The sequence below is a fragment of the Genypterus blacodes genome, unplaced genomic scaffold (genome assembly GCF_046128005.1).
Source record: "Genypterus blacodes isolate CSIRO-AG114 ecotype Tasmania unplaced genomic scaffold, CSIRO-AGI_Gbla_v1 ptg000045l_1, whole genome shotgun sequence".
Lineage (NCBI taxonomy): Eukaryota > Metazoa > Chordata > Actinopteri > Ophidiiformes > Ophidiidae > Genypterus > Genypterus blacodes.
Window position 1 is genome coordinate 646,776 of NW_027466858.1, and position 70,162 is coordinate 716,937.

A 70,162-nucleotide genomic window follows, 5' to 3' on the forward strand; every position below is an offset into this window, starting at 1 on the left:
GGAGTCTCCCTTGTACTGGTTTGTCTCGCCTGACTGTGACACAAAGATGCACCAGATGTCGCCTGTCTGCTTCAGAGTTCTAACGCTGTTAGATTGCTGTTACTCTGTGCTTAAACATGTCATTTCATGTGTTGAGGGGTGAATAATGACTTAAGGAGTTGGACTTGACTAGGGACTTCAGTGCCAAGACTTGAGACTTATTTCGTTACTAACAAAACACTTCTGGCATTTACAATTTCCATTCATAACTCAAAGATTCGTGCAGTAAAATGGCAGCAATCCCTCTCGAATACCTGAACAGTCACGATTACAAATTACTTGACCACTCAATGTCACATTTAACCAATCAGATCACAGAGAGTTGTGGAATAAGTTTCTTTATTGTTGTTGCAAATGCTTGTGAAGCTGAAAATGCCCGAGCTGTTAATGTAGATTGCTGTGGCAATCAGAGCACTTTCAGAGTGCCAAGGTCCAACAGATGTACAGCGACGCAAAACCTGCATCCGTAAATCATCCGTGTGTTTATCCTCCTTCACCTTTACAAGAATAATGCTAATTATTTCCAATGTCATCGTAGGAGTTGTAGTTAACACTAGTTGCTTGGCAAAATAAACAAGTAGTTTTAAGGTCTTGAAGGACGAATTGTGTTTCACATCGCCCCCTGGTGGATATAGTGTTTAATCACACAGGGATCAACAAAGGCATGCAAGTATAATCTGCTTTCATAGCAAATAAAGGTGGACAGAGGCTGAAGGAAGGAAGGGGAATTATCATTTAGTCATTCAAAACTATGAAATTGGGTCAAATAGGTACAAATATACTAAACTGTACAAGTACTTAGTAAGACACTACAAAAAAGGAAGAGGCCGATTGGGACTCCATCACTGTGACAGACAGGTTGAAGTGTATTGCTTTGGTTTTGATGAATTATAGCATAATCTGTAAATATATCTTTGTTTTTCATTGATTTAGCATAAGCTGGTCTACTATAAATGTAAATGTTCACGACTCCAGTGTCTGCAGGAGGTTTTGCAAAGACGCATTTCATCATATTAAATCACTGTCCAATAAGAATTACATTTCCCTTTTATTTTAACGATGTCATCTCAGTCTGAAAGGCAAATTCATCCACTGAGAAATATGTCAGGGACAAACACATTCCATTTCATATGCATAACTCTATGTATCTCCATTATCCCTCAATTAACTCTGTGATGCCGGAAAAATAAGAGCAGAAACACAAAAAAAACTCAAGACAAGCAGCGTACAGTTGCATAACGTTCACATTTATTTGGTTTAAAGTCCTAACACATTCTAAACATGCTTTTAACACGTAATGGATCACATTCTTCACAGGTAGTTAAAGTAATAAGAGCAGACAAGAGATTTCTGAAGAGAACACAGTAGGCGAACAGGCGTTTCAGTTGTCTAATTGATTTGTTGGCATTTTGTAAAACCGTTTCTTCCCTGAGATATGAGGTGATTTTTCTGCTCTTTTACTTCACCTAAACTCCTCTCACCTGCTTCCCTGTACAATGTGACCCAAGAGGCTTTGACTGAGCTGCGGCGGCCACTTCAAATTAAGGGCTCACATAGATGAGATGGTATCACTATCAGTCGTCTCGAAGCCATATCGGACAAACTGGAGTGAAAACGCTGCAGCAGTCTGTCTATGGTCGCGTGACAAACTGTCAGGGTCACAGATGAGTGAGCGGAAAGCATGTAAACATGAGGAGATGTCAGTTTGACCAGTCTCCAATTGATAATCAATCACAAGCAGCATTGACAAGAGTCAAATAAGATCCCAGTCTTTAAGCCCCACTGTACCAACAACAATAATGGAACACAACGAACAAAAGAACTGGCATATCATCATGTGGTGAGTCTAGTGTACACAGCAAATACACATTCACAAGATAACGAGATGTATTCATAAAAAGGTCAACACAGGAAAATAAACCACTGTTTAACTGTAGGAAGAATGCATCACGTGAACGCTTAATCAGTACGTTGACGCTGTCATTGACGTTCTTTCATCTTTGGTATTGAATTCCCGATAACAGGGCGGAGTGAAATAAAACATGACGCTACTTTAATGTGAAAAGAAGAACAAGAGGAGGAAGGAGGGGCAGGAGGGAGGGGAGGGAGGGAGGGAGAGGAATATCACAGCATGAAACCAAAGATTATCAGCTTTGGTGTGGAACAGACTTCACAAGTTTGAGGTCAGAGAGGAGGGGAAACCTGCTGATAGAGGCAGACTGAGGTGGCGAGGAAATGAGGCAACATGTTTAACGCATTAAAAAAGGGAGAAAAAAAACGTGAAATAGTGAAAATAACAGACACAAAATAACAGAACATTGGTGCAATGAAACCAATAAATAAGACAAAAAGAAAAATCACCTTTTTGAAAGTAAGCAACAGGATGACAACAAAAAGAGGTAGTTTCAGTATAGAAATTGCAAATGACATATCTCTTGTCTGCAAGAAATACAATTTTAGTATATAAGAAGAACACTTTCAATGCGTGCGTATCAAAAGGTGAGTGTGGTACAGTAAGGAAGTCAGCGGCAGCAAGGTAGTAGTGGCTGAGGTGGACCAGTAACATGGACCCTTGCCGTATCGTTTCCTGGTAAAGGCCCCCGACATTAAAGGAAAAATCCCCCCGTCAGATCCTCATCCAGTCTGTGATGTTCAGTGCATTCCTGGAGTTATTTTCTGTTGAAGTCTTAGAAAGTTATTTTGTGTTGGGACTCTCCCCTCAACGCGCTTCATCTACTTCTGCTGCGTAAATCTGAATCATGGAGCTGCAGAAGCTTCTGGTCCACTGACAAGACCACAGAGGGATTGATTTCTGATTGTTACATAACAGCTCTAAAAAAAAAAGCCCTTTCTGTTGCTGTCGTTTATGAAATTATGTTTGTTACTAAGGGGATTTTTCCTTTAGCGCGGCACATTACATCACCCGGACTCTTGTTCCCTTAACAGTACCGTTCCCTGAGATTATATAGTTTCAACCAATCCTGAGTCTGTTCTTCAGAACATTAAAGCTTGTGGACAGAGACATTACTCTACTGCACCCATCCCATCGCAGCTGCTCTGGGAATTCCGGTGGGATAAAAAAAGGGAAAAAAAAAAAAAAGGTTTCTCCCAGGTTTGGAATGAAAGCTGGCTCTAAAATATAAAAGTTTGTTTTTGTTGTTTGATTTCAGGTGATGCATAACAGGCTGTAAAAAGCCTCAAAGATCCATATAAAATGTGGCGTGACGTTACCACAATAATACTTATTCAGAAATGAAAATATAAAAAAAAAAAACTTCCTAGGAATCACAGGACAAAGGAATGAGTTATTAAAATCACATCCAAATTAGTCAAAACAAAAAAAGTTAAGAAAATTATAGGGGTTTTCTTCACTCCAGAAATAAAAACTATGAATACATGAAAAACAAAAAAACCCAAAAACAGTCACAATAACTACAAGATACATGAAAATGTATAAAAATCAAAAGATGAAAAGAGGTGAAAGCTGTGGCTGCAGAGGAAGGCTGCATGGGCCTGGTCACCTTGTTAAGGCTGCGTACAGAGAGGTGGCTGTAAAAAGGAGAGGAGCCACAGCATCTGTAGGAGCCAACATTCTGAGGATGCCACTGCTTCTCCTCATCGCGTGTCCATCTTGAATGCCAACAGAAAAAGCCACCCTGCACGTCTCACCTTCACACTACATCCACTTTCACAGAATGAGGGGTGGGGGGACCTTGAGGGAAATAAAGTGGAAAGAAAACACTTCTCTACAAAGGACCTACGATGTCCTAGAACCTACATCTACTAATACTACAAGTACGTCAGCATGATCGCTGAGTAACTCCTGAATGCAATACATAACACTCACTTTACCCTGTTTAGATTCAGGCCAGCAGGGACCTGAGGGAGAGGAACACACTGGGTGGGCAGTGGCCGAAGTCTGGGGTCAAGGTCTCCTAACCTCACCGTTGTGTGCAAAAAAGAGAGTCGTTGCAAGGACTGCATTTTGTCTGCATTTCATCATGTTTGTGTAACGTTCATATCAAACGGCTAAAAACTCGGAATCGAAAAAGACACTTCCAGTGGTTTGAAATGATCATCTCATACTTCAAAAATAAAGACCATTTTTCTATGGCTTTTTAAACAATGTGCATATCTGTCACAGAGGGTACACAAGTCGGAAGTCACCTAAATTCTGTAAACCAAACCTGGAACGACTGAAACGTGGATAGTCGGTCTGATACACAGGTTAAAGTGATAATTGTATTAGCCGGCAAAAGTGAAATTCACTGTTGGTATTTCTGTGCTTATGTGCATTGCTGGCACAGGAGAAAGTCAACAAATGCTTCCCGTTTCCCAGTGAGAGCCAAACTCAGAGCTGAATAAAGTGAGAGATGTAGGCGCATCACGCTCCAGCCCAACAAGAGGGATGTGTTCCATACCTCCGCTTTGTTTGGAATAAACTGTAAACAGCAGATTGTGGTTTACCACTTCACACAACCAAACTTTAGGGTTATAGCAGACGAGAGGTTTGTCCTGAGTTTGTCCTACTGGCGACAGCCAGGGTCAAACACACAGGGAGTCTGCGCTTATGTACGTATGCGCTTGGTGTGTGTGGTTGTTTAGCAGCATTTAGAATGACATCCGGCAGCATACTCATCTGGCCGGCAGAGGGTCTCCCCTCTGACACAGATTGATTAATTTCTTATCCTGATCCTTCATTCATAAGAAATCACTTTGTTGAGCTATCAGCTCCCAACCCATCAATGGGTGTTGGAAAGAAAACTTTGCATAACACTTTGGTCGAAAACAATAAAACTAACAGCAAACTTCGCTATCTTCCCCTTCCCCTGCAATAATGCCTTACATCCCCAGCCCATGATTGTAGAAAATACCCGTATGCTCCTTTTTGGATAATGATCCCATAGATCCAACGACTATCACCTTACTTGTGGAATGTTACATTGACCAGACCACCACCCAGAAACACGACGTCTGAGATTCAGATAAAGTGGAAATATCTTGCTTATTCCTTTTTTCGCAGCTTCAGTGTAACAAAACACTTTTGATTTACGCAGCTCCTTTCAACATTCAGTCGCTGATTGTGAGGTGCCAAAGCATCCACAGGGATTTGGTTTTAGACTGGGCAACTCTTCATTTAACAGCAAGAAAAGGTACCTGAAAATAGCAACAACATCTTCCTGAGGTAGTCTTAAAACACTCGTCAACATGTGTCTATCCGCCCCCATCTGAATAAAATAAACTCTTTTAAACTCTAGCTCTAACAATGGCAACACTGACACATTGAGCAAACTGGATACACACTTGTAAACTCCAAAGACCAATGCATCTACGAGCATTTGTTTTGTACAGAAGCATGTGCACAGTGTAAATCAGCATACATTCAGCTCTGTCGTGTAATAAATATATAAAGAAAAAAGTTACAAAAAACAACTAGTTGCTTGTCACATTCACAGGAGGGGAGACCAGGCCCTCAACTCAGGTGGTCAAGGGTCTAGTTTCCAGAGGAGGGTCCTGTGGTCACACAGGGTGATGGGCCGGTCCTGTAGCTGGTCAGGCTGGATTTGCAGGAGTGCAAGACTGCTTTGAACAAGAGGGGGAGCTGCTCCAGCGGGACATTAACCAGCTTCCCTAAAAACAAACACATCCCCAAGAGTTTTAGTTTGCTACGCTTATGATCGAGATTTGAAATCCCCTCCTTATGCAGCTCGTCCACATGTGTATCACATTTCCTAGGTCTCAATATTTGAATTTTTTTTCCATTGACATTTATTCATTTACCTGTTGACCAGTCTGTTTTAAGCATGCGTCACTCACCCGCAATGCATCGGATCTCTGGTAGACACATCATGATCTCAGGGAAGCGTTTGGGCTGGTGAGGGTACTTATACTCAGTGTAGTCCTGACAAACATACCAATAGCGCTTGTTGAGCTGTTCAAGCTGCGAGACGTTGGTCAGACCTCTGATATCTGTGGATGGATGAATGGTACAAGAGCGTTAATCCAATACAACCCAATATAAGAGCCTTGCTATAAATCCTAATGCTGTGAAGTTGATCATGTTTGGTTTAAGTTTGTGTCCGGTAGACATTAGTGGTGCCATAGTTAGTAGTGCTGTCTTATGTCAACGCTCTCGTTCTCTCTCTCTCATGTCTCATGTCTCTCTGTCTCTCTGTCTCTCGTGTCTACTTGTGTAGACAAAGTGAAAGCAATGCTATTACCTTGGTTGAGGAAGTTGATGGCTTTCATACAGGCATACTCCTCATTGCTGACCTTCAACTGGTGGAACTTGCGAAACAGATAGATCAGGCGCTCCATCACCTCCATCCCATCCTCACTGAACCTGGGGGAACACAGAGAAAATGTGATGCAGTGTTTACTAAAAAAGCTTAAGTCTAAGGTGACTGAATATATACCTATGAATGTAAGGTTTCCTTTCTTACCGATCTGGAATAGTTTACCACGAAAACTTAAACTTAAATACAACCACTGTTCTTCTATGTGGCATCCACCATTCTAGAACGCTAAGGTGTCGTAATCTACAGCTCCTCCTATAAGTAAGATGATTTCAACGCCTTTAAAGAGAGTGGGAGACTGTAAAGAAATGGACAGTGGCTCAATGGCCAAAGCAAAGAGTGGGGATAAAGGAGAATCCTGACCTGTGGTGATGAGTACAGTAATCTCACCCAGCTAAAGAATTTCGTTCCGACGCCAATACGAATTCCTATTGTGCCCTGACGAAGGCTTTTTCAGCATCCAGGGAAATTACAATCTCTGGTGAAATTTCAGTGTGAGTGGATTGAATAATGTTTAAGAGGGTGTGAGTGTTGAAAAACAGTTAGTTAATGAAGCCGATGTGTTTCTTCAAAGTAATAGTAGGCCAAAACTGTAACGTCTGTGTTTAACAGAGACAGAGGTCTATATGAGCCACAGGCGGTGGGGTCTTTGTCTTATTTCAAGAGAAGCGCTATTGAAGCTTGAGTTAGAGTGGGAGGAAGTGAACCTGTCTCTAGGGATTCCTTTAACATCGACCAGAGTAAAGGTGCCAGTTTAACAAGGAATTGCTTAAAGAATTGTATAAGAAATCCATTAGGACCTGCAGTTTTAATAGATTGAATCGCTGTTATTGAGGAGTGTAACTCTTCAAGAGAAAGTGAAACATCCAGAGCTGTCGCAGAGTCGGCCTTGATTTTTGAGTTTCTGAGATTAGCAAGGAACCGATTCATCTCTGTGGTGTCCGTAGGAAATTCAGACTAGTAAAGGGAAGAATGAAGTGTTTTAAACGTGTTCATGTTTTGTGGCTCGGGTTTGAAGTAGCAGAAGCTCGGCATTATTAGTGGAGATGAGATCAAACTCGGTCTGATGATTAAGACGCTTCTTATGACGTTCTGGGGAGGGATCAGATGCGCACTGTTGGTGGAGGGAGGTGATGGCAGCGGAGAGTCTTTTCAGCTTGGTTCTGCATTTTTTATATTGGACTAAGAGGAATAGGAAATAATTTGACCTCTAAGGAATGCTTTCAGCGACTCCCAGTGTAGTGAATACGAGATAGAATCGTTTTTATTAAAAGAAAGAAAGTCATCAACGGAGTTAGAGATCATGTCACAGAATGTTTTTCTCTGCCAGCACTAATGACTTAAAGAGGAGAGGATGGGTGCGTGGATAATTTCATATCCAACTGTAATGGCACATGGTCAGATATTAGAATGCTTACAGTAAGTATTCCGAGGAAGCAATGCGAGAGTTAAAAGAGTCATCTATGAGAAAATTAAAAATAATCAATTATGTATTGTGTACCAGAGAAAAATATAAATAGTTTTTAATGACAAAAAAAAAAGAAAAAAAAAGTCCCTTCCTGTGGATACAAAAGCCGCTCCTCCCTGGTGGAGGTATGCTTGTGGGACACTCATTGCCCAGAGGACGAGGCTGGAGAAATTCAAAGTTATGTCTCAGTTTTTGCCCACTAAATCTAGATGTACTGAACAATTGTCACCGTAAACGTTTCAGATTTATGACAGCGGGTCTCATGAATCAGAATAGAGAATTATATGCGATGCTGACTGCCAGAGACTTAAGCGAATAATGTCAACGTGTCAAATGTTCCCTTCACCCCCATCACCAACTTCCTCCTCATCTTTCTGTCTCAATTCACTTGTAACTGTCCGGCACAGACAAAAATACCTGAACATCAAACTTAGTCATTTCATAACAATGCTTACTGCCCACTGAAGAAATGGATCGGCACATCAAACAATCGTGTCAATATGTTATGTTTCTCTGCTTTAGTGAGAAACATGAGGGAGGAGATATGACAGAAAGTATCCGCTGAGAGTAATTCAAAGGTTTTCCAAGTCACACAGCTTTTAGGAGCATTAAGGGAGATCCGAGTATCTTAATACTCCTGATCCTGATCAACTTTCCCCCTGATGTTCTAGCTCTCAGAATTCTACTCTACTCCGACGGTGCAGCAAAATGTGACCTTCCCACTGTAAATCAGATCCTCCTCAAAACCCTTAACTAGTCAAATTGAGCGAAAGAGCAGAATAGTGTTGTATATTAGGAGAATGTGTGTCATGAGGTCAGATAATTCTGCTTTGATTTATACAGAAACAAACCCCCACACACCCTTTTTGTACCTAGAAGGAGACATCCATGCCTTTCCCATGCCAGATGGTGCTAGCCACAGCCCTGTCCTGAGGAGTTCTCCTATTCATGGACCACTTCACTGGCCTCCATCCAACAACAATACTTTCCCTGCCGCAATAAGGGGAAATATCAAAACATTTAGGAGATACGGAGCTCACTAAATGGAACATCTGGCCCGATGCACAAGCAGGCTGCTGCGCTGAGTGGAGAAGCTAATTCCTGATATGTCAGATAAATCTTGAGTCAGTCAGGCCCTTAAATGCTCAGTCTAGTGCTTAATATCAAATATATATTATTATGAATGACGCCATAGCAGGGAGGTAATGTGAGTCAGGCTATCTGAGCTATTACCAACACCTGAGGTTTATTATGAGACTCATTCTTTACTGCTTACACCAGTGAGTCATAACATTCCCACCCAATTCAGTTTCATCTTTATAATCAAGATGTAAATCATCATTAACTAACAGCATACACCCACCTTTTCAAGTTGACTTTCTACTTTAAGGCAGTGGAAATGAAGGGCACGATACTTCTACTTCTACACTGTCCGCTGTTTCCTGTTGTCATTCTATTGTATTGTATCAGGACCGTCTCCTCCAAACATATGGATGGGTTCATGTGAACACGGGTTTCCTAGTTACCAAGGTGTTCAGTACATGTTGATTTAGTAGGCAAATGTGAAAGGGAAAGCACAGTACACACACACACTAGCACAAACCACCATTCTTCTTCCGTTTGTCTCCTTTGCTGCTGTCCTGATTTCCTTGTTATTCTGAATCTACTGTATATCACTTTAACTGTAAAGAAATGGATCGATCTGAACTCCTTTCCCTAACAAAGTCATTACCCTACACTCACCCTTGCAGCTCCTCATCAGACGGTGTGTATTTGGCTGTGACGTCAGCCAGGTCTCCGAAGATCTGGGCGCTGTAGATGGTGAGACAGGAGAGCAGGATGAGCTCCTGCCAGGTTGAGCTAAGCAGGCAGGTGTAGTCCTCTATGGAGAGCTCGCAGAAGAATGGCAGCTTCTTGATCCAGGAGATCTGGCGGAAGAGCAGCTCATCTGCCAGGCGACACAGCAGAGCAAACAGCTCCACCTGGGTCACTTTGTACCTATGAGGCACAAAGAAAAAAGGACAGCAATGACTCACCAGTTTCCCTCTAATGTCTGTTTATGTGGTATCTATGCCAACGTTGACTCACCCGTCTTCTATGAGCATAGGGGTGGCCAATGGAGCCAGGTCCTCAGCAGCCACTAGCTGCAGCACTAGTGGGTGGGATTGTGGGTAGAGGCTGCGGGGCTGCGGGGCCAGCAGGCCGGACTGGGCAGCATAGCTGAACAGGTGAGGCAGGAGCTGGTAGTGTGTGGACATGGAGGTGTTGATGTACTGGTCCCTGAGGGCTGCTGTGTAGCCGTTCATCTCCACAGAGCGACTGGACACACAGAGGTCAGAGGTTACAGAGGTTTCGGATGAACTGAGTACACTCAATGCCTTCTTTGTGCAAAACTGGGCTATACAAACATGAGACAGGCCTAGTGAACCTTTCTTGAAATTTCAAATATAAATGGATCTCATCTGACCCTACGGCAAACTAAATGTCTAATCAACCTCCAGGGAATGCAGATGGAACTCCTGCTATTTTCCATTAAAACCCAAATGAAACTTATGTAGACACAACTTCATAGCTCATTTTGTACCTGACGCATACCTAGGCCCTGCTGCGTAGGCACTGTGTTATTGTTGCTTATTTCTGCTCAGATTTAGACTGATAAAGCCACAATTCCTCTCAGCAGCTATCAGTTTACGTGGCTGTGGAGATAGAGCCAATGTTTATGGAAAATTAGACTAGAATAAATACCACAATACCAGCACCGAGACAATATTTGTCCTTGATGAGTGCTGATAGACTATTCTCTTGTCGCCATAGCTAGAACAGTAGATGCTGTGCTGGGTTCTTTGTGTTTGCTATCACCCCCAAGTCTGAGGAGCAGCATATTAAGGCATTCTTCCCACTGATGAATGCCTGCGCTAAAGTCTGCATGAAACAAGAACGACGTGTTAAGACTGTCAGGGCCACCCGAGCGATGGGGCCGGGGCCGGGGTCAGTGCTGCCTGCCTGCCTGGCTGAGCGGCACGACGAGCGGCACGACTCACTTGGATGACAGAGTGGATGCAGGCGACGGCTGGTTGCCCTCTGAAGCTCCGTTGCTGGGAGAACTGTGGTCACTGTCACCGTTGTTCCCCCAGGTGTGCTCCGGGGCGTCCTCCTTGAACTCCTGCCCCGACATAATCCGCTCTATCTCCTCCTCTGTGATCTAATGTGGAGAATGACAGCGAGAGAGATGGGGGGGGGGGGGGGGGGAGAGAGAGAGAGAGAGAGAGAGAGAGAGAGAGAGTTACCGGTGTCCTTTCGAACAGCTTATATCAGTCGTGAGATTACAGCGTGACCAAGAGCACTGTGTGTTTTGGTTCATTGATTAGCACCGACTGGAGCTGCGCTGCTTTTCACTAAAATGCTGAGGAGCAAGGACATGAACACACAATGAAGCAGTCAGTGAGACAAAGAAAGAAGGCAAACTGTTTGTGTGGGGATTTGATTGGCTGATGAACACACATACAACTAAAATAGTAGCAACTTCGCAGAGAGAAGATGCAGAGAGAAAAGCTATTTTGAAAAGTATTAGCATGTTAGAAAATGTCATGGCTTGTGTCTGTGCCCGGGGTCAATTAACATTAATTTCTATCAATTCTGCAAGTACTGTATAGAGGGACGGCAATTCAGATAGAGAGGTCTTTCTTTCAGTTTAGAAATAAATTAGAATTAAAAGGCTTTGATGGCCGCTGAATGGAATGAGAATGAATTGACCACATCCCTGTCGTGAATGCCGGCTCAGAAGTACTTATCCTCATGCTGCACATTTCTCTGACCATTTCTTCTCAGCTGAGCATTAATTATGTGAATTATTAGAACTGAAAGGGGAAATAATCAGCGGGGAGATAATTATACTGATGGTATAACAAGGTCAGGGCTCACTCTCATTATATGCTTGACATAGATCCCTACACCAAACCACGAGCGTTACAAGATGACACTCAATGTGATTTAACTGAAAGCTTTCCCTGTATGTATGGTGTTTATGGAGAACAATACACACGGCATGACACCAGGCTGGGACGGGGTCGATGAGCGCCACGTACATAATGTCTCTGAAGATTGTATTGACTGTGAAGGCGTTTGTTTACCTGTACAGGCCCGATGCTTTTGTTCCTTCCCCCTGGCATGCCATCTTCCCTGATTGCTTAACGACAAAAGAGTATGGCACGTTAAAAAACTACATTCTTACAAAAATAACCTTAAACAACAACAACAACCTTAATTTACACACATATGGCCCTGCTGCGGGGTTTATCACACAAACACAAAGCAGGAGTAATAGGAAGGGGGTCGCTGCTACAGAAGAATCATAGCTCCCCCTAGTGGTGGAAAGCAAAGCAGAGCCAGTTTCTTATCCGTTTCCTGCTTTAACTGGCAGCTGAACATGTTTTTAGTGCTTAAAAGGAGAGAATTATTAACTATGTCAGCATATTAAGTAAACTGAACTGACATATCAAACGTGTCTTGCCTACTTTTTTGGAAAAGCTTAGAAAATACATCACATAACATGACGCAGAACAGGCTAGAGGAGGGCTCATGTTTTTATCCAGTAGGGGTCACTATAGACCTATAGTAGCTGTACAACTACAACAGCCAGCAACCCTGCCAGCACAAACTGTAATCTAAGACTAAATGTGTTGTACAAGTAGATGAACCCATAGATTTATTCCTTCAATTGACACGATTCAGCTTTTGTCCAGTTTTTGACAATAACACAAGCTGATGTTCCCGTGATGCAGGACCAGCTTACCTTTGCGATTCATCCCCATTTGCAGACACTTGAGTAGGCGGCAGTACTGGCAGCGGTTCCGTTGCTTGCGTGACATCTCGCAGTTCTTGTCACGGCTGCAGCGGTACACGCGCTTGTTGCAGATGCTGCGCTTGAAGAAGCCCTTGCAGCCCTCGCAGGAGATGATGCCATAGTGCAGGCCTGTGGCACGGTCTCCACAGATAAGGCAAGTACGCTGGTCAGCTGGATCATCTAGAGAGGGGAACATGAGTAAGGAAGGATTTAGGATCATTTCCACGCACTTCTCCAGTCAAATTTCACCACTAAACTTAATTAATCTACATAATAAGAATGTTATCAATTGCGATCAAGGTAGTTGGGACTGAAGCAGCTTATTCAAAATGATTCTTCTTTTGGAAACGAACTGAAAGGGGAAATAGGCAGCAGGACGTGGAGCTTAGATGTCTTGTGTATGTTTTATTCAGCAGCTCTGATGGGAGAAAACCGAAAGCTAAAACGACACAAGTGATTTGTTTACCGTCTCTCCTTTCTGTCTGAACAGCCGACATGTTAAGAGGTCTCCTGGTACACACACCTGTGAGACTTATTACTCCGTCAAGCATCTGGTCATTCAATGCTATCATTTAGTGACTTTTCTTTTTCAAATGTTGCTGATGTGAATAAATAAAACAAGGATGCATCAATCGCACATGTTCTCATTTTAGAGGCACTTTGACTGGAGGCTGTCCCTTGTGAGGAGAAATGTAAGGGCTCTGGAAGGGGAAGGGGCTCATAGTGAGGAAGTAGTGTAGAACAGGATGTCCTGAGTAAAGCACATCAGAAATAGCAGGTTAGATAGATATGATGATGTGGCCTTTAAACTGCTGACCATGAGGGAAGAAAACAAAAGAGAGCGAGGACTTCATTACTTCAGCCAAGAAAATGCACCAAAGCGTTAAAGTTGCAGACTCATTTCTGTATATTGTAGATCTACAATGAGTTGGCAGAGGATCAAAGAGAGATGGAGCTTAATGAGGACCGTCCTTGTGAAGCTACTTTACTAATCATGAAGCGATCCTCTGCATTCATACAGAAGCAAACCTGAGCTAATCAAATCTTCTCTTAATCCCTCATCTACCTCTAGGTCACATCATACACATGATCCAACCCACATACCATGCTGGGAAAGAAGTCTGAACATGCTATTAGCTGCTATCTTTCTCTCTCTCACACACACACACACACACACAGACATACACACACACTCCAACAGGCACACAGAGCAGATGGGTTGGATTCCATGGTTACAGAGAACAGCCTGGCTGCAGCAGGATCAGTAACCCAGCTTTACGACCGGGATCAAACATTAAAGGAGCAGATTATGGATAGAGAGAGACATGATCAGGTGCTCCCTCATGGACGACACAGTTAAGTGACTTGTGACGCTTCTTTGCTGCAATCAAGCTAAGGGTCCTGCAGGATCCAGAGTTTTATCATTTCACATTTTCCAGGTTTTTAAGACAACTTTTTTGTGTAATGTGGGTCTTTTAAAGTGGAATTCAAAGTAAAAGCAACTTCCAGCTGTAAATACAACAAACATATGGTGTGTGCCTGTCTGCCAAGTATATCAAGCAAGCAGACATCACAATAGTAGCCTACACTGCATGTTTGAAGAACATTCAGACCTTAAATCATCTTTATGTTAAGCCATGCAGTGATTAATGTGAAAGCATGGTGCAGTGGAACAAAATGAAATGAGTGCAGGTCACTGGATTTGTTTAAAGCCTGAGTACAAGACAACTTCCCTATATTCAGTGATCCAGCTCCCAAATAGAGAGGATCCATATCAGTCCTGTCCACGCTGCATGGCTGCAGCATGCAGGAGCAGCACTCATTTAAAAGAGCAAAGAAGTGTAGCAGAAGATTGATGACTCACCACTGAATTCACTCAATGCATTTCTGTCATTAACTGGCCAAAGAGATTGGGAAAGGGTGCTGGCCCTGAACGTCTCCACACATTCAGAAAAGGCTCATTTGAAGCTGCTTTATTTCAGATTCTTTGTCCCCTTTGGCAACTATCAACTTCTCCAGTCACTCTATTTGAAACGCATTTTCCCATTTGTGACTTCAGCAAATTGGTACCTTGTACCTTTTAAACTTTTTGTTGCATAGCAACCCTTATGTAACCCTTGTTGTGTAGTGAGCGCTTGCTTCCTCCTGAGTCACAACTGAGAGTTACGCATCTTTCACACAGAAATTGTGGGAAAGGTGTTTGGCTTGTGTCTCTACATAGTGGGATTTAATTTATACAGACAATACAAACACAATACCTTTCACCGGTGTTGTGTTTGTATTCTCACACATGCTGGCATATGTGCATCTCTACACACACATGAAAGGGTACATTGCATTACATGTGTGGTCCATTGCTCTGCTTTCCTACAGAGCTTGTGAATGTCTAGCCACAGAGAGAACATGAAGCATAAGAGGTCTGAAGCTACATGGAGGGTAAATGCTGCCCTCACAGCCTGGAGATTAACCTGGACATCTGATTAATGTAAGATTCTTGCATAATACAACAAACTGTACCAAAAGTCTTTCAGGAACTTAGGGACATCAGGATATTTAGAGTTGTTTTTCTTTTGTGTTCAATGATTAAAAGGTGTAAAGTTTGACCAATAAGTGGGACATAGTGTAGTACAGTACAGGATTAATCTTAAGGATGTGTACTGTTGATCATTTCAAGGAGCAGCTCTTTGGAGGTCTGTGCAGAAACTGGGAGCTGCCTGATAATTATTAGGAGAGGTTGACAGTAGGCTTCCTGCACTAAATGTAATTAGAAGGCAGCGGGGGCCAAATGGCATAAAACCTCTGCCACATATAACGAATGGTGAAAAGGAGACTCCCAAAGCCCAAAGACAGATTAACATTTAAATGGTTTAAGGTTTAACTTTGCTGCCTTTGGAGGACTGCTTCAGAGTCTTACTGTACAGAGACAATGGCAGTCACACTGTGAGCTCAGCCTTGGATTAGAATTGAACTATGTAGCGATTATCTATATGCCTCAGAGGTTAAGTGAACTCCCATGAGTCAGCCCTAAGAGAGAAATAGCCTCTCTGCACTAAACCATTTTATCAGGCGATTAAAGTGGTTGTGCAATTATATAAAAATACAACAGAATAACAAATCAAGCAAAAAGGGTGAGGCTATGTCCACGTTCGTACAGATACTTTAGAAAAATCTCTCTGGTTGTGAAAATGATCGAAAAGCCAGCCGTCTGCACAGCAGTGCCAATTGCAGTGGACTTCCCTGTTGCTCAGGCACAGGCGACGGGGCCACGGCATCGCAACCGCTGCTATGTTGTTGCAACAGCCAGAGCGTGATTATGTGAAGTGTCTCAACGTACTTCCTCAGTGCCGCATGTCAGCACAATGAAACGTTTGACAACTCTGCGTCGACCCCCGTGCTGTGTTCATGTACCTCTACAAAGATCTGAAGTTTGATCTTTAAATTTTAAATGGAAACTAAGCACTTAGGTAACATATGCCCATGTTAAAGAAGGGAACACTTATTCACAAAAATAATCGGCCTCCTTTAGAATCCAAGGAAGGTCAATCTGGATTTGGCTGTGAAAGCTTGAAGACGTTTCATCCAAAGGCAACCAAGTCCAGTTGCCTTAGATTAAGCTTCATTGGATAGAGTGAGCTCGATAACTGAGAACCTTCACAGGGACATGAGTCACATGTTCCATGGCTTTACAGCTACAGCATTCAGATTAAATGGACCATTAAATTGAATCACTTCTGAAAAACCAACTTACCTTCTGATTCTGAGCAGAGGAGATGAATCTACTGACACGGGTGCTGCTTAAGGGTGCTGTCTTGTGCGCCTATAATGGCCCCAATACACTTGTCCGGCTCAGATAAGCTGAGTCAGCAGCTCTTTTGTGTGGTTGGCAACATTTTTCTGGCCTCAGATTTGACAAACCTTTTTTTTTACTTGATCAGTTATGCTTCCTCCTCCAGAGAGTGTTCACTGAAAGAGTAATGGCATCAATGGCTCAAATAGATTTTGTTTTAGTACTATGTCCACAAGTGACGCTATTTTGTGCAGCAGTCCCTCCACTTCTGAACTACTGGAGTATTTGTTATGTTTAAAATCCGGTACCATCTTCTTTAGATTTTCATTTGGGCTTTCTCGTTGAAGGAAATGAAGGTTATGGAATGCTGACCTAAGGAGGTGAGTGTTGAGGTGCTCAGTTTGGTGTTTATTTGTGTCTAATTCCTCTTCTTGCTACTGTTGAATGTTGTAGAATGATGGTCCTAATAAGAGAATACACAATAACTAACATAAATAAACAAAACTGGTAAAAACATCAAAAAGGAGTGTATGTATTTCACATATACTTTTTGTATGTATACATACTGACATACAAAAGCATTATACTCAGATGGTCACACTTACTGTTGCTATACTGTTACACTTAGCATGACTGTAATCTCGGACATTTGAGATACGACGACACAACCTCGTCAACACGGTGTTTCCCTTTGTCTTTGTTTTAAATATTGCACGGGACAATGCGATCAGATATGAGATCTGATGGCGCAGGCTCTATTGAACTGTCAAAGTGTAACTGCTTCTCAGTCTGGCCTGATGAGATCAGATATTTATCAGATGTTCAATATCCGATTCTAGAAGTTAGCATGAAATGAGAGTGAGTGTAACCGAAGCCTTGGAGTGAAGTTTATCCATTATGTTTTGAAAAGATTTTGAATGAACTTAAGTGACATAAAGAACACGGTGATGTATAGTCTGACCTGAGGGGCAGAATAAATGAGTTCAGCTGTAAGAACCCCTCACCATTTGCAGCAAAAGATGCAACAAGAGCAGGGCACTGAGCATGTCTCTTCTTTTGCTGTGGGTAAAGACATAAACCCCATTCACACATGCAGAATAAGACATGGGCAAACAGGGGTCATTTTTAATAGGGGTCAAGTGTGAATGAATGAAGAATATGATCCGGCTCCGTTACGCCCCTCTAACGCAAGAAGCTCTCACGTAGCACGAGCCAACCAATCACAAAGCTCAGGAATTTCAAACCTCCTTCTCCTATAGGTTTTGTGGTGATTGGTATCTCTGCCGCTCTCTTAATGTCCTTATTAATGTTTCGAATGGAGCGTTCTCATGTTGGAATATCAAATATTTAACCCAGCTCATTTTTGCTTGTCTGAATACTACAAGCAGCCAGCGGTGCCTGATGAGTTAACTCAGCTTTAAGCCATGTCCTATGTGTGAAAAGGGCTAAAGAGAAAACCCCAAGATCAAATAAATAACAGTATGAAGCCCCACCTCATCAGTCAACCATTTGTCTGCTTCACTCAGCCCATGTGCCGAGTCAGAGCACACATCCAAACCATATATTTGGCTGACCACCCTATGTGAAACGCCCGACTTCCTTCAATGAGGAAAAAACACAATTGTATTAGTTACTTTTACTCGGGCTTATTTGCTAAATCTATCACCCTGTCTTTCAAGTGCATGGCCACCATATAAACAGGCTGTTTCACACCTCTACATACTTGATCTCAGTGTGTCACCTCCTCTGACTCCTCCTCCACCTCCCTCCAGATGATGGTAAAATATTCATGACTTCCACCGAGTGTTTTCTCTTTTTTGTACCACATTACTCTACTGTAGAATATGTCACTCAGCTTTACTAGGTATGTGTATGTTGGATTATAAATACAAAATCTATAAAAAATCTTTTGGTGGGTGAATTAAATATTTTCTGCAATGTTTTAAGAACTAGATAGAGCAATCAAATAATAGAACTGATGGGTGTTGGGTCAGTTCTGCTTCTTTTCAAACAAATGTGGTAAAATCTAAACATTTGGTCCCTGATGTTAATTTCACAAGGCTTGGATTACTTTCAATACTAAGAAATTGTGAAATTGTGTCTGTTAAAAGAGCCTTTTCTTGTGTAATGAACTCAAGTAATCAATCAGTTTGTTTTCAAAGCCTTGCTTGGTTAATTGGCATAAAGTACAAAAGAGCTCAGTTTCACAACTCCATAATTACTATAATCCCTCACTTCTGTCAGGTTGTTTGTATGAATACTTTACACTGCAGGTAGAAGTTTTGGTGGATCTGACTCCATAATCGAGCCGTTTTGTAACGAAAGAGACTGAGTTTGTACTTATTTAGACATCTTTGTAGTGATTGTGGGAAGGCAAAATCAATAGGTGTGAACCAGGTTGCCCACACAGCATTTAAGGACAAAATTAAATAATCTGACTTTCTTGATACCAAAAAGTACAGTACAGATGTCAGAATCTTTTGTTTCTTATCCATTTCCAGGTTGGATCCCGGGCCTTTAAAGACAGCCTGGCCATTGCTTCATCTTGAACTCCACCCTCTCTCGCATTTCGTTTGACCATCCCTTCCCATCCCACCCACCCCCGCCCCACCCCCATTGCTCTGTTTCACCCCTTCAACAACCGCCCCCACCCCCACCCCAGAAGCCCTTTAAAGGCTGCATTGTTTCCACGGGGTCAGGCTAGGTTTCATTCCAAACTTTAACACAAACCAGGAAATGCAAGTCAAGCATTTAAAGCCCACGTCCGTCAATGCAGAGACAAACAACACTCTTGTTTCCCAATTCTCTTCATATGTCTCCATGAATGTCCGCTAGAATAGAGCTGAATAAGTACAAAGTGCAAATTAATTATCTCTTGGAAACTGATTTCAAATTTCAATAAGTTTCAAAACCATGAACTCCTGAAAAGTGAAAGCAGTGGGCTGCCATGTATACACACACACACACACACACAAACCCACACACTGCGGTTTGACTTATTCACACTCTCATATTGGAACATCCACAGAGATGTCAACTGGGTTTCCCTAATTGTAGCATCTCTTTGACCCGCGTCTCTCTCTGAGCGGCGTCACGCTGAGGACAGAGATGTATCGCGGCCAAATCTCTCTATTGTCCACTCGGCGCTGACACAAAGGCTGATGTATAGTGTAAAGCAGCCTTTTGAGTGGCTGACAGAGCAACAGGGCCTGCTGCTGAAGGGGTTTTCTTTTAGGGGCTTGTCTTAAGCTTTTCATCTCAATTGTGCCCAGCTGAGAGGGGAGGGGGGGGGCAGAGAGAGTTGCCAGTGTCCTTTGGAAGCAGCTAATAATAGTTGTAAGATAGAGAGAAAGAGAGGATTGGAATATTCTGCTGTACTTTTCCCCCCAACTGAGTTTCTCCCTTTTCTCTGCTTCTCCCGTTCCTGTTCCCTTTGCTTCATATCTCTTTTTACCTGGGGGCTACAGGGACCATCCCCCGACTATGACTGGCATGTACATGGACACACACTTAACACATCCACAGAGGTTAAAGGCATCTGAGGAGCCTCTGGGACTCGGCCAACATTCCTGGCAGGACACACTGTGATGCTAATCTTTAAAGATACATGCAGATGCAGATTTGCTCAGCGACAAGACAATGGCGACCTGTTGACATTGCTGAACTGATAATATACACCGAGGCTTAGAGGCTAAAACATTAGCATTGAGTAATAACACCCAAGACAGGGCACATATTAATGTTATGCTAATGCAAACCACATGTGAGGCTACTTTGTTAGTTAATGTGGAAAACAGCCACGACTGCAGTAAAATGCTTCACTGTCTCTGTCACTGTTTTTTGTGGTATAAAAGAAAGACATTTAAATACTCGCTGCTAGTTTCAAACGAGAACTTCAGCATTGGAAGAATCACATTTTTTAAGTCAAAGGTCAAATGATTATGATAAAGGATTAATGCCACTGCTGGAAAAAATGTAGAAAATGGGACATGTCGGGAAGAAAGTGGAAATGCTACAAGAATAAAATCACACTATTTCAAAAGTGAAGTGCAAATGTTACGAGAATGAAGTTGTAATTACTCCATTCAGTACTTTGACGAAGAAAAGTCGATACTGAAGTAGAACCTCACCAGAGCTTCATCCTGGATTCTGTCACACAGGCTGCTCTCTACCTCTATTATGATTATTATCTGGATATCACTTCCTCAGCACACATCATATTCTGAATTTCATTTAGTGTGCAGAAACATGAAAGCAGAGACTGATTGCGTCCTTGGGCCTATTTTGAATGTCCAATGCCTAAAAAGTCAGTGACTGCTGATAAGAAGCATGTGGTGAGTTTTTACAACCCAGGCTTTGTGATACATTCTCTTATGAAAGTGCTCTTAATGAATGAAACTAGGATTGCAGCGTCAACAGCAACTCCCATTCTTACTCAGGATCTCTGCTATTTCACACCATGAAAATAAGCCTGAAGACAAAAACAGTTACATTTACTTAGCATCAGATAACTTAAATCCTGTGTGTGTGTGTGTGTGTGTGTGTGTGTGTGTGCGTGTGTGTGTGTGTGTGTGTGTGTGTGTGTGTGTGCGCGTGTGTGTGTTGGGGGATGGGCGTGCGGCAGTTGAAATAACACACCCGCTGGAAACAAAGGTCTGCAACATGATGGACTTGATCGGTTCGTTTGACAAGACCGGGACAGGCGGGGGTGGATATGTTTCAGTGAAATTAGGAAAAGGAGTGTGTGTGGCAGGAATGAGCCGCTGCCTCTGTCATTGGCTATTTATAGAGAGCTTTACAGAGTCACAGGAGTCCATGAACCTCCCCCACTGTTATTATTGATCCTCGCAGAGCTCCAGTCCCCCAGCATCTGCATCCTCCTCACAAACAAGCACAACCTCTCTTTCTCCCCTCTTCTGTTGCTCTTCACCTCGCCCTCTTTCATTTTGGCTTTTCTTCTCTCTACCCAATTCAAATGGAGATCCATAGCCGAGACACAAACACATGAGTTCATTTGTTTCTCCTTTAGTATAGACCAATATCAAATAATGTGTGATTCCTGGAGAAATACACGTCTTTAGAATTATCCAACAAGGTGTTAAAGAGATTCCTTACATGATGAAGGACTGGAGTTAACCCTGCCTCATCTGGAGCACTACCATTAACAAGGCTGCTAACTAGGGATTAACACGTGGGGGAGGGGACGGATACAGTAACATTGTTCCTCAACATGCTCTGCTCAAAACACCCCTTTTTAAAGAAATCTGTCACAAAGGACAAGCATTCAGAAATCTATTCCAGTGTGGATAAAACTCCCCCGAAGATCTCTGAGCTGATTCCGCGTTGAGGATTAGCCAGCTGGCTGTTAAGAAATCATTTGAATGCCTTGAATGGTGAACTGTACCGATCAATAAACAGACCGAGACACGCTTTCATGAAAGGACGTGCACCAGCGTGGAGCGAATACAAGCCACACGTTTAATCGCTGCTTTGCCATGTGTGAACCGGATCTTAAGAATAAGAAGGAAGGATCACAGTGGAAATTCCTGCAATACAATATGTTGCTTCAGAGGGACGCAGTGTGAATATTCCCAAAAAGGATGTGATCATTTTGCAGCACTTCAATTCAAGGAAACAAGAAAAATGAAGCCACAAGAGGAAGGTGAGCTAAAAGAGACATTCAGGGAACGGTCCCCTACTTCTGTCATGTGTCTGAGAAATAGTTCTTTGTACGACTACCCGGGAATTTAGTATGCTAGTCAAACACAAGTGAAAATAGTTGGGCTAGTAATGATCCAGGCAGGCTATAACTGGCCAACAGATCAACAGTGCTGACTGTGTAAAAAACCCTACGCAAGACGAGCCACATACCAGAGATCGATACGTATGGAGGCAAGTGGTGTAATACAGCACGGAGCAGAGTTACATCATAACATACACCCCAACAAAGCATGCAGTCATTACACAGTGCTCGCAAAGGAGGTTTGGGAAACGCTGGAATATCTCACTGCTCATTAGCCAGAGCCAGAAAATCATTAACAATTCTCAGCACAAGGACAAACCAATCAATCAAATCATCAAACGTTATTTGCATAAAACTATAAAGAGGGTTTTCCCACTAAGAACTCAAATTCAAGCCAAAAAAACAAGCCTTTCATTCATATGCTGCTTCTGAAGAACCACAGAGCAGGAATTGGTCGGGTGTAAATCAGCTTGTGACAGGTTAACAACACACACAGAAAGGAAAAAAGAAGCCCTTTCATTGTAAATGGATGTCGATCCAACAAGATGCAGCAAATGAAAACTGATAAACAACAGAATTAGGACTTTCTCGTAGATCTACACTCTATTCTTACAATTACACATAATCAGGAGGAGCTTATGTAAAGGCCATTACAGTATAAGCAACAACTCCAGCCTATTGTTTTCTCTTCGCCTCTCTTACCTTCCCATGTATCCATTTCATGCTTCTCCCAGTCTGCCTGGATGCCATTCAAGCATGGACTCCACTAGAGAAAAGCCACCGGGCCTGCAAGCCTCATTCTTTCTCTCTCCCTCCTCTTTCTCTCAACCTCTTCCCTCAACAGCCTGTCCTTCTCTGACCACAGCCAGAGCCAGGCAATTCCACTGGTCACTTTACTGCCTGGTCACGTGACTGCAGAGTTCAAGCCCCGGGGTCACAGCTTGGCTTGAGGTCCAATGACAGCTAGGGGTTATCTGAGCGGGGCTGATAGTCCAATTTTCGCTGCCGTTCAACAATACTCCCCCTCCTCCTCCTCCTGCCCAAATTAGCCTCCCCTCCCCTCAACCATGTCTCTGGCAATGAGGAGGATCAAAGTGCACGTCCAAGCATAAACACACATTCAAGCTGACAAAACACAAAGATATTAACTAATTGAACCACTTAGTGCAAAGGGAAGGGTGTTAAAGCTGAGGTTTCACCGCTTGCTTAACAACAAACACCAAAGAGACTCTGTAGCATTAAGATGTAAGCAGAGGTCGACATATAGGAAATATCCTGAGGTTGAAATGTAGCGTTACTTCACAATACTTGATCTTCATACTGCATTACTGGGAGTTACAAGCTAATGTCAGGTCAGTTAGGAGGTTTACTCAATACTATTAGTATTAATGGTATTTGTCTGTGCTACAATTAAAAAGGCAAAAAATGTGATTAAGATCTTGCACATGCACAGAATCAATAGGATTCCACAGCACTACACTGCATCTACACATGATGTGTTGCCTTGTGCAGTATGAGGCAAGTCTGCCAAATGAGGAAATGCATGCTGGGGTCCAATGAACACGTGCCTGAATAAATCACATTTTGATTAGATAATCTAGATCTGTTCCTCAGAGTTAATGTAAATAGGTTTGTGGATATTTCAATCACACTGTGGAATATAAATGGCATTAAAAAAAATGAATGTAATGCCTTAATCGCAGTATAATAAAAGTTTTCAAGTGTTCACTCATGACGTTTCAAATTTATGTGTAATCCTTTAAAGTAGTGAAATGTCACTTCAAAAATTGTCAGGGTGTCAGAATGTATCACCTACACATTCATTACACTTTAATACTATGAAAGATGAATCCAAAATAATCAATAAATGAGGTGAAGCTGCGTATGAATTAGTGCATCCTCAAACCTGTGGGTAGGGAATTGTGTCTGATTATGGGCTGCACGTCTGTCTCAAACCAGTTCCGCTGCATTTCCTCTTGTAGGTAGAAGTACATGTGGGACTTTCTGACATGGCTGCTAACATTATTTTGTCAATATCTTACTGCCTCACAGCAACAGTGATAACCTTACCATCCAGTGGGTTCTCTTCCTTCATGCCCTCCAGCGGTCTGGCTAGGGGGCCATATTGAGCGGTATCCAGTGTTTCTCCAATGCACCACACAATCAAATCTATTGGCCAGTCTCACACACAGCTTCCTCCCCAGCGGATCTTAATGTCTCATTGCGCTGGAGTAACCAGTTACAAGTTACCAGTCCTGCAGCCCACAGGCTCTTTCCACAGCTCCACCCTACTAACGCCACTTGTTCTCACATACAGGAACCCCCTCCCCTACACCACATCCACAACTCCCCTTAGACCCAACCCCCAATGTGAATGCTAATGACCCACCCGACCACACTGTCACATTTAAGAAGCTTTTCACATTCAAATGCCCTGGAGAACATGGAGAGATAACTACAAGAATGCAATCAGACCAAGAAGACTGAGACAAGATCATCCATCAAGGGAGAATTCAGGCAAACTGGAAAGGCTGTCACACCGGGAAAGACTGGCAAGCATAGAAATATGAAGGCACGTGTAACCTGTGGAGATCATCAAAGGCAGACTCAGCCATCTCTCAGTTTACTTTACACTAATGCCATAAGAGTCCGCCGCCATATGTCACCGTGTCAAAAGCACGGCTTAGGAAGGTCGTGGCTGAGGTGTTGTAAGTGGATACGGACTTCCATGCACATTCACATCAATATGCTTGACAGTTCACGAAGACAACTGGTGGAGAGTAAACTCGCTCAAAACTTGTTAAAAGAAACATTAATCAAAGGTTTTTTCGTGAACATGCAGTCCAACAGGAAGGAAAATGTTCCAGACATCCATGAAATTGTTATGCAATGGAACAAGTGTTTTGTTTTCTAAGGAGAAACCTTAGCATCTCCTCCACACCAACAATGTCAAAAGATGGCTTTGTTGACATATTTTCAGTCCTAGAGGCATAACCTTGCCTGTCAATACTAATAGAAAATCAAACCAGGGCCGTGGAGGAAAGGGGGTTGGGGCGACCATATGTCACCCTTGACCTCAGCACCTTCCTCCCATGTGTCGAAGATGAACAGCATAATCAACCTTGTTGCCTTTAACCTTGAAGTCAGTTGGAGCCAGGGTAGTGCCGTGGCTCCGCTGCTTATCAGTTGTCATGCGGCGCAAGACGCTATGCGAGACTCAACCCAAGGTTGGGGACCAATCGTCTCCACAAGAGACGGGATGTGTGGAGTGCAACACAGCAGACATTTTTGCGAATGATAATCCAGCTAACTTACTCTGACAGCTTCTGTTAAACAACACGTGAACGATGTCAATAACACTTTCCTTAACTTGCCTCTCTGGATTTGTCTGGTTATAGTGCATTTAATTGATTTCTTGAATACTGATCCCTTTAAAAAAAAGAAGAAAATAAAGTTAATAGTAGAGGAGGAAAACTGCAACTTCAATAAACAGAAGAGTGCAGCCTTAGATCTATGTCACAGTGCACACCAGTTGCAGGGTTTTTCATCAATGTTTTTACAGATTTTAGTATAAATGATGGTTATAAATAAAGATATTATTATAGGATAGGAAGGAGCATGGTTACTGTCCCTCACATGGACCTGAAACCAATATAAAGTCTGAAGCATGGTAGAAAGCACCCCTTACCCAGAAATAGACCTTCACTGCCAACACGAACAAGGGGGAAAAGTCCTGTGAAGTTGTGAAGTTTTTATTGTTTTTTTCCGTTTTGTTTTCAGTCTCAGTTTTTGCCTGTAAATCAACACATAAGCCACTATGTTAATGTTCCTGATTTATTAGGTTAAAAAATAATGTCATATATGTGACGTTGACTGCCAGAATGAACGCCATAGCTCTTGGTAAAAGACTACTAAACAAATAATTTAATAATCTGATTACAAGGCATAGAATGTAAAGAAATGATGAGTGATCCTCTGTGGTCATTCAATCATGTACTTATGCATTTCTTTAAAGCTGGACTATTTGGAATGTGTTATTACCTTTGCCTTGTTCTCAAACTTCATTCTATTCTGTTTTCACTTATCTATGGTACACGTGTTTACAAAATTGAATGTGTTAATGTGTGTAATATACTTCTGTGTATACCTGGAGGCTGTTACAGTACATATTACATCTATAATTGAAACAACAATGTTGAATGAAAGCAAATACAAATGAGCAAACACAAATTGTCGTTCACCGTAAAATGTTGGATGAAAATGTAATTGTTCAACGTGAAGTCGGCTTTAGGCAGCTTCTTGTGCTGCCACCTCACAAGCAGAGTGCTTTTACCCAAAGTTGTTAGCTGAAATGCTAATTTAATTCAATGTCACCCTGAATGAGCTTTCCTCTGGAGTTGTTTTCTGCATTTCCCTAAACATTAGAGTAACAAAGGGCATTGCTTTTGTTTGAGCTCCCCTCCCCCAAACACCCAGTCAGATATGCCAAACCCCTCCACTTCACACAAAGGGCTTAAAAAAATAGAAATAGGTCACATTACTCTTGTTCTCCTCTAAATGTACAGACAAACAATTTGATCCCTCAAAGTGTGTACCATCATGTTACTGTTTAATAGCTATCAAAGAGCTACAGTAAGTGTTAAAACACGCTGTTGCTGTGGTGTAAGGATGAATGAAATGTGATTCGCAATAACCTTAAACCGTATCAAACCTCTCTACTTTCTAGATTCTAACTGTCCTTTAAATAGATGTTTGATATCTGATCTAAAAGAATGTACGCCTTTACAACAGAGATTTCCTGAGCAAAGTTAATGTGTGTTTCAAGATCTTCCAACCCAATCCTCCCTCAAGACACTGTAACTTCATTTGCATACATGCTATAATCTGGTTGTTTGCCTGTACCGTGATAAAGGCAAGTGCAGTATTAGTAAGTATACTTGGACTGCATTAATAAGATTCTGCCACTAACCCAGAAGCATTGTGTAATCCGAGAAGAGAGCTCAACCATTGTCTTGCTCAGATTATAGCTTTAACATGCCTGAGTTAATCGATTACAACATCACTATCTGTGTCTGCTACTCAGAGTTACCACATGTTTAAGATGATTGCAGTCTAATTATGTTGTTTGCCACGTATTGCGTATAAATGAAGTCTTCTATGTAAACATACTGTACCTACCAAAAGACAATTGCATCATTCTACATATTCATCATCAATGTAGTTGCAAGTGAAGAGATCCAACATTTGACCTGAATAAGACAGCATGAGGTCGGTTGAGAGCTACAACTTCATCAGGGAGTGTATCATGCTGCATCAAGGTCTATGTGAATGGGTTTGGAATACAGAACATTACAATATCATGCACCTATATGGATCTTTTTACACTTGCTATTGTTTTTGAAGATATCTGTTACATTATCAAAAACTTAACCCTTAAATTATTAACTGTCACCACAGTAAATACAAGTTAAAAAAAAGGACTAACTTATACAGGCTGATACACATTTAACACGTGTAAACATGTGGCTCGTAAATGTTAACTGGCCTTGTTTTGATTCATTATGAAGTAAGACAATTCCTATTTATTCATCTTTTGCAAATCCAAATCATTTTCCAAGACCTACTCAGTTAGCATATTGACTCAATGCCTTGACAGTCAATAAAGGCAAACATGTCAAATAAAAATTGCAGTAGATGTCTGTCATTCTCAGGGTATACATGATGTAATGCAGAACCACAGAAGGAGGCCAGTCTTCCCACTGAGGAAATGCATGCAGCAGCACGTAACAATCCCATAATCCAGGTCTGATACTGGAAGAAAGCATAATTTGTGCCGATTTCAATTGCATTACGGTGAGCACATGTTTGAAAATATTGATTTATTGCCTTAATAGCAGTATGATCAACATTGCAGTGTGTGTGTGTGCTGCGTGTCCTGCTGTCTGCTGTTTTTGATGCGTCACAGAGGTTTTGATGGGTCTATCTGAAAGAGCTGAATCTGGCTAGATGGGAGCTGACCTCAGCTTCTGAGGCTGTGTCCACTCCGGCAAATTAGATTTACAATGATCCGTGTTACATTCCCCGGATGCATTTGCTTTTTGGGCGGCCTGATGAGAGGCAGATCAATAGAGCTGTTCTCTCTGTGAACTTCCAAAGGGCATATAAAACTGAGCTGGGCCCGGCCACCATCTTGAGGTTTATAGCCATTAACACAACCCTCCTCGGGAGCTGTTCGTCATACTTTTAATTGTTTTAACGAGGAAAATGTACCAATTTCACCTATTAACCCCTTTTCCACACATCTAAGTCTACACTGTGCTGAGTGGAAGCTTCTCTGTATCCATCTGCTCCATCAGTCCAAGGGAGAAAACCCTATTAATTATTTACTAATGTAATTCTAGTTAACAGGTAATAGCACTCAGGCTTTGTTTGGACAGCTATGACTTTTATAATATCACTTACATGGACACTTACATTTCCTGCAATACAACACAGACGTACAGGAAACATTCACACTTAGGTTCACTTCCTGTTAGGATCGCTGTACTCCCTCCAAGTGATGTCATTCTGTTTAGAATATATTGATCTGACTGACCCAAACACTGACTCTTCAGTTTTGAACAAAATGGATTCTCTACAAAAACACATCAGGACGTGTGTACGTGTGAACTGAAACATGTAATATCAGCTTCTCGCCAGTAGAGGGTGCAGCGGAGCTTTTTGTTAGTGGATCTATCCTTGTTTGCAGATAGAGTAAGTATGAATGAGCAGCATCCATGTCTTCATAATAAGTAAGTAAGAAAGAAATTATAACATAGTATATATATAATATATAAGTAGTATTTACAGAATGAGCGGATGACATCATTGCCCAAACTCGTTCCGTTCACGGAAAGTGAAACACAGTCTAAATCAACTATCTTACAATAAACTACTGAATGAAGTCGTTTTGGTGGAAGTGGAATCACTTTTTAGCATTTGATCATTTCCATTGATGCGAGGCAAATATTTACATTCTATTTTGTTTACCGACTATGTTGAAGCTGACAATGACGTTATAACGCCAAGCGGTGCTGCGCGGGGTTGGATCGAAAACTTTGCGCTCTATGTCAGGACGTGAACAAACATTTAATTGATCTGTGATTGGTTCTGGATTAAATCCTTACTGGTCAGACTCGGGCCGCACTCTTTGCTTCTTCCTCATTTGCACTTGTCAAACCTCTGCATGTCTCACGGAGACAGCAGAGACATCAGGGACACAGACCACCTCTCTGGAAGGGCTCCAGCTCTAAAGCAGAGAATTAACGTTTCCTTTGTTGATTTGACTTCCATTTGTCCGCGCGCCACAGGAAGCAGTATAAAGGTCTCAGCACACTGACACAGCGTCACACGTCAGGGCGTCAGTCGGTCAGCGGCCGGAGCAGACCGGTTTAACCGCTCTGCGTCCACCCCGGAGTTTCTGCTATCAGGTCTCTTACTTGGCAGCATTAACGGGGTGTTAAGGTGTGTTTGTTGTTGCTTTGTCTTGTGCACACAAAGGCAACAAACTAAGTGGCCTGTAACTGCTGCTGAGACAAACCAATCAATAAGTGTACATTACTGCTCTATGGTTGGAGGCACTTTTTATTAGCTGCTCTTTGTTTTGCTGTGATGTAATTGTTCAACTTTGTTAAGTGACATTATTTAGTTATTGTTAGCCTTATATAATAACAATTATAATATCCACAGACATCTGTATAAACACACACACATACATATATTTCAATATACTTCAGTAAACTTTGAAATTGTATTACTATTAATTAGATTTCAAGCTGGAAAATATATATACACTGTATATATTTATATATTTCAGACTGAAATCTAATTCTGTTCTACTTCTCCAGGCATACAAAGAGAGCCCTTGTTCATTTGTGACTCCAGTCGACATTGAGTTAAAGTCATGCTATTCAAATCCACACCCTTGTTAATTACCAACTCCTTTTTGTATTTATGATTTTAATAATGTTTAGATGTAGGCGTGGTAACGATATTCAAATTTGACCATTTTGTGTATTTGGTTTCATTTTACCGTCAAATGAATAGGACACAGTAGAACCAGCATAATTGATTTCACAAGATTAATTAATGAACAAAAGGGAATGAATAAAAACATTGTTGTGTTGTTAAAAATAATTTTGAACAATTTGCAATCAACAACATTTAAGGAAATGATCAATTTCCCTGAATTGACCATTGAGTCAGCATTTTGGGGAGGTCAAAGTTTAAACCATGCAACTGTGAGAAGACTAAAGAACAATCTATACTCTGAGTGTCTGCTTAACCACAACGGACCACTGGGGTCTGCGTCACGTCAATTTCATCAACTGGTGACATTGGTCAATGTCCATGCAGACTGTACTCATCTGTTAAGTGTAGTAAGCACGACACACATCAGAATGTGACACACTGCAAAGACATTGAATTTATTCATTGACAAACACGTCGATCAATGATTCAAAATATATGTGTACAGACCTTTTCATTTACTGGTAGTACCTCAAAGTGCTTTGCAAAAGAGACTTTGATTAATGGGATTCCACAATTCCCTTTATATGTATATATATATATATATATATATATATATATATATATATATATATATATACTGTAAATTACTCTTTACTTAATAAGAGTACAAAGAAAGTCCACCAGGTGAGGAAAGGCGCCTACATATCTCTGAATAAATCAACTTACAACCACATCATCTACAGTGGGTCTGTTACTCACAATGGATGCAATCATCATTAAAGTGGAAAAGGCTCAAACTTACAAGAGAGTTACAACTTCTGTCAGATGCAGACCCTCAGTTAGTCGGTGGAAAGAGGTTTCCTCCTCCTTCTGAATCAGGCGTGTTAATCTTAGGTTGTTTTATAGTGGCTTCAATCTGACTAATGTTTACAGGATGTTTGGAATTGTTTTTCGCATTCATCTGCATATAGTCAAACTTTAAATGTGCATAATAACATACTGACTATGCAAGTGTTTCAGAAAGTAACCTGATATTAAGAATCATTTGAAACCGAATGTTTAAAATCTTATCTCCTTCCATTATGCTGAAATAAAGCCCTAAGAGAAAACAGACATGACATGAGGCTCAAATTAGAGTATTTAAAGTTACCACCGCCCTATTGCATTACTGCTGCAAAATAAGCTTTGCCTCAGCTTTCACATGATACAACATTACTAATCTAAGTTCCAAATCAGTTCCACCTCATTATTTTATTGAAAAATATTCACCATTTAGTTAACACACACATCTCCTTGTATCACGCTTATGTCTCCCGTTTCTCCACCAGGTGGTGCCGTCATACTAACTTGGAGCCCTGTGCTTTCTGTCCCCAGACAAAGACGGCAGCATGAAGTGACTTGTTCACTGCCAAATAACAACACGCTGAAGTGAGTGCGAACTGAGATGAAGATGTTACAACACAAAGATGTGGGCCAGCAGCTTTAACGATGGCAGCAGGAGGGATTTCAATTGGCTTAATTGATTTCTGCTAAACCACTTAAAATCATACTTTATTTGTTTGGTTTCTATGAACATTTATTTCTCCTCCACTGGCCAAGCTACGTATTATGTTCAACTACACCTCCCACCAGGGCAAAGTATGCTTTTCTTAAATCCTTCTATATATCAATGTTTCTGCAAATTGAATATCAAAACCTTTCCATAACTACGCAGAGCCCTACTAATAACCTCTACTATCAGACTTCAGAGGCACCGACACGAGGCCTTCACTTGCAGCAGCTGGGGGAAGCCTTCGACTGCCGGGAGCCAAAAACGCTCAAAGCCTCTGCTATGTCTCTCACTCCCTTCAATTTGAATGTTCAGTTAATATGGCTATTGTGCACAACCTTGGAGCCCAGCTAACTTCTCCGTTCAAAATAATACTTTATTCTATTTTTAATCCTTCAGAGAGGAGTTGAAATTATTAGCTGGCAAATATTACAATTGTCAAGCATCACCTGAATGATTGCACTTATTAGGGACAAAAATAAATATGTCAAGTGATATGAACCTGCACAGAAAAGACTAAACTGATCTTCTCACAGCCGTCGCACAACCATAGATGGGATACAAATCTGATTGAGGACAACATGGAACACAAAAACTGATTGAAGGACAAATGGGATCAAAAACATGACAACCTACGTGGAGGCAATAAATGTTCATTCTAAAATGAAAAGCTATAAAGAAACATTTGAGTGAGAAATTGTCAAACCAAACAAAAATGTCATGTCTTAGTTCAGTTGGTCACACAGACTCAATGGAAATCACTCAACACCTGAAGTCTTCTGGTGGACCACTTGCATTCAGACCACAAGAAAGTACCTCAGATGGTACATGAACCACAGTCTGAGAACCACTGTGTAAGTCATACGTGCTTTTGTTTGAGCTAAACTGAATACAACCGACGGCCATCTTTATATTTTCATAAAGCTGAATATTTAATACAACACACTAGATCATGTTAATAATCTGTGGACGCGGGGGACACATGATGGCACCAGCGCACAAAAATAGTGCATTATAAGTTGAATCTCTGTCGTGTCTTACTGCCATGTCGGTAATGACAGGTTGGGCTGACAGCAGGTGTCTGCTAGGCCTCCTTCAGAAAGCCTGAGTAGGACTGGAGCCTGTCAAATTACAGTGGGATTCCACCTTACCTCCCACACCCTTTCCTCCGTCTGTCTGTTGTTTGATTGCACAACCGCTCCTCCTTTAACTATGTTTTGTCTGTCATGTTAAACTTTAACAACTTTGCTTCCTCTTTTCCCGATTTTGTTGTGGTGACAAAACAGAAGTCTGCTATTAGAGCTTGAATCAGGCCTAAATTTCCATTTGATGCCAAAACTGTCAACCAAGATTGATTCCTGGCCCGTCACATAACAGAATGTTTTCATTCCCAACCTGACACGAACCTGAGGAATTTGGTTTCTGGTCCGGCCCAGTCTGACACAGAGCTTTTCCCATTCAAACCCAGCTGCAATGATGTCCTCCATCGTTAACTGAACTGAAAATCCTCTCTGCTTCAACCAAGAACACACAGATGCTGCTCATCACTGTATGTTTACACCTTAATACAGTGTTTTTCAACCTTTTTTGAAAAATTCGTGAGTCACACCACCAACCACTTTTGTTGAGGGGGGGAAGAGGGGGGTGCGCCTCGAAATCTGCGCTGCGATTGAACACAACACCTTTGTTGACGGGGGGAGGGGTCGGATCACCGGATCGGCTTGCGGACTAATTAAGTGAACTTGAATAATTTCCCACGGCACACCTGACGATCTCTCACGGCACAGCGGTTGAAAAACACTGCCTTTATGTGTAGGTTGTGTATTATAGGTTGTGGACACGGGCAGTAGCCGACAGATCCGCGTCCATGATTTTCTGCTATACTCGGCACATGAGTATAGACTGAGCTTAGGCTTATCATTGGTTTGATTGCCTGGTGCGCCGAGTCTAGCAGACCATCGTTGTCGAGTGGACATGGAAAGTATCGTTTGGCCTTTAACATGATGTGTGGCGTAATCAGAGTATGGGGTGAGTCTGCCCATTGAGAATAACACATGTAAAGGTGGCATTCTTTAAGACGTTCACATGCCTGGATGAATCTATTTACAATCGTATAATGTAGCTGAGGCCTTAACTTAACTCAGCGGGCTCATGACGTGTGTATTTTAGTAATGATGTCCCGTTCCAGCCCGACGTGATCCGAACACTTGAGTACCCCCAAGTTTGGACTGCTCAATGAACCTCACTGCCATTCACATGCTCCCTCATTCCTTGAAGAAATGTTAGACTGTCTGTCCATGTATGTCTGCCACAACATTTTTTTTTGTTTATCTAAAGATTTGAAGGTAAACATTCAAGAGACGCAACATTTTGTGACCTAAGAAAGACTTTATTGAAAACCCAAGAGATTGCCAGTGATCGTCTCCCACCTTTTCAGAATCCCACTTCATCTGCTTATGCTGAATTTCAAGGTATATGTTTTGACTTTCCATTCACATTGATAAAGGATTGTGATTCTCATCAGAGGCCACTTTCTATTGCAGTTAATAATAGAGGTCTCTTCAGTATCGCGTCTTCAGCCCTTCCCCTCTCACATCCCTCACTTGTGCTTTGTCCATATCTAGCTCATCCCCGTTTCCCTCTCATCCTACACCCCCCTTACACTCCCATCCCTACCCCCTCTCCATCGCACACTATCTCTTAACACCCCCCACACTCTTGCTGCTCTCGCCTCCTTTTCTGTCCAGTCCTCCTATTCTTGCTCCAGAACTGTCAGATGGCATTAGCTCCTTTCACGCTCATGGCCTGTAGGAATAACAGCCGTGAACCTCGCCGAACAGCGCCATTCTCCTGCTCCAGTTAGTTCCCCGCTCAGCATGGGCTGTTGTGCAAATACCAATGTTATTCACGTCGTGCCCCTTCACTTACACAACATCCCCTGCTAAAGGGCAAAGTTAGGCGGATGAAAATCTCAGTGGAGAAGGACAAAGCGCTGAGTTAAAGATGTGCATGTATTGTATAACAAGGTCATGTTTGCTCATAATTATTAGCTTGCCCCCCTCCTCTGACTCAAGGATTGACCGACAGCTCCGCTAAGATCTGGCACACAGGGATAAAAAAAAAAAAGGATCCACTTCTTATCTACTTATGGAGCCACAAGCCTGAAAAAAAACTGTTAAATCTATCGCGCTCAGCTCATTTCCCATGGAGTTTTAGCTGCAGGGAAAATTGTGCTTGGTATTAAAAGCCTACTGTGACCAATAAGCTGTAAAATCTGCAAAAGTTTTTCCTGGGTGGAGAAACAGTGTAAATGATGATATGACATGCATACATGTAACAGATGCTTTGTACAGGCTGCTACCTTTCACGCCATGGTCTGTCTGATGATAATTCAGCAACTTCTTCGTATGCCACATATGAATAAGCAGCGTTATTAGAAAAGATAAATCTCTATGATGTCATAACCTGTAGATTTGTGCTTCTCCCCTTAGTTTAAACACTAACATTACATTACAACAGGATACAGTCAAACATTAATTAAATATGGTTGTTGAACAGGAAACGATCCGCTTTGCTTCACCTTCAGGACACAATCAGTACATTTACACGCACACTCTGCTCCCATGGTGCGTTCACTGTACGCTGGGGGAGGAGATGCATGTTGGAATTTAAATGCTTGAGTAAATCTAGGTCTGTTACTTCGAGCACACCAATGTCCATTTATGATCATTGTGCAATGTTCAACATATTGTTAATCTGAAAGCATTAAAGCTTATATCCAATATTATGTGGCTATCAACACTAAAGATTATTCCAAAATGTGTTATTATTTCACTGGTTCCTTAACTCCATATTTGGGCAAAGCCTTGTTTCTGTAGTTTTATGTAGAAGCCGTAAACACATCAGTCTGTCAGGTTCTATTTATTTACATACTTACGTACATGTGTATATTCTAGTGCTATCACTGGTTACACACACATTTTGATATTGCTACTTCCATCTAAATACAGGTTTGAGCACATTGATGGCTGAGACTGGAAGAGAATCAAAATTGCGGGTGATGCAATTACCAGTTTGACAACTAAGTACAGATAGACTAATACAAATATGAAGAGAGCGTAATTTCTCATCACTCACTCCTTGTCAAACCCAGCGTGGGATGAAGGCTTAGAGGCTAATAATCAAAGCAGATTAGCAAGGCCTCTGATAGATGCTACGTGAGCCTGCTAATCATCTAAGTGATAACCGTGAACCGTCCAATCAGTCAGAAACGAGCAGTGTGTTTCAAATTATAAATCTGATGAAATGATCTCAGTATCAGAGACCCATTAAAGTGGCCGACTTAGACTTCCATTTTCCTCCTGTAACCCGTGTTGCAGTAATTCCTCCGTGTTAATACAGCATGTGGAAGACGATGCATATTAAGTGAGGCAGGGGAAGGGTGGGTGGGTGGAAACGCTGGAGCTTCAGAGCTTCGGTGTGACTGTGATCTCCGGCCTGCCTGCCCTGTGATTTAGCCTTGAAATGACAGTCTTGCCCCTCATTGGGCAATGGGTGGAGAGTTAATGACATACTGTGTGGGCTAACGTGACTATTAGCCCACTCTCAGGCAGCAGGAACTGACAGGAACACAATTCTGTCATTACACCCCGGGAAGACCTCTAATCAGGCAGGCAGGGACACCAGGAGAGGCCGGCCTGACTGGTTTTGGTGTAAGACAATGGGGTAACGGACTTACTTCGTCCAAACTAAACCCCGTTGGTAATTCCAGGTACATGATCTGTGGGCCATAAAGTAAGTGTGGTCGTACATGTTGGGGGGAAGGGAATTGCCACAAGCACTAATTGCTATGGTTTGTTTTAATGTAATTGTACTTCTAACGCTGCCATGCACTTGTGAAGAAGTCAGACAATGCTCAGAAATACAGTGTGTTTTGCCTGAAGGTCATATTTGTGTCAAAAACGATAATACAGTAGATGTGCTGTTGGGTATATCTATATAATTTCACCATATATCTGACAATGTCCTTATGCTGTAAACCCACACTTCTTATACTCTGATTAAACCCTATACTGATAATTATTTGGAAACAACGCTGAACCAGGCTCGACGAGGAAGATTCCTTCCTGCATTAGGTAGTGTGCAGGAATGAGGAGAGCTCCACGACACAGTCTGCAATATTGTGTTTACCTTACATTACCATCTGTGCATGCAAATACAAACCTGTCTTTGAACTGAATTGTGATTATTATATTGTGTCTTCTTTGCCTGAAAAGCACAATTTACTGATACCACAATTTAATAAAGTGAGAGCAGTAGTAAGTAGGATTGGTGTACATACACTCACTGGCCACTTAATTGCTTAAGAGCGAAGGATTCTTTGGGAAATAAGATCGCCACTGACCAATAAACGGTCAAATCGATGTTGTCGCATGAGTGTATTATGCTGTGATCAAATGTGATTTTCAGGCATTCAGACGTGTTTTCCAGCCCATATGAGAGAGTTACAGCTCCCACCTGGAGAATGCCACACAGGAATATAAAGTGGACTGAAGTCCCAAATCTGGAATCGCTGACAGTCCTCTGTTGGGGGGAAACAAGGACCCATGCATGGAAGTCACCTGGGAGGTGTTTAAGGCCTGGGGTAAGTCTGTAGTCTGACGCAGTGAACAATTTTTGGCATTAACTCTGACTTACACACACTTATCTCAACTCTGAATGTGGTCCTGTGAACCATTTTCTTGATTTAACCAGCCATAAGCAGCATTATACAACATGAGATAAACGTGTGCTCGCCTTCCAGTGTGGAACGGAAACAAGCAGCACAAACAGTATCGTTGGTCCTGGTGGCACTTGTAATGGCTGTCAATCTATTTCAGATTTAAAGATCATTTCTACAGCTCCACATTACAGGATGTAATATGAAGCATTTCTCAACTTACCTAGATGACTTTCATTCATTGCATCTGTAAAAAAAAAAAAACACAACTGTTATCAATATCAATTGATAATATATCAGGAGATCAATATCAGGGGAGCTGGAATGTCAGGACATTTTTAAGCAGTGAGGCGCTAGTTGACTTCACTGGGAATGTTATGTCTATGCTCTATGCTGGGACACTTGGCCAGGCATGCTGGGACCTGTAGAGTTGGAGCAAACAGGTACGCATACTGAACCCAGTGCTGTGTTGTACCAGGGTGAAGGCGCCGACTGTCTGATAGCAGCAACTCAACATGAGAAAATCTGAAGTGTTAAATACCTGTCGACAAGTCGAGAGTTGCTTTACAAGTTAATGAACTATCCTATTTGGCACTTTTACTACTACTACTCTTGGGAATTTTGTTTAAAGAAAGCAGAAAGTTATCTTCAGCCTCTACACATTAAAGCAGTGGCCCTTAATCCCAACCATTCAGTACCACAGCTCTTTCCCTGCTCTTCCCACAGCCAATTAGATAATTCAGGAATGTTTAGCCAATCAGGATCTAGGAGTCACCAAGTGAACACACCTGATTAGCCTAAGCAGGTGCGTGTAGAGGGGTGAGAGATAGTTCACTTTGTACATCTGGGATTCATCCGATACACCTGTGAGGGAGGTGGAAGTTGGTGCAAACCCACACAACGGGGGTTTCACAGCGACTGGCCAATGACTTCATTTCTCTCTGAAACTATCTATTTCAGAAGTGATCTCACTATGTGTGAGCTGTGGCAAGTACAAAAACAGAAGATACAGAATTACCGTAAATGTTCCCCTCTCCAAAACTGAACATTTGGTTGATGTTCCCGGTTTATATGATTGATCACTTTCAGATTACAGATTATTGCCACTTGAAAAAGATCTTTCAAAAAAAGTCTCTCTTTATTTGGGTATCAAAATGGTTAGATTCATAACCAATAATAAGGCTGAGTTACAACAGTTTTCAATATTTCCAGGTATTTACGTCTGGAATTGAATTTTCTACAAGGCCTATCCGCTTGTGCTTCTTTTATTCAGTTAAGATGGGCTGTGATAGGCAAGCAAACAAAACCATTGTGAGGGTTGTAGCCAATAATGCGCCTTTTTTAACATGTCGGTGTTGCTGCCCTGGAGGCAGGCAGACGCAGAGAAAAGTGAGTAGAGGATTTCCCCTAAACCTGTGTATGTGCTATGTGAAACCAATGACATATTACAATGTTCACAGTTGATAACCACTGAAATGATGTTTGTTTTGCACAGTCATAGGAGTGAGGGGAAGTGAGTAGATGTCTACTTTCTGCTTTAGTTTGCACTGGATAAGGTTCTGCTCACCATTCACTGTGCACTAACTGAACACAGTGTGCATGTTTGACAGTACATTATAGATGAAACAAGGATAACTTACACAATATTAATTATTACTATTTTAGCTCTGTTGTAGTTCTAAACTGTCAAATAAAAAACAAAAACTCTGAATTATACTTTTGTACAGACCGACATAATAAATAAGTATTTGAACAAATAACCAGTTCAGGCTAGTCCTAACAAAAGTCACACACTATACTTAAACAATAGGGAGACCCCATTCCATATTTGTACAGCAGGAACAACACCATACAATTGTGAAAATTCCTGTAAAAATAACATGCAGTTCAATATAACCCATCCAAAAGAACTAAGCACATAACCATTAGTAAACCAAGACATCCTTAAGTCAATTATGGCAGACTGTGCATAGATACTGTCTGTAAAATGGTTAATATATAAACCATAAAAAAAGCTGCACATAACAACCCACACTGACTTATCAGATTAACGTAAAAGCTGCACATCCTCTGCTTTCCTCATCAGCAGCTTAATAAAAATGCTCCTGACATCCCCACACTCAGTGCCGAGAGCAACAGCCTTACATGGCAGAAAACGGTGATATCACCCCAACAACAGCTAAACAAAATAGGACACAGCTGTTTGCCTCTTTAGGCTACAAATTAGACTCAATATGTCACACAACATCAAATCACAGGAAGGACTTATGGAAATCAGCAGTGAGACGTCTCTGTTGGACTTAGGGATACTGTCCATCTTGGATCTCTTTCGGTTATCTTACTATCTTTGTTGTGAACAGCCGTACAGGGCTTATACTAATTTGCACAAGATAAGAAAGGAGCAATAAAGAGGGTACTGAGAGGAATGGATGAATTATGGAGGAATTTAAATAATAAATAGACCCACTTTTTACCGAGATGAAGGAGCCACGGAATGGGGGGAATACTGAAGGAGGTGGCACAACTCTTTGTGGAAGCCATAGGCTGTCTAAAGAAATACTTATTACTGGGGCATGTCAATTATACCAAATTCTATCAATTATCACTTCAAATCAAAGCATCAGATGAATTATTATGTTGGGGCTCCTGTAAATGTGGGCTGTAGTTCCACTAGAACAAGAAAACTGAAGAATGGAGCAAACACCTGGGAGGAATCAGTACGCATGTATGTATCATGTAAGTTGTCCTCAAGAGAAACATGTAATTTAGCATGAAAACTTAAACCACTCTCAGACATAACTAGAGGTAGTTTAAGTAAATTTTGTGAACAAAGCATGGTTAATAATGATAAATAAAGCTATTATCCTTAAAGACATATAGAATAGCAGTTCATAGCACATTAGGTTGGGTAATGTCAATTACTGTAGCACATTATGTAAACCATAATAATAACAAAACCATAATAGCTAGAGAATGCATTATCAATCTCCATAGTCTTTTTTGTCTCTCGTTAAAGATTTAACCCAAGTTTAAGCCCAGTAAGAGCAAAAAGGTCTTTCAGTTTATGTTGAGGTGGAATTAAGGGCTGTGCCTTCATGAATATTCAGTTCCTCTAGCCAAGGCTCACATACTAAAAGAAGATTATTCTAAGGTACAATGTAAAGATAAAAGAAATGTACCTCCATACATTAAGTGCTGTTTCCCAGACCTCAATTTAAAGTCTAATCTAAAAAATACCCCAGTAATGCTCAGTGGGATGAATCTCCCAAAAGGGATACCGTCCCAGATGCCGACATTTACACTTGTTATTGAAATTATCAATACAAAGTGGAGATGCTCCTCTAGTTTGAGGAGACAAGTCCCTAGAAAAGCAATGATCAGTAGCCACAAGAGTATGGATGGTAGAAGGGACGAAACAAAACATCTCTTCCTCATCTTTTTGTTCTTTGGAGTTGTGTAGTGTGTACATATTAGGACATATTGTTGTGTAATTTGAGCAATTGAGTGATTCTCTGTAGTTCTCTGATTCTTGTGTTGCCTGAACATACCATTGCGTTCTCACTGATGAATGATTGATTTTCCAGGCAAATTGTCATGTCCTGACTGAAAGATAACCAGAATTGATACCATTCACTGCACATTTTCCACAAAAAGTTGTTTAAAGTAGCCGTGTGTAAGAAGTAGTAGGTACAGTATGTAAAGCTTGTAAATGTAAGGGTAGTCATTGTTCTGCCTGTTGAATTGTTGCTGTTCAATATTCAATATATATATATATATATATATATATATATATATATATATATATATATATATATATATATATATATATATGGACTGACTTCATCCAAACTAAACCCCGTTGTTGGAAATTCCAGGTACATGATCTGTTATCTTGTATATATATATATATATAGGTTTTAATTTTTTGGGTATTGTACACCAAGACATGGGTGTTAAAGAAGAAACAGAGACAGTAGACCAACTGTAGGTGCAGTATATGTACAGTATGTGTCTCAACATGCCCAGAATGCCCAGATACCTTGAGCAGGCTAAACATTGTTTGTGTTTGGTCTGGGGTTGCAACAGGATCTGAGGCCCAGGCCAGAGATGTCAATCCTCAGCCGGGTCCCCCCAGAGATGTACCCCCATCCAGCACGTCTCCAGGCACGCAGGACCCAGGGGGGAACTGAAAGGGGGAGGGGGGACTTCAGTGACTTTCCGGTTCACCCTAGTAGTACCCCTGCCAACTCTGTCCTGACAACCAACCCCTGAGAACTCTTCTCAAAACCCTATAAAAATATCTATTCTATCTATTCTGTATCTATTGTCCTTCATAACCATCAAAAAGGTGGTCGTATTGATCTACCAGAGTGTAGCAGTGCAATCGTGCTCTCCAACATCAATCAGTACTGATCCAATGCACTGATTCATTTTAATTTAAAGAAATCACCTTGCCTCCTTTTGCCTGCCAGCTTGGTCCACCACATACACATTTACAGAAGTCCACCAATGCACCTAGTTATTTTAGCATCTGTGGCTTTTGCTGGGATACAGTTAAGAATGACACTGCTGAAATGACGGGAAATATCTCCACTTAGCATGAGTTTGAGAGTGTTTCATCTAAATGCTCACATGACAGCTTTTGATGCTGCAGCATTCACAACCCTCGCCTCTTATCATAGCTCCCTCCAACACTTTGGATGGAATTTGCCATTATACAATGGTTGGAAAATACACTTCAAAGGCAAGACGCATCTAATCTCCATTGCACATTTGCTGTGATAATAAGATCCTGCCTTCCCAAGCATTCTTAGGGATCTGAACCATGGATGAAAATGTCATCTCTCTCTCGCTCTCTCTGTCATTGTGGGGAGAGGGTGGGGGGTTGTGCTGCATTCTCAGAGAATATCTCCAACAGCAATACCACATATCTATGGAGCCTGTTCCATCCTTATGGCGTACATCGTACACACAACAAAAGAGAAACAACTCACAGCACAGCACAGCACAGTGACCTACTTTCCTCGTGCCACAGAAAGATCAAACGTTGACTCCCAAAGAGCTGCTACAGACACAAAAAAAACCTGATTCAGTGGATTTAGCCAGGCCAGTGCACATCAACGAGCAGCCAGTGTATAAAACATACTGAATCAAGCAGCCATTACTGCTTTAACAACCCTCGCCGCAACCTACGCCACTGAAAACGCTCAAACAAAGCCTTTACATAAGTTTAAATGGGAAGTTGGGCAAGAGACCCTGCAAGTATGGTGTTGCCGATCTGCCTAGCTGAGGACAAGCTTGTAATCGTACAGTACGAACAACTGTAGGATCCCTGTCCTCCAATCCCCAACTGCTATTGCCCTACATAGACCACTCCACCCCCTCCAGGTTACAAACGGAGAAGGTTATGGATGAAGATGCTATCAAGATACATTATTAGGACAACAAAGGTAGTTAAAAGAAATGCCCGCCAGGATAATTAGCTGATGCAGAACCAAGATGTTGCGTTTGATACAGAGCAACACGCTAATTTGAAGACGCAGTGTTGAGCAGTAAGGGAGGAGATTTTATGAACGCTGTGAAATTGCGGCTTTTGTCTACAAACTCCAAGCTAGCACTGTTTTATTCCTTGCAGGTATGGTCTGACATTTTAGGAAATACAATGTGCTTGTTTGCCACCTTACTCAGACACAGATAAGAAGCTGGATATCAGTTTTATCTCTCTGCATCCAGCTGAGCTATAGGTTCAGGGCATGTATAGCCTAGCCCAAGAATCAGCAACCTTTACTATCAAAAGAGGGATATATAATAAGATGTGGGCCTTATAATAAAGGTAACAAAGCCTATTAAGTATATCGTGATGAAATTATAGAACTACAACAAAGAAAACTTAAGTACTTGTTATTTCTGTTGGGGGGTTCTATTACCAACAAAACAGAACAATTGTTAAGTGGAATTGTGTTAGGTTTGGCCCATCAGAGGTTACGTACCTGCACGGCAGCTCTGTCCGTCTGTCTTCACATCCTTGTCACAGGCAACTGAGTATACTGATGTCATCGCTTTGCTGACTGGTGTTTGTTGCCAGTCTCATGTCTTCCAGGCATTATTATGAACGACTCTTTCATGTATCTCTTATTTCCGATGGTTGTGTGATGCGATGGAGTCAGAAAGTTCGAAATTTTGTCAGACCCTACAATTTGACTGGTGGAATCTGCCACCTTCTAAATCCAACCCTGACTGTTGCACTAGTATCTGCTTTAAAATCACCTCACTATGACTACGAGGTAATTGGTGCAGGAAACGTGGTCTGTTTAGACCAAACAAAAAGCGTGTGTGGCAGCGTGTTGCAGAGTGCAGCGAGTTATCCAGGTCAGAGTGATCTAATCAGGTGTGAATGAAAGCACTTGGCAGCACTGCAGGCCTCCCCATGCCTTCAATGCTCATGGGGCTTAGTACACTTCTGAGGACGGTTGAATGGAACCATTATTTCCATAACCATAATGTTACATAAATAAAACAAGTTTACGACAGAATGACCCTTTAGTAACAACAATGCAGCGATAAATCAAGCAATACCAGCAACAGTAATATATGCCAACAATTGTAGGGCCATATTCAGTGTTGGTGGCTTTACATCAACAGCTCTGTGAGGGATTCCAATCATTCTAATTTGCTTTTGGAGATTGTTTTAATACACAGAGAGAGAAAGAATAATGATAAACTGTATGTTATTCCAGTGCCACACTGCGCAAGCTAATCTTCTGATGTATTGTGCGAGTTGTTTCTTTCTATATCAAAGTAGTCGATAACAAAAGACCACATTTACTACTAGGTGCAAATTAGTCATATAGTGCTTTTCCATTTTAAGTAGGGGGTTGGCACTGATGTTTTGTACCTGCCAAATGGCAAAAATTGTGTGCTTTAAGTGTTTGAGGCATTCCTTTGCAGAACCACAAAACTATCAGAGGAAGCATTTTCATTTAAATACATGGTCTAACTGATTTATGATTGCTGGGGGAGGAGGAAACTCGTTTGTTTTTAATACCTGTGAGCAGCTGGTGGAAAACGCTCATTGAAGACTGTTTGATCAAGCAGAAAGAGAGAGAGAGGAAGACAGAAAGAAGAAACAGCTGAAATATTGCATTATAATGTATAATATTACTTCTTTGTTAATCTCCCCATCTCAACATTTTCACAATGACTGAAAAACTCTTTCATTATTCCAGAATATCAGAAGTTACTTTTTTTGTGGATCTTTTTAGACCAATATTGAAATAATAATTCCTCAGTCAACAGGACAGTGTGTGGGTGCTCTGCTGTCTTCCTTACATGTGTAGCCCAGTCTTTAAAGCCCCTAGGAGCAGATCCTTATTAGAGGTACATACATGGCTAAAGGTTTTTGTTCTTTGAAATGAATTAGTATTTTGTATCTACCATTCTTTATTCCACATTTAATAGAAAACTGGCAATTTGCTTTGGATTTTACACAAACTTAATCGGACCCTTAACCATTTTGTAGCACAGCCTTTTGAGGCAATCACTGCAATGAAGAGCTTTCTGTAGCTCTTCTCAGCTGATAGTTTGTTCCACTCAAGGTCATTACGGTGTTGGAGGAGGCATGACCTACAACTGAGACGGAGCTTTCTGACAGTGGGCAGAATGTTAGGTTCCAGAATGCGATCTGATTGCATGCCCAAAAGCATAGATTGAAAACACCCTGCGAGTACAAACCTGGCATGAAGAGATTATGTATGGTCTGCATTGGTTAAGTCTCCATCAGATAGAGGCGCAACCAATGGTGTTTAACCCAAGCAAGATTCTTTCTTTCCTTTGAACTACAAATTATTCTTCAGTCTTTCTCCATTTTCCTTAATGTTGCCTAGGCTATTAACGGTAAAGGAGGAAGAGGCAGCTATTTCGTTACAGGTGTTTCTTTTTCCACCATTGCTTCATAACATGTCCAAACAGCCCGGGTGCACTGGCGCTAAGGGGTTGAGGAGGGGTGCGCTTGGGAGGCAAGTTTTTTGAGAGTTCATGATAAATTATTGACAAGCTTTGAAGCTCTAAACTCTGTACTTCATTCATCAAACAGAGGTGGGTGCACGTTAGTTTTCAAATGAGATCTATGGGGTATCAATTATATTGTCCAGGCTAGTTTTATTTGTTTTATTGCATTATTTATTGCAGTACAACACGTTACATCGGAAATTAAATGCGAGTCAGTTCTATTAAATGTGGAATAGAGAATGGGGGTAATGGTGCTAATTACTAATTTCGGTTTCAACAACAAAAATCCTTTCTTTGTTTTTTTTATGGAATCTTTCCCAACACTTTTAGCCACATCTGTGTGCATTTATTTTCAGTGATATGCTCTAAATAAATATGCCACTAAATAAACAAACAAACTACTACTGATAATAATACTTATAATAATAACAACAATAATTATTACTCCATATTCAGAGAAACACAACTTCCAATCCAGTAAAGCCACAAACTCTCAAAATATGTTTTGTTTTTTTACCTCATGAGCAGCGTCACCCAAACCTCACCCAGGGCCACAGCCATTCAATAGAGAAGGTTTGTGCTTTCAATGGTCCGAGCTCAGACCAATCAGAGTCTACCCCCTACCCCTCCCTCAGCTCTCAGGCCAGCAACCAATCACGGGAGACCCTGCTCCACACATGACTGTGTGCTGCTGTCCATTAACCGCCTCATATATAGTGCATGCAAGAAAATGTGGAGCAGTTTAATAACTTGCGTAGCCAGGCTCTTGAGTGTATGTGTCTGTGTGTCTGTGTGCATGTGTGCGCGTGTGAGTGGGTGGGAGGGTGGTGGTACGTGTGGGAATGTGTGTACTTGTTTATCTATGTAGAAGCACAGAAAGAGAGAGGGAGGGTGGGAGAGAGCAGAGAGACAGAGAAAAGGAGAGATTTGTAAAGCACTTGTATTTGCAAACTATTGGCTGAGTTCCCATTAGAGGCAGGCAGATCTGGCTGAAAGAAAGTGTGTTGGGACCGTGTATCTGCCAGTGTGTGTGTCTCTGTGTGCGTGTGTGAGTGAGACAGTCAGACAGGCTGAGAGAAGCACTCGTTCAACCCTATTTCATCAGCAACTTTTCAGCACGTCAACATTAGGTTTCTACCTAAACGTGGAAGCTTTTTCTACGCTTTTTTTTTCCAACCAGACATTCACTGCTCACAGAACTTTTGGCTGAGCTTTAGGTAAGAATTACTCATTTAACTTCTGACGAGCTTTCATTTCTGCATGTTATTCTGTAGACATTTCTCCTTTTTCCTTTTCTGCTCATGTTTTGTTTTTGTGCATGACTTTTACAATTATACAACCTGACACCATAGAAGTTTTAAAACTCCAAGAAATGTTAATTGAAAAAAATTACAGCTAAATTACATTTGTTATTTTTAAAGTCGGTTATAGTCACAAAGATATTTTTAACTCGTTTGTGATGTGCGTCACAGTGTTGATGCTTGATACAGCTTATCAAAAAAGTGTATGTATGTCTGCGTGTGTGAAAACCTGCCCATACCTCTGTGTGTGGAAGAGTTTTGAAATGGATATATGTGTGAGAACAGCAGACAGAGAGATTGTGTGCTCTGGACAAAGTGTGCCAAGTGTGAAGAGTGTGTGCATTTGCATGTGTGCGTGAGCGTCTTTTCTAAAGCTTAGTCTGTGGGAATTCAGACTGCGGTAGCCAGTAGCAATGTTTGACGGGGAGGAACTGAGCCAGACAGTAGACAAAAGCGAGCTGGGCCGTCCAGACAGGGCAGGTCAGCCATTAGAGGCTGCAGCAGAGGGACAGGTCAGCCAGCTGCTGCAAGGGGAGGGTAGACTCCGCCTTTAGTGTTAGCATTAGGGTTAGAGTTGTGGTTGGGGTTAGGGGTGACCATGCTTCACTTCATGACTGCCTCTCAGAGTACATCGAGTTCACCTTACGCCTCACCCGCTCCCTCACCCTTAAATCCCTCTGCCACATCTGCTCGAAAACCTGAAGCGATTTGCCGACCTGAAAGCTTTACTACTCCTTTACATCGTTCTTTACAGAGAAATTAAACCATGATAGTTCACGAGAGACACAAGTTCCGAAGCAGTAGCACTCTCAAAATTCAAATCTGCAAGAGTTAAGAAAAAGTACTAATGTGATTGCACAGGAAGTGTAAATGTAGGAGGCGGTTAAATATAGACAGGAGACAAAGAGGAAGAAAAGAACACAGTGTATTTTTCTCAGCAGTACTTTTTTCCTATTCCTTATTCATGGCTTTCTCCAGCTGTTTTTAAGGGGCTTTTTTTGATCTGTTTGCCATGTGCACATGAGCAGAACACGCAGCAACACTGAGAAAACCTCAGTCCAGATTACAGATGTAGTTGCCGCTGCTGCTCTACCAGCTGAAAAACGTGTTCACCGGCAGCCAAAGGACTTACTGACGATAAGACAAGTTACAAATACACACACACAAATAAGTCTGTTCAAAATTTTGATTGGTGATGAGTAAAGCTGCTTTAGAAGTGAAAAAAAAAACCGATACCTTTAAAAAAAAAAAACATTTGTCCTTGCTGTCTGGAAAACGAAAAATAAAAGAATCACTCTACGTGTGTGCGTGTGTGTTTGTGCGATTACACATCCCAGGCTCTCAGACAGACATGCTGAAAGGCGAAGGACAACTCATTCTGTGAAATGCCTTTACATGTAGAGTCTTGTTACTGAGATACACATCTTCGCCCTCCTCATCAGTGACTGGAGTCATAAACTCCATAACCCCAGTATACAATCAACAAAGCCTTCCAGAGAAATGTTGCTGGTGTCCAAAACATGTAATTTAGCCTAAACACCCCAGACATAAAGGGGAATGTTTCTTCAAAATAAGATAGAGGACAAGGAGAAAAAAAAACATCTTAAATAAGCGATAGCACAAACATTGCCAGTTGTTAGGTAGCCAAAGTCCTTTGTTGACTAAATGATAACACTTGGACTCATTAGAGGGAGGTGAACTCCAGGGAATGAATTGTTTTTGTCCATAAAATTGATAACACTTAGGAAATGAAGTCTTGTTGATTGTTTGCCAAGACCAGTGTCACTTGTTGACCAGAAAGTGTCAGTTTTTGTCTGGTCGTTGGACTTTGGTCCGAGGCTTGGAGCTATATTTGTCTCCCTCTGGTTGCCTTGCTCCCTCCCAGGCCTGTGTGTACCTGGATTTGAATAGAAACCAGACAGTGATGCCCCCCAACCCCTCACCTCCTCCTCCTCTGTCACCACTCCCGCGCGGGACAATGAGGATTTGTTAGTGCTCAGCCGCAAGCATGCTGACACAAAGCATATAGCCTCCCAGCCCTTAGCCCTGGAGTGAAGCAAGCTAAAGCACAGGCGGGCAGGACACCAGCAGGGGGGCCCAGGGTGGGGGATGGGGGCGGTTTGCAGGGGTGGGATTAGCAGACAAGAGCTCTGGTTTGGGGGATGGGGGTCTGAAATGAACAGGAAATTACTGCCTTTGATGAGGCAGTGGCAGATTCGCACAGACTGAACTCCTCCGGGCCTTTTCCCCCTGTTGGCCGTAAAAAACCTGTTAGAGCAGAAAATGTCACAATACATCAAGGTCCCCATGTGTCACTTCCCTCTGGCTACGATGGAGTTGTTAAGTCCGCACACAGGTGCTAAACAAACACTTGCAAAAAGTTTACACTTAAGTTAACACAACTGCTCCCCCCCACCCCCCCGCTCTTTCGCTCCCCTTCCTCTTCCTCCTGTTCAGACGGCAGCCCTGACCATGTCATGGGAATCCTATTAGGCCCTGCGTTCACCCATTTTCACCCCTTGAAAGAAAAAGAAATTGCTGCTTAGTCCACACTGCACTGCCAGGAAAACAGCCTTGAGTATTTATATTTAGCTTTCACCATGCATATTTCAAAACCCACGAGGGTATGGAAAATGTTGTAAACATAGCGGCCGCTGCATCAAAGTAAAAAGAGGAAAGACAAGTGAAAGAGTGAAAAATTGGTTTCTCGTGTTTACAATGAATTGCAATTTGTCTTAGTTAAACAAAAAAAGGAAAATCGCTTGGCAATTTTACACTACCTAGTCTTTCTCTTACAAGGGCTCTTCCTTAACCTCCTCAGAGTTCAATAATGATTCCACATCTCACACTGCGTTCTTTCCACCGAAACCCACCACACCTGAATCTCTCAGAAGGAGAAGTCTGTGTACGCTTGATGTGCATGTGTTTGTGTTCCTGAGCGTGAGGGTTAGACGTTAATATGTGTTCAGTGACTATCAGGGTCGATTAGAGAGTACCGTCTGGTTGGGCTACAGCAGATTAGACAGGCGGAGTAGATACGGGCCGCGGGCCGGTCGTCTGGCGCTCTGACCCACATTGCTCTGATGTGCACGTCACTTCCCATTACACTGACAATAGGACGCCACATCAGCTGAGCACAATGTGATCTGCATACCCTCCCCGCAGGCAAGGCCTCACTCCCTATAACCTCATGCTGTCATAAGACAACCTTGGTTGTCCTGTCACATGGCTGGAGGAAGTGTTAGATGAGTCAAACGGAGGCATAGCCATCACAGCATTCTCTCCTCACACGGTGCCGGATAGTGTTGGAATGCCTCAATGCTGACCTTGGCACTATTACTTCGCGTCAGTTCGAAGCTTTATGATTTTGGTGACGCAACACACGTCAGCCATTGTGCTTAGAAGCCAAGGTGTCACTGTTCCTTTACACAGCTTCGATTGCGTGGGGCAAATAAAATGAAGAAAAACTGACAAGACAGAAAAGAGAGTGTGATACAGAATAATCCTACTTTCTCCTATATTACCAACATGAAAATTGTCTATCTTGTTCTCAGAAATATGTCTCAAATGGCTCCAGTTTAATTAGTTGGCATGGTGAATGAGTTGTTTGGTTGATCGATGTCCTGTCTCATCAATCTCCTGCTTCTTGAACTTTACCACATTGCACCCTCTACAGGCGACGGGGTCGTTTCAGCTTGCAGTTGAAATTTTGTATAAATGATCATTTATTTAACCTTAAATCTTGCGAGGCCTCAATGACAGCGTTAAAGCTTGCTGGCATAGACGGGTCTGTTTGCAAGCTGCCTTGAAGATAATTGGCAGCTATGGAGTGAAAAGTGGGCTCGCCAACAGATAAGGGCTGAGTGTAAAGCTCTATAATCAGCATGGATTAGCAAATGATAAATCATGGGCTCAAACAAGTATGCCGTCACCGCGGGAGGGGGGAGGGAGTCGAGGTAGAAGAGAGAGGAAGAAGAGCGATATGGGAGAGAGAGTAAATAGTGGGGAAAAATCGGGGTGTTTTTGCAGTAATTTAAAAGAAAATACAATAATACCATCTAGCAGGTCAGCAAAAGATTCAGGCTGAGAGGGGGGAAATGAAAAGAGAGGAGAAATTAAAAGCTCTGCCAACACTCTGGCTAATACAATCTTCTGCCTGTCAGATTACCTTCTTTAATCCAGAAAGGTTTAACGCCTCTTATAAATCTGAAAGGAGGCATCAATTCAGCAGAGATTTTCCAGCGCTTGAGAGGAGGAAGGTGCCGGGGAGGAGGGTTAAGTCTCTGAGTAACTCTCCAAAGCGTTGGCCTCGACAGCTCTGCTGCACCGTCGTCAACATGTTCCGCAGAGGATCAGCCGATTCAAACCTGCAGCAATATTCTACTCAGATACCTCTCGTTTTCAGCACATTCTTTAGTTACCACCCAGACTCAAAGTATCATTTATGAAGTATGTATGGTAAATATACAGCGGGCCGAGCGTGCCGCCTATCTTTCATACACACGGGAGGGAATATGACATGAGGGTAACTCTGTCTGATGGGGTCAGCGGAGCACAAAGCACAGCACTGGGCATTAAGATCACAGTCAGTGCCCCTGCTGGAGCGATGCAGTGACATACAGCATCCCTGCTGGGACAGAGTGTGATGCATTTTGAATGCTTTGTCAAGCAAAACACTGGATGATGTGGCTTTATGGGAATAAAACGGTATGGTAGACATAACATGGACAAAGAAAAACAAGCCCGTTTAGTCTAGCAGGTGTGGCATACTGCTGTAATGGGGATTTTCATTCTTAAAAATTGGATTTAAAGTAAAAATGGTGTAAAAATGGATTCCACTGGGTTACAGGAAAGTGAGAGAAATTGCTAAATAAAGCCATACAAGATTTAAAATGTTGAAAATCTATGTATCGTATTGTTTTGGGTAAATTGCAAATGTCTTTTCAAACGTCACATATCTATAGAGTATGTTTAAAGCACAAATGGAAAGAAATCAAAGCTATCAAGTAATCTAGTCCTTCAGTGGCCAGTTTTCAATTTAAGATCTGCACAAAGAATAAATGAGTCATGCAGTCAGAGACAAAAACTAACTATCCTAACCAACCAATTTTAATTTAATCCAAATTTCTCCTATATTAATATAAGTGGTGTGCAAGCATTAATTTTCATGGAAGGACAGCGGTTGCATCTCTGTTTCTGTCTCAGAGTTCATTTTGACACAGAAATGGGGTGAATTTGCCAGTTTAAATTCAATTCCATCCTGTGCAATGACTTAATGAAATGCATGAGCAACTGGATTACGATCTACTAGGTTTGCTTGGGCGTCTGGGGCTGCCAAAGGTGGAATAAGCAGTGACGGAGCAGAATAAAGGTCAATCTCTATCGAGGTCATTCCCATACTGGCTCACCCTGCTGGCTCTGACTGATAACGGAAATATGAAATCAGAACTGCTGCCTGTGATTTTCCCTGCCCTGCTTTCCTGTCCTGTGCTATTTCTATATCTCTCAGTCTGAAGCGTCCATCCTTTGTGGGACGGTTGGTTGGTTGGTTGGTTACAGATGATAATAATGATGATAGTGACGGCCTCCATCTACACTTCGTACTGTTTTTACTGCAGTCCAGGGTGGAGCGAAAAAACTGGGCAGATGAGGAAAACCCTGATCCCCAGCTTAGGAAAGATGCATCTACCATCACAATAGAGTCAGGGTTAGGCTGTGAGGGATTGTGTGCCTGAAATGATTGTGGTATAACATTTCATTTGGTTTTCCTTGAGGGCAAATTTGTTAGTGCACGGCTAAATATGTGAATTGATGATCAACACTGACCCGGAGATAAAGTCATGTTCAAATCCAAAAGATAACCATAAAGAGTTCTCTTATCATTATGTCCGAGATTTTCATCATTTTCACCTCTTAGGACTTTGAAGAGCCAACGAAGCTTTGGAGCAAAAAGAAAAGTGTGACATATAGTGCAGTTCTCTCTGGTATGCTGCTGAAGAGGATACATCAACAAGAGTCAGGCCGATGTGACATGATCAACTGCATTGATTCAAGGTTCAAGGGATTCACAGCAAAAAATGGAAAAGACAGAAAGGGAGTCGTTGAAAAGATTAAGGGAGGAATTGTAGCTGATATCAAAAGAAATTGGTAGAAAACGTCATGAAATGTCAATAAGGACTCGTGTAGGGCTCTGTATGTTGCGGGAGGCAGTGGCTCAGTGGTAGAGCTTCCGCTTGGAAACCGGAGGGTTGCTGGTTCGAGTCCCTGCCGAGGTGCCCCTGAGCAAGGCACCGAACCCTCAATTGCTCCCCCCTCTGTAACTTACTGGGTGGTAATGTAATGTAAGTCGCTTTGGATAAAAGCGTCTGCTAAGTGCTCGTAATGTAATGTAATGTTAAGAAAGTCAGGGGTTAATGGTGAGAACTGTGCTGGCAACATGGTAGGTAGGTAGGGTCCCTCGCCTCAGCAGAGATACTCTGACCACTGCCGTCTGGTTCAGTCAGGTTCAGCCAATAAGGCCAAAAGGCTGATACTGATTACTTTCACACCCAGAGCACGAGTGGACAGACAGGCTCCAGTGATATACATATACTTTGTAAATGTGTCAGACAGAGGGGTTCATCATCTCAGCCTGACCTGACCCAGGACAAAAACGCAATTTATATTCAGATTAATTGGATCCTGTGCTATTATCCTTGAGCAGACTAGATGGTGTGTCATAGTCACCGCAGGAGAAAAGGAGGTTTTTGAGGTGAGGTGGAGATCGTCCAGGCATTCTTTCCAGGAACAAGATGAAAGAGAGGCTGCTCGCTAAATTGTGGGAGCATCACGCTGCTGCTGCCAGTCTTGTCTTTCTGTTTGTGTCAACCACTTATAGGATTAGGTAGAACAATCCTTGAAACCTCCTTGAATTCTTTTCATGGACTTGTGCAAAATAGGGTTCTTTCCAGTCGGAGCTATAATTTAAGACATCTAATGCCATCCAGGAAAAACATAAATAAGAACGAAAAAACTATTCATTATATTCTGAAACAGCAACTAGACAGAGACTAAACCTCACCACTGCAATCCAAATGATCACGACATAACAAATATAACAACTGTAGTATCAGTCATCGTGTCCAAGGTTAACAACACAATACACCTTTCCCAAAAAGTAATAGTGGTACTTCTATATATTTTACAATTGAATATACGACTGTGTAACACAAACACACCAGCAAATCTCATTAAAAACTATTTGAGCAGATATTAAAATGTCCAATCTGACTTAAAAACCCATTGACAGATAATTGATGATAGTAATTAAAGCATATTTGGTGAATGGATCACCGGTGATGCTGGTGGTTTAATCTTCTCTGTACTTGAACGTCTGTCAGCACTTGCAGATTGTATAATAAGTATTGTCAAGAGGCCTGATGGGATGGCAAAAAGTGTGTGAGAGCACATGTAGGCAGCCTCCCAGATGAGGTGGAGGTTATGCTGAGCTAAATGCTTCGACTGCTGGGAGAAATAAACAACATATTCAGCAGGTTTGAAATATTCAATGATGGAAACACGTTTGATGCTCATCATCATCATCATCCGCTTGGCTCTATGATGTGTAGGAATCAACACAATGTAAAATGAACACATTCCCACCATGCAGAGTTAACCAACCAGAAGAAGCGATCTGATGTTTCTTGTGGTGAATGAGGATTATGTTCAACCAAAGGACCACAGATTAAACTATTCCCCCCAAAACAAAACCATGCACTTCTACTGTAACTCCAAAACAATGACTGTCAGTGGAATTTCCTTTTCAGCCATTTAAAGCTAAACATGCCATTGTAGAGATTGAATATCAACATGTCCCTGATATTTCATTTCAGTGGACAATTGTTTCCGTGACAAATTCGTTGAATGAAATCTGTTCACGGCGATGAATATGGATTAGTGCTCCAGTATATGCTCATAGAGAAACATTGTCTTTAATTAGACTTAAGATTATTATTGACGCTTCTGTGGCATGGGCCGTGTTTCAGACAGCGTGGAGGTCTGGCTGCAGACAAGCCAGCTATGCAGGCATCGGTACAGAGAGTACACTGTGTGCTTCTCATTGTCCAACCCCTGGAATGTGCTGACGATGCAGGGTTCAAACTGGTTCAGTCACACTGTTGCACTCTTCACTGTGGCCCTGTAGCTCTAATGCTCATCCAGCTATTTTTAGATGCTAACTTCTGCAAGTTTGTCAGTTATGCAAAGTTTCTGGGGTTCCTGCAAAATTTTAGCGGCGTTACCCAGAGCCCTGCTGCTCCTGGAGCATTCACACAGTTAACATACACCTCCCATGAGTTTTCCTCTGCATAGAGAGTGGAAGTCAAGTCAAATATGGAAAAAAAGATGGGGGGGGAAAGGAGAGCGAGAGAGAGAGATGGCAGAATGAAAAAACCTTCTGTATGTGTGTCGGGCACAGAGCCAAGCAGTCAGTGCGAGTGCCAAGGAGAGAAGCCATTGAAGCATGTGAGTGGAAGTGCAGGGAATTTTTAAAGATGATGATTAATAGGTTAAGGGGATCACACAACAGTTTAAGAACTCTTTACAGATACTGCAAGACTGATACATAAAATAAAGACATATTTATGTACAGATATAGATAGATATACACCAACATGGCTTCTAGATAGAGGGAAAAAAGGTGAATAGAACAAAAGCTACTGCCCACCTTACTTTTTAAAGTCCTTAATATCAATGTATTCATGTTTAATCATGTACTAAGCCTTTGTACATCACCATTAGCTTCAAGGCTAAGATTGATCTCCAAGGAGATTGGAGCATTGTTTTGTTTTGTTTTGATGTGAGCACAAGGCAGAATCCTGAGGCATAGAAAATAATTAGATTACATTTAGAGTGAGTCAGTGAGTAGTGATCATTGATTATGCAGAAAGCCTCGAAAAACCAAAACCCTGTGGTGTGCAGAGAACACATCGTAAAATCTCGATCCAATCCCCTTAGTGAGACTCTGCAATTTCCCATCTGACTGATCCAACGCAAGTATCCTGTAAAACTGCAACAATCACTCTCTCGGTCTAAATAAATTCAAACATTCTATGTGAAGGGATTACTGTAAGTAGAACAAGTAAATAAAAAGAGTTCCAAGAGAGACAGAAATGGAGAAAGCATTACAAAAACATGAGTGCATGATTTTCCAACCTCAAAGAGGCGAACACAGGAAGGCGCGATCCCCGAGCAGTAGCTGAGGTTCAGAGCCGGGTAAAGGGCCACCTCCGACACACTCAACGCCGCGGTGCACTAATTTATGCTTTACTGCTCAGATGAATTATTTAATCACTGAGCATCGCTTTGCATTCTTCCATAAGCTTCACTGGAAATGTGTTCTGCCCTTTCATTCATGTTATCTTTCCCTTTTTGTTCCTCTTCCATTTCAGACTGAAGGTGAGAGGAGGACTGCAGACTCCAGCAAAGACAGGAGGAGTTCTCTTTGTCTTACTTCTGCAGGAGGTGATGATGATGATGACGAGTGATATTTAAGGAAACCGAAACCTTTAACGCTTCAACTCGCTCCTGCTGGCTTTTTCAACAAACGTCATATGAATCTCCATATCAACATGGGTGGCAATATGAGTTGGCACAGATCTGCTCTGCACTAGCCAAGATAAACACAGATGCTGTAACAGATTCGCACACACAAACGCACCCCACCCTCCCAACGCCACGCACACACACACACAGACAGGATCTTTAAACTTGCAGCCAACTCTGCACTCAGTTAGTCCCTCTTTGGGCCAATTAGCTTCATAAATTGAGCATTTTCCTGCCCTTCTACCCCGTGTTTACGGATAAGGTGAGCAAATTAAAAACTTCATCATCGTAGCGTTGTGTGCACCATGTACAGTATGTGTTGAGTGTGTTGAGATTGAGATCAGTGTATGAGTACGGGCCAAGTATGAATGAAAATAAGCTCTGTAACTAGATTAGGGTAGTCTGTGGGCATTGTGTTGCATATATTGATTTTCCATCAAACAAATGAATCAGAGGCCAAAGTTCATCCTGGTGCCCATAGTGAACATTCAACGCTGTCGGTGAGTTTGAGCTCTCTCCAAAACCATCGACCGTTGGCTGTACCCTAGGGGTTCCACTACACACACACACACACACACACACACAGCATATCCAGGTTCAGACAACTTTTAACCATCAGAACCAAGCATCTCGACAAAGCCCACGCTCTTAATGAACAAGAAAGCAGGTATAAGATCAGAACATGGACTCATTCATTACTGTTGGGATCAAATCTCGGATCTTCAGTTGCTTAGTGGTTGATCTAATTACTAGGAAATACCCAGCATCCAGCAGGCTCCATCACTGTAACCCAGCTCTGATTCTTAAGACCTAACCTTTGGCTGCATTAAACATTCATTGCTGTCGGTGGGTTTATATGGGAACAACTCACTGATCAATGAATGTATACTGCGGTTTGAACACCTAAGAAACAGACAAGCCACTACTGAACTGAACAGAACAGCTGACTGATGACCATGTGAGGCCTGGAGGTCATTTGAAGCTTCTACAAAGACCAGAGTAAGACAGCTATGGGAAGTCACATGATAAACACAACTCAATGTACCTTTGACCTGGGAAAGAAAAAAGATCTTACTTCCTGTATAAACTGAAAATTATGAATAAAAAATGAATGTATAAAAATGTTGAGAACCATGCTGTGTCTTCATACCTTGAGCGAAAAACCCTAACATAGTGTTGGAAGGGGGTGGTGTGTCATAGTGTGTGTGTGTGCACGGGCCTTTGTTTTGGTAATCGCAATGTGATTTAAGATAAAGATACTTTATTGATCTTTTTTTGATCATCATCATTGATCATCATTTATCACACAGATAGGGTTAAGAGCCCAGATATTTCACTTCGGGACAGGGAAGGGATTGTTAATAGGAATTCAGTGTGTGTGTGTCACATTTGTAACTGAAAATGGGGATTCTAATGGATTTTTCACATTTTGCACATTTTCAGTTCAGTTCAGTTTTCTCCTCTTGTCTTAGAAAGAAAACAGAGCTTACGAGAGAAATGTAGTCCTTCCTATCTTTCACACGTCACCACCACCTCATTGTCGAGCTTCTCCATGCAGAGTCACAAATTTGGCAAATAATACCCTACATCATGGCCATAAATCGTTAACTATATAGTCTCGTGTTTTAGGGTTTTGATTGTGATGACTGGCTTCAGCTCTCTTTAATAAGGACAGAAATCAAATCAACTTAACTCAGCACTGCATCACCACATCTAAACATAACCTTTGATTGTGACTTGCAAACTCCAGCAAGTAACATGTTCTGATTTTAAAACCATACAGGACAGAAAACAAACAATTGGCACCTCAAGTGCTAGTAAATCTACACAAGGGTATGGGAGGCATAAATCTCCCCAGGGGGGTGAATAAAGCATTTATCTATCTATCTGGATGGTCATGGAAATAATGCATTTGATATGAAGTGAATGGGAAAACATAAAAGCACTAACATGGTCACTTAAAGCCTTCCAGAGAAGACATTTTGTGTGCATAAATATTACTACAAAGGCTAAGCCTAACAGCTACGATATCAATTGTATTACCCTTTCAAAACAAAATCATAAGAGATGTATATATTAGCTCTGAAAACAGGATTTCAGGGTGCCAGCCTCTGCTTGTGCCGACTCTCCAGCCCTGCGCCTCCAGGAGCCTCAAGTGTCCATGCCACAGCATTATGACGATGACCCGGGACATCGTTGCGTCTGCATTTTCCTCAGACTGATTCTGCAGCTCATACATACTGACTTTCCTGTCCAGTAAGGCCCTCTCAAAATATTTGACCACCGAGTCCACATTAAAATGTTTCTATAAGAGAATTCTGTAAAATGCATGTTCTACATAAAAGTGAATATTGCGTGCCCTCACATTCCCTGCCATCTTGTGCATCGTGCAATGTACAAATTCTCAAAGCTCCGCCATATTCAAGGAATTCCATGACTAATGGAGGGAACCCAGTCAAGGCCACTCGTTACAAGACAAAGGCTGGGATGTGAAATGGGGGACTCCTGGAGTTACAGTTTCTCTAAAAGCTGCAGTTTGCTTCATCCAACTTCAGTGAGAACGTAAATGCATTAATAACGTTTCCAAATGCCCAAAATGGAAAATTAAACTAAAGCCCTCTGTCATAGACGAGAAGGGGATGAGTTCATTTCTTTCTGTAAAGCACGGACAGAGTGAGCTTGAGAGAGAAATGTAGCCCGTCCTGATTTCCACAACTCGTCACATCTGGCAAATTGGTGTGTGAAGCAGGTGTGTCTTATGGAGCAGTGGAGTTTTAGAAGAAGATTACATTTCTGTTTTTTAGATGCAGAACCCAGAATTGGTTGATGGAAATGGGGTTTCCACCTCCTGACCAAGTGTGTCAGATGAAGCATACTACACACTGATACTTGGAAAGTTAATCAGCCCCCTTACACGGTTTCTGTGTATGTTTAAGACATTACTTACAGTGGGAAAGTAGCAATAGAGTCGCTCTGATCTTTCAACTGTCTTCTGAACACACTGACCGTAATAATGCAGGGAACTTCACATTACAGGAAGTGAAGTGACGCGACGCCTGGACGGTTGACTATATATGCAATTGAGCAAATACCATGTTAACATCTCTTTCAAACACTTAAGAGGCTGATAACACATAATTCAGAGAATGTGGTTGTGTTATGGAGTTTGCCGTTACTGTTAAGTTAAATCTGGTGTCGTACATAAACGCTATCTAAATAATACAGCATATAATTCAGTCAGAACCATTCAAGTAAATTTGGATTCATTATGCTGAAGGAGTGCTAATTTTTGCAAAGAAATGCAGGATTACTCTTTAAACAATAATAAAACAGTTAAACTAGGATCATGCGCCGTTCAGAAGCCTGTAAGAATTATACAGCTTTGGATACTGACTGCCTTATATACTCTGGTCAAATGAAAGTGTGTTTGTTTATCCCAGTGGAGTCAGGCTTTGTCATCACACACTGTGAAGTTATAGGCACTGACACTGGGAGCAGCATGACCCACTTCTCCCTGACCTGAAAACACTCTGCAGGCTGACCCCAAGTGTAACACAGGCACAAATTGCATCAAGCAAGAAAAAAACCGGTGAATCAAATCTAGGTTAAGGATTAATTATTAAAGGCTAAAATGATAAGAAAGTATAGAGGCCTTAAGAGCCGCAAAACCCTCACCGACACTAAAGACTGTGGAGCAAAAGTCTGAGCGCCGACGGGGACAGAAAAAGGAAAATAAGGTGAAAAAAAACAGATATAATTGTCACCATTTCATTCACAGCTACACACCCCGAGGTCAACACACACACATCCACATTCAAGAGAAAACGCCACACAGGCGGGAATAAAGAAGGATATGAAACTCTGTGACGCTCACAATGACACATAGGAAAATGAAAACTTGCTGATGTTCAATGACTTTTCACACAGACACATGAAGTCCAGTTATGTGAGGACAAAGGAAAGGCATGTGCTGGGCTCCAGCCAAGTAGTTCCATATGGGTGTTGAGTTCACTGGGTCCAGGTGGCACGTGGGAGCATACATAACACAGAGGTCTGACATGGATCTACTGCCCCCTTATGGCCTCTAACGCATAATGCTGGGTGCTTGCAAATATGAGAGAGTTTAAAGCAGTTTTGCCAGGTCATGAGGAATTCATCATGATAAGAAACAGCTCCTCCCATGACACAATGTACTTTGATACACCAGGGTTTGTTTCTATTAACAAGTGTAAGATGTTTAATTGGAACAGATTTTCTTTCTGTAGTATTTGAGTAGAGATTGCTCTTCGCTGTCATATGAGATTTAATTTAAATTGTTGTTTAACTTGTACGTTCATAGTGTATGTCCTGATAGAGATAAAGAATAAAGTGTACTGCAGTGTGCTTGGGGTTGAACAGTGAGGCACTTAGGGGCAAAGTTGAGGAGAGAAAGTCCTGTCCCTGTGTTGGAATAGGCAGCTGGTAATCATTAACCGCAGAACAGACGTAGTCACTGAAGCCCCCTGATAACCCTACCGACGACCTCCTCAGCTGCCATTGGTCAGCTCTGTCCTGAGACTGAGGGGAGGTAGTGAGTGGGGGTGGGAGTTTAAACACAGTGACAGCACCAGGTCAGCCCAGAGGTGACCAGAGGAGGAGCCATGTAAACAAAACAGGCTCAGACTTTTGCCTTAAAAAAAAGCTATTTTGGTAAACCATCAAATCTACATTATTTCAGAGAATGTGCTTCAATTATTTATACTTACATATTTCTAAAATATAGAATCAATAATTATGAAAAAACAATATGAAAAATTAAAGAAACACACACATTAAATGGGTGATTAAATTCGTGTGATAGTGAATCGGTGTGTATCAACAGTTTTTAAAGGACACTTGCAGTCATAAAGCTTCAAATCAGAAGAAGATCAAATCAGTACCCAATCCATCCATTTGCAGATTAAGCAAAGATGGAAGCGAGGGCTGCCAGGTTTGCAGAGCAAGGATCAAAAAAGACATGGACAGAAATGACTTCAATTTGGATTTGGGGTGAAGTTGCACAGTCCATCAGTTGTGAGGTAACTATGAGAAGTGACTCCATCAATTACTTAATCCTTAATAGAATTTTGAAGTGGTGAAAAAATCCCGAAAACAGGAGATAACAGGATTTTTGTTTTCACTGAGACTACTTTAATTGAGTAATTGTCTGTATTCCACAAACACTTACTCTTCCATCACTGCACAGTTCAGATCAGGCATTCATTTACAGGGCCAGTGTCGAAAACAGCTGTTGCTTACTCAGCTATTTGGCCCCTGACCCATGTTTTTTGGTCACTGAATGGGGGTCTCTGAATTCCCACCCCTGTCAGAGCATTTACAAGCTTGAGCAGCCCTGCCTTAGCCCCCTTGACCCCAGCATCACCCTTGCCCAGTGCATGCACCAAGTCATCCTGGGAGGAGAATGGGCCAACAGACAGAGAGCGAGAGACAGCAAAACAAGGCGAGAGAGAGAGAGAGAGAGCGAGGGAGGGAGACAGAGAGAGAGGCTGAGGCAGTGCGCCCACCTTGTCAAGTTTACAACCCAATCAGGCTCTGCCTCATAAATCCACGCCTCCTCCTACAGCACACAACAATGGCGCCCATTCAGTGTGTGTGCAGGTTTAATGGTTCCTCTCCGGCTTCTTTCCACTTCTTAGTGACACCCCCTGCACTCCTCACAGGTTTATAGAGGGTACATGAGAAAACCCAGGCCATAGGAGAGCTGCACACAATAAGGTCACCACAGAGTCACAGTGAGGTCAGGAGTTTCTGAACGGAGTCCAACCTCTGACCCCTCACTGGTGCCACCTGGCGCTGCGTTTGCAGCCAGGGGAGTCCTGAATGAACTTCGCCTGAACCTGGACCTTAACATTGGACCATCACCTCACCCCTGGCCTTTTAATCCCAGCTTCCTCTGGACCAAGAGGGCACAGTTGAGGTATTTGTATTTTTGCATTTTAGTCATCATGCAGCAGAATCAATGGCAGGATGAAAGAAGTGAAATGCTCAGCAAGTAGATATACAAGACCAATTAACACAGACACAGACTGTCTTGACTCTGTGTTCAATGTGACTCATTCCCCCTAAAAGTAAAAAGTAAATAACAATTCTCCCTCTCATCAATCTGTATTTGCTTTTATAATCTGTAATTTAACCGCTGCGTTCTATTTGACACTTCCTCTCCAGTTACTGTGAGAGATTTTGAAGTGCTTCCTCTGTTATAATTGAGTTTATACCCCCCTCTTGTGGATATAAAATGAAATTATTGACCAGTTGTCCAAATTGTACTGTTTTCTCTACCACTAGATGGCAATATTTAGTTAAAAGTTTAATGCATTGACAGACACTGAATGGTCTCATATTGTATTATAGTGGGGGGGAGAGATTGGGTTGTTTTAACTATTAATTTTGCATTCCTGACATTTGTATCCAACATTTCTATGAAGAATGATGTGAGAAAATCAAAAACACGTCAATCTATATACTGCAAAACATACACCAACTGCAGTGTGTGCCTTCATTTCACATTTGAGAAGTGAATGCTGGTTTATGAGCTCACCCATGCTGTCGTTGTGTTCAGACTCCATCTGATGGTCACCATAAAAGCCTGGGGGGAAAAAAAGTCACAGAGGGTGATTGGTATGTGAATGAGAGAAACACACAGAAACTCAATGAATTTAAGGGTTAATAGGAGCTCAACTTTTACTCTACGCATCAATTCCCACAAATGGATTTCCTTTGATTTAAAAGAATAAAGTACAAGAGTTTGTCTTTGTGACAAGGAACATATGGTATCAAGAAACAATGCCTGGCCCAAGGGCTGAGAAGAGCGTCGAGACATCCAAATAGAAACATTGACTAAAAGTGGTGCATAAATGGTAGCCTGGCTGATCATTAACATATTGGTTTTTGCTGGCAGATATGGAAAATGAGATTACAATACAGAGTACAAGAGTTCAAATGTATTTAATCTAAATGGTCTATTTCTTCTTAATTTGATTTTACAGTCATTCAGAGAACACTTGAAATCGTATATTTGAGTGGTCTTTGATATTACCATTATAGATACATGAAATATTACTGCTGATCGTTCTAATGTTGTGACAAAAGATTAAGGAAAGACAATTAAATAGTTCAAGTACAGTCCCAACAATTTTTTCTAGAAGCATCAAAATCACTGCCTTCAACACAACAAATACACATTGGATATCTCTAAAAGAATAGAGAGTAGATTAGTTTCTTTTTACTATCACCACATGCACACCTGAACGAGAAATAATGACTAATCACACATTCATTGGTCCATGTTCAAATGTTCCTACTTAGATTTGGGTTTTCAATAACTTATAGCATAACCTCACTCATACTAAGCACACACTACTATCACAGGAGGAGGAACCAAGTCATGTTTTGGTTGGACCAAGTCTAAAGGTCTTGGCAATCAAGCGGTTCCACTTGAAAACCGCCAACTCGCAAGTCAAGACAGACAAATCCGATTTACAAATCCTAATCTTATCATGGATTCTCCTCCTGCAAGAATTTCCAGTCTAAAACAAGTCCTCCTGCATTCTAAACCAGATTAGTGACTGTCAAATGTCAGACGTCAAATCTATTACAACAAAGTGTGGATTACGAAAAGTATTAATTAATTTCCAACTCAATTATATAACAAAGAGAGATATGACCAAGAAACTACTAATTAACTTATTTGTTTTATCTTTGAGATAAGAGATTTAAGTATTTTGGAGTCAAAAAGCTTAAGTGACAATATAAAATGCCACTCTTCAAATGTATCTGGAGATGATCTTTGGGATTTGATCAAGAAGTTCCAGTGATTTGAAATTTTGTTCCATTTGAACCCATCCATACCAAACACAGATTGGGGTAATTCCTAAATCCCTAGGAGCCCAGCTTCACTCTGCTGGTTTATACGGTAAAGGGTGCACACTCATAAAGCAACAATCTAGAGACCTATCCCTGTTCTCTCAACCTCCTCATCTTCAGATGCAATCAGATGCATAGAAGTATTTATCATGCTAATTTATTGCACAGTGGTACTTGGGACAGTGGCCTCTTCTTCTATATCCATCTTCTTCTTGTTCCAACACTTGTGCAAATATTTCTATTCCAAACCTTTTTTCATCTTTATTTTAGCTCACATTAGTGGAAGCAGCATGTTGCACATTCTTGTTTTATTTATTCGGGGAACACTGGTCCCTGCCCCGTACGTTTTTATTTATAAGATCTGAAAAGTTGCCATTATATTTTACATTAATTTCACAACTTTAAGTTACAAAATTTCATGTCTGAACAGCGCCATCTACAGGTATTATCCCACCTATTAAATGCACTAGAAAATTGGACTAGTGTGTAGTTTGCCAATAAGAAGCATTCAAACTCTGTACATGGTTATCCTGCACAGGGTCATGGGGGCTGGAGCCTAACCCAGTGGTCATTGGGTGCGAGCATAGAGCAGGAACAATCTGTTTGCTACATATTGGTTTCTCGGTTGCCTTCTAAGATTTATTTTATAACCACTTTCGCCCCCATCCGTAGCCGGGCCATCTGTGCAGACATCGTCTGGAGACACTGTGTCCACTTCTCACTTACACTGCGGCCGGCTAGATCCACCACTCAAAAGCAGAAGGGTGCAGAATGTGGGCTGTCGGTGCCTCAGATCCCCCCTATCGCTGTCAGTGTACCACCCTGCTATCAACAGCTGTAGACCCCTGACCCGACACACGCCAGCTGCCCCCCACCTCCCAACCCCGGATCAACAGCAGCATATGTTCTCCCTGGAGCATACACCAACACACACACACACACACACGTTCTGTTCAAACACACGTGCCACAATCACTCTCTCTTGAACACACACACACACACACACACACACACACACACACACACACACACACACACACACACACACACACACACACACACACACACACACACACACACACACACACACACACACACACACACACACACACACACACACACACACACACACACACACACACACACACACACACACACACACACACACAACTTTAGAGTGTGCACCTCTCCATCATTTAACTGTGATTTTTCTTTTTGAAATGTTTAGAATTTTTTTTATTTGGTTCTGGGTCAGTATCACTACAATTAGGGATAGATTTTGGAGAAACATTATCATTGAGGCTTTATACAAGGATGAACATCTACAAGAATTTGGGAACAAATTTAAATGGTTTGGCACATCACAAAACACACACATTTACAAAAATTTCTTTTTCGGCTCAAAAGACATAACACAAAATGCAACATAGTGCGATTGACTTAGGACATCAACTAATGATTTCATTAACTTTGTAATCTTGTCATTTGTTAGCCTCTGTATCTTTCCAATACCTTGATAAATGAAGAGATACTCCAGCAAACTCACAAAGTGGGGGAGTTTGAGAGAAAATAACCTCAAACTGCAAACTAGATCAATGCCTTTGAGTGGACCCCAATTGATCTTTGTGCTATTTCTGCAGCAACAAATAAATAGCAGTTATTTACACAACAATAAAAACTCTTGTGGATTCCATGCATGTTCTCTAAGCCACTTCATGGTAAGGGGAAACATCACACAAGTTGTAAACTGATTTGAGAAGTAACAAGGAAGTTACTATAAAATAGAGATCCATGAAAAAATACAGATGTTTCAGGATCAAAGGTAATAGGAAAACACATGAACACATTACTTCAGACCTGGAAAGTGAATTCCCTAATATCACTAAAAATGCTGCAACATAAAAAAGAAAGAAACAATGCCAGTGACCTAGTTATCTTCTAATTTCCCTGAAAATGTTTTAGTGAATACTGTGTAAATCAGAAATGTGACATTCCTCAGAGGAGTATAGAGCCTTATTTCACTCTATACTCCAAGGCAACAGTGTTAGCTAATAATGGAACTGCAGTAAAATAGAATGGAGCTCTCCAGTGTGTGGTCTCTCTTGCTAATTCTCATGACAGCTTATTGACTATTGTAGCCCGAGGCTGGGAAGGCTTCCAGCAGCAGCCAATACAGCCGGAGCCTGCTCCGCTGCGGCCCATTGTGTGTTGACAAAGAAAGGCTGCATCTTTAACCTTTCACCTCTAAAACCTCCGCAATCTCCGGCGCAATCAACTCCCTATCAAAATAACATACCGGCTCTTGTCCCCTCTGTCTGTGTCCTTCTGGACTGAGCCAGACTCAGCACTGTATCAGCTTCTCATTATGGGCAGTTCTTAGCTCCTGCAAATTACTAAATGGAAGATGGCTTTTGAATAAGAAAATACAGGGAGTTCTTTCCTTCATCATGTAATGTAGAATGGAAAAAGAATCCAGATGAGCCATCTATATTATGCCGGTCTGGTTTCTTAACTACAATGTCTGCCATAATGGGAACACGTTTACAGCCCTGTCCATTGATCTATCCATCTCTGGGACCCCAGACAAGTCAAATTGATTAAACTGTGCAAAAAGAAATGATTAATTTCACATCTTTGTTAGCTAGACTTCTTCTACTCCTACAGAGGAACTCTCCTAACTTTCCCTCTGACATACCGACAGCCAATTCTTTTTCCAACAAGTGGCAACCTTTTATATTATACTTTACAGACTTGCAGGTTCTGCCGGACTAATGGCTGTTTTTTTTAAATGTTGTACTTTTTTGTTCTGTGAAATTGTTCTCTTGGCTCACAATAAGCCGGGATGGAGTGTGTTAATGCTGGTGTGGCTGGGTTCACGTTGTTCTTAACACTTTTGTTTCATTTGTTTGTTTATTTTCTGCCTCCTCGTCATGTGTACTATTACATTTTGTCATTATTTCCTTTCTTTTCTAGGCAAGAAGAAACTTTATAAAAGAAAATGCAGGGTTTCCTTACCTACAGCAACTATTCTTAGTAAAGACTAGGAAACCTTTCCTTTATTAAATAGTTTGTCATTTACAAAGCCCACTGTGTGGACTTGGTAATTGATAATTGAAATAGAAAGCAAAAAAGCAAAAGCACCCACCCTCCATTTCCAATCTACACTATTAGCGCTGCCCAGGAATGTACCCCCCATGCAGCCGCTGTATCGGTCCATCACTGTCCTGGGTCTTCTGTCCCAGATGGTTGTTTCCGCATGGCCAGTGAAGGGCAACCCCAGCTTGTTATCTGAGTAGCTTGGCCTCTACCTGCCAGCCTGCCGGGCCCTGAGCCAGCACTGCCCTAATGCCATTACTCAAAGTACCTACCATCTATCACAGAAACTAGGAAAGCCACTATGGTGAGAAGAACAGGAAGAGGTAAGTAAACCAGTTTAGTGGCTGCATTTACATGCCACAGTGACCTGGCTATTGGTCATGCTTCAATTAAAGCCTTATTAAGGTCACCATGCTTCTTTGAACTTTTGATACCCTGCTGAGCTCGACTGTAACCCTGAAAAAAAAATCCATCAACTGTAAATTCCCTGAGCAACAATGCCCTCCTACTCATACAAGATAGAAAGATGCTTCCCATATATATCTGTCCACTTTTACAACAAAATGAACCTGCTGAAATTTAAAAGTAGGTCTGAACAAAAACCTAGCGATTAAATATGTTTTGAATCCCTTACAACACACTGCGGTCAAGAAGTCAGCAGCTTTTTCTGTCTGTACTTCAAGGTGACTCTGTTCTGTCCTTTTCTCTATGCAAACTCAGGAGGCACATACAGTAGCTGCCATGGCTCCCGAATTAAAATTAATTCTTTCACGTGTGTCAAAATGGCTGAACGTGTGTACGTATCAGAGTAGGGACTAACCTATTTTAACATTAACATATTTACCCATCAGAATGGGTCAGAAAGAACAGTGGACACTAAAGAATATACCTTAAGTGCGTATATACACACATATGACATACACATTTGTGGCTAAGCTAACTAAAATGTTGATAGACCATGTGCTCATCATCTCTATCTTGCTCTTTGTCACTGGATATTTCCTCTGCTGCGTAACACACAAGTTGAAACTACAAACAAATCAATCCAAAGATAATGACATCACCGTACTGGCCATCATTCTGGCTGACATGTGGCCACAACAGTGATGACTTAACCACAAAGATGGAAAAACATCTGAAAACAAAGCTCTGACAGACTCTGCTATGTGCCCGTGCATAACTGAGTGTTGCAGTTTAAGGACACAGATGGGAAACAAGATCTCCTCTCCACTTTACACTTGAACAATACAGTTGGGGTTTGATTGGCATCAGCTCTGTGTTCAATCAATCGGCCCTCTCAACTGTAAGATGGATGAGAGGAAACATCAGCCACAGACAGATCATTGTTTTCTCTACAGAATGAATCCTGTGCTAACCGAGAGGTCAGAGTGGTGAGGGCTGATTTAGCCCTTGGGCACCACTCAATCTGATCCCACCCACAGACACAGTCAACCATGATAGGAAGGAGTTTGCTACCGACAGCCTTGTCGGAGCAGATGGGATTATAAGACATTTCCACTGTTGTGTGACCACCTGGCACAAGGAGGGCCGGTGTTGCTCTATCACATACTTATCCGTCATTAAAGGGATATGTGTTGCTAAATGTAAGAGAGATGGAAAGTTTCTTGTGTACTCGTCTTTATTACATTACATTACATTACATTACGATCATTTGGCAGACGCTTTTATCCAAAGCGACTTACATTACATTATATTACCACCCTTCGCAGAGGGGGGAGCAATTGAGGGTTCGGTGCCTTGCTCAGGGGCACCTCGGCAGGGACTCGAACCGGCAACCCTCCGGTTCTTAAGCGGAAGCTCTACCCACTCGACTACTGTCTCCCTGTCTTTATGGGGACTTTCTAAATTTCCTCCACAAGATTTCCGAGGTAAGTACTGTATTTGTCCCTAGAACCCTTTCTCCTTACACCGAGACTTTTCAATGAAAATAGTTCAATCAGCTTTCATTTCTGCCGAGTTGTGCTTGATGAAATGAAAAATCACATTCATTCAGTTTGAGGTACAGTCCATTGACCACCTGCATCATATATTATGTTTGGGCAGCTACTGTGTACAGCAAAAAAAAAACGAGTTATTCAAACCGAGCACCAAGGCCAAAGGTAGGTGGACATGCCTTCTAATGGCTCCTGTTCTGTAGCTCAGGCAGGAAAACATCTGAATTAATTGGATGAAACACCTAGTGAGCTACCTACAGTACATACTCAGCATTTCACTTTTAGGGACCAAACCTGTGCTGGAAGCCGTAAAGGGAAGCTGATGAAGGAATTTATCCTATGGTATCCATGTTTAAATGATAATATAGTAACACTTTATGCCTTGCCTGTGACAAGGACCGAAGGTACGTTTGACAACCCTATCAGGCCCACATCAGAGCATCACTAAAACACTTGCTGTTTTCATCATGACTACTTTTGCGTTTGATACACAATTGCCTTTTAATTCCAACACTAGTCTGATTTGACTTGTGTATGTGGATGTAAACCTTCCCACTTTTATTTAAGTAAACGATCTGAGCATCTCTTCCACCACTGTCCTTATAGAAAGTCCTACAGGCATACGTAAGATGTCAACCATTCCGGAACACTCAGGTATACGATTGTGATAGCAGAGGGTCTTAATTAACAGTCCGTCTTAAGCTCCATCGAAGATTAGAGCATCTAATGGACATTACATATGACAGATTGTAAAGGAACTCAAGTGCTGGCTCCACAGGCTGCTCTGTAGTTATCCCTTTGACCTCTACATCTGACCCATGACCTCAGTGTGTAACATAGTGCAGCACAATGTCCACTCTGTCCT

At 41.8% G+C, this 70,162-nt stretch overlaps 1 protein-coding gene across 1 annotated transcript; it reads right to left on the reverse strand.

Moving 5' to 3' along the window:
* Nucleotides 1–1,275: 1,275 nt before the first annotated feature.
* nr6a1a (nuclear receptor subfamily 6, group A, member 1a) lies at nt 1,276–23,019 on the reverse strand. Its single transcript, XM_076149568.1, has 9 exons — nt 22,879–23,019; nt 12,596–12,826; nt 11,934–11,989; nt 10,845–11,005; nt 9,892–10,122; nt 9,547–9,801; nt 6,261–6,382; nt 5,857–6,009; nt 1,276–5,670 (listed from the first exon to the last, which is right to left on the reverse strand). Exons 1-9 carry the CDS (start codon nt 22,892–22,894, stop codon nt 5,534–5,536), a joined length of 1,362 nt encoding a protein of 453 aa, XP_076005683.1. The 5' UTR covers nt 22,895–23,019; the 3' UTR covers nt 1,276–5,533.
* Between the last annotated feature and the right edge of the window lie 47,143 nt (nt 23,020–70,162).

Coding starts and splice junctions, on each gene's coding strand:
- nr6a1a (XM_076149568.1), bottom strand. Junction 11,990..12,595: donor AATGGGGATGAATCGCAAAG/GTAAGCTGGTCC, acceptor TTTGTCGTTAAG/CAATCAGGGAAGATGGCATG. Junction 9,802..9,891: donor CCTATGCTCATAGAAGACGG/GTGAGTCAACGT, acceptor TGTGCCTCATAG/GTACAAAGTGACCCAGGTGG.